The sequence below is a fragment of the Rosa rugosa genome, chromosome 4 (genome assembly GCF_958449725.1).
Source record: "Rosa rugosa chromosome 4, drRosRugo1.1, whole genome shotgun sequence".
NCBI classification, from domain to species: domain Eukaryota; kingdom Viridiplantae; phylum Streptophyta; class Magnoliopsida; order Rosales; family Rosaceae; genus Rosa; species Rosa rugosa.
In genome coordinates, this window is record NC_084823.1 from 28,819,966 (window position 1) to 28,891,471 (window position 71,506).

The 71,506-nt window shown below is 40.7% G+C and overlaps 4 protein-coding genes across 13 annotated transcripts; 2 read left to right on the plus strand and 2 right to left on the minus strand.

The window, feature by feature from the left end:
* The first annotated feature begins 578 nt into the window (after window positions 1-578).
* LOC133743206 (TMV resistance protein N-like) lies at window positions 579-8,658 on the plus strand. 10 transcript variants are annotated; one of them, XM_062171065.1, is made up of 13 exons: window positions 579-806; window positions 899-964; window positions 1,202-1,270; window positions 1,365-1,504; window positions 2,048-2,106; window positions 2,342-2,618; window positions 2,981-3,053; window positions 3,148-4,218; window positions 4,462-5,569; window positions 5,702-5,977; window positions 6,089-7,586; window positions 7,756-7,848; window positions 8,269-8,657. In XM_062171065.1, the coding sequence occupies exons 8-12, from the start codon at window positions 3,467-3,469 to the stop codon at window positions 7,842-7,844; spliced, it is 3,723 nt and encodes a 1,240-aa protein (XP_062027049.1). In that variant the 5' UTR covers window positions 579-806; window positions 899-964; window positions 1,202-1,270; window positions 1,365-1,504; window positions 2,048-2,106; window positions 2,342-2,618; window positions 2,981-3,053; window positions 3,148-3,466; the 3' UTR covers window positions 7,845-7,848; window positions 8,269-8,657. The 10 variants fall into 10 exon arrangements, with proteins under 10 accessions (XP_062027049.1, XP_062027045.1, XP_062027047.1 ...); XM_062171061.1 differs by having other exon boundaries at window positions 2,418-2,618; XM_062171063.1 differs by having other exon boundaries at window positions 2,424-2,618.
* Window positions 8,659-12,888: 4,230 nt separating this feature from the next.
* LOC133706915 (galactan beta-1,4-galactosyltransferase GALS1) lies at window positions 12,889-15,559 on the minus strand. The gene is made up of 2 exons (XM_062132457.1): window positions 14,106-15,559; window positions 12,889-13,686 (listed from the first exon to the last, which is right to left on the minus strand). Exons 1-2 carry the CDS (start codon window positions 15,260-15,262, stop codon window positions 13,305-13,307), a joined length of 1,539 nt encoding a protein of 512 aa, XP_061988441.1. The 5' UTR covers window positions 15,263-15,559; the 3' UTR covers window positions 12,889-13,304.
* A 29,569-nt stretch (window positions 15,560-45,128) lies between these two features.
* On the plus strand, window positions 45,129-47,135 carry LOC133745293 (uncharacterized). The gene is made up of 2 exons (XM_062173351.1): window positions 45,129-45,628; window positions 46,445-47,135. The coding sequence occupies exons 1-2, from the start codon at window positions 45,241-45,243 to the stop codon at window positions 46,939-46,941; spliced, it is 885 nt and encodes a 294-aa protein (XP_062029335.1). The 5' UTR covers window positions 45,129-45,240; the 3' UTR covers window positions 46,942-47,135.
* A 481-nt stretch (window positions 47,136-47,616) lies between these two features.
* On the minus strand, window positions 47,617-54,182 carry LOC133745239 (squamosa promoter-binding-like protein 14). Its single transcript, XM_062173284.1, has 11 exons — window positions 53,563-54,182; window positions 52,704-53,335; window positions 52,254-52,447; window positions 51,338-52,176; window positions 51,089-51,163; window positions 50,865-50,972; window positions 50,667-50,784; window positions 49,938-50,073; window positions 49,712-49,853; window positions 49,039-49,626; window positions 47,617-48,845 (listed from the first exon to the last, which is right to left on the minus strand). The coding sequence occupies exons 2-11, from the start codon at window positions 53,303-53,305 to the stop codon at window positions 48,417-48,419; spliced, it is 3,231 nt and encodes a 1,076-aa protein (XP_062029268.1). The 5' UTR covers window positions 53,306-53,335; window positions 53,563-54,182; the 3' UTR covers window positions 47,617-48,416.
* Between the last annotated feature and the right edge of the window lie 17,324 nt (window positions 54,183-71,506).

Genomic DNA, 71,506 nt, shown 5'->3' on the forward strand with positions numbered 1-71,506 from the left:
GCAGCAACGCGCGGGCATGAATGCTAGTTATTATTATTACTAATATTAAAGATGAGTTCACTGTTCATACTGTTCATAAGGGACAGAAAAGACGATTTTGCCCTTGGATGGCAGGAAATCATGGTATAGAATGAGAATTAATTTCATTTTCCATTTAAATGTGTAATTTGGTTGTAATAAGAGATTGGAAAGGAAATAAAAAATGAGATTTGACTGGAAATTGACTCCCTCATAAAGCCTTAATAGAATTACCTAGTCAGGGGTGGTATTCTATTTCCATTTCCCACTTTCAAAGAAAAAATTACATAAATTATCCCTATAAAAAAATTATATTCCTCCACTAATATTAATTACAAGTTGATGTCATATTTATACTTTAATTAGTAAAAAGGTGTTATTAAAAATTATAGTTTTATATTTCATTCTTATGACTTACCAAACTCTACAATAGGAATATAAAATTAATTCTAGAATTTAATTTCCAGTAATGTTTCGAACACTCTTATGAAAATACCAAAACCTATTCCATTCCATATATCGACATGAAAAGGAAAATAAATCATTTTCCTATTTTGATATTCCTGTCGACCAAACGGGACCTTCCATCGGTTTCTTCTGTCTTCTATGGCCGTATGACCAAGATTGACTTGAGAATTGGTGGCATTTCCGTTGCTGACGACGCCGATCGAATCGAACTACAGAGCCTGCACCATCCCTTACCGCTTCCCCTCCGACAATCGCCGCAAGCCCACCCCCACTGAGATTGCTTGGATCGACCTCTTCCTCAACTCCATCCCTTCCTTCAAGTAATCCCCATTTTTCTTTTCAGCTCCCTAAACCCTAATTACTTCGTTTTTCTTGTTCTGTTTGTGAATTTTGATCCATTTTTTTGGAGCAGGAAGCGAGCTGAGAGTGATGCTTCAGTCAATGATGCTCCTGCTAAAGCTGAAACGTTTGCTCAGAGGTAAAAACTACACTGAATCAAGTGAGATTAGGTTAGTTTTCGAAATGCCTGTAACATGTTTGTGATTATGCCTCTGAAATACTTGAGGACTTGAAGAAGGATCCTGAGAGTCACGGCGGTCCGCCTGATTGCATTGTAAGCATTATGTTAATTTTGATTGCCACTTTAGTGCTGATGTTACTGTTATTGTGTTGATATGAACTGTTTTGTGGGGGTTCGGGTTGGGGGTTTTTTTAGCTACTTTGCAGACTTCGTGAGCAGATTCTTAGGGAGTTGGGGTTCAGAGATATATTCAAGAAAGTCAAGGTGAGTGACTTTGTTAACTGTTGTACGGTAGTTTATCGTAATGAATTGTGTACTTGACTGAATTGGAGTTTGGAATTGTGATTGGACACTACAGGATGAAGAGAATGCAAAGGCCATAACCTGTTTGAGAATGTGGTGGATCTTAATGATGCTATTGAAGATGAAGGCAAGCGGGTAGAGAATCTGATTAGAGGGATATTTGCTGGAAACATATTTGATCTTGGTTCTGCTCAGGTATGCGGATTTTATAGTTACATAGAAGTGTTTGTAAAGTTGATTGATAGTCAATTTAATATCCAACTAAGGCTTAATTCTCCAATTAAGAGTTCTTTTTTCAATTTCATGCTCCGTCAAACTAGAAGAGTTCTTTTTTCATGCTCAGTTAAACCACCTCATAATGCTAGCTAGACACTTCAATTTCAGAGTTTTGGTGCAATCACATTCAACTTTAATCTAAGTTTTTGATTTCATCTATATATGCTGCTCTACCATGTCCTCATTCCATATAAAAGTTCTAATAAAAGGTAGTCAATCTTCCACATTTTGTATTGTTCCTTGAGAACCAAGCCCTCCTTAAATTTGTGAACTTTTCATATTCTTAATTACCAATTTTAAGAGAAGGACATCAAGAGATCCACCAATTTCTTCATGATGCAAGTGAGATTCAACTCAATTTAAATTATTCGGATTCCTCTGTTTTTGAATATTTCATCAATGCTACGTTGCCATGTCCAACATTCCCTTTCAATAATATTGCCAACAGCTTCTATGGTGCAGACCTTTGAAGGAAAAGTTTAGTTAATCAATATGGAGACACATCAACATTACATGTGCAGGTAAGGATACTTCTATTATTGGCAAGCCTTTTCCTTTAGCTTCGTCAATTCATGATTGAAGAGCCTCTTGATTTCCTTATGCATGTTCTCTTGATTAGAAGATTGTAATGTATATTGCTTGAACTTTATCAATAAAACCTTACTTACATTCCACACACCGTGTGCATTTGGCAATGTACCCCTGTCATAGAAAAATATGTAGAAGCTTAATAACATCTAGAAGATAAAATTTCAGTGCAAGGTCATTTATCTCAATGGACCTCAAAGATGCAACATATCTTTCTCTGAGAAGATTTTTAATTCCCTTGAAGATGCAGACCAGCTACTACAGATAACTGAGTTGATCATTGCTAAATAATGGGAGGGAGCTTTCAGGAAAAGAAACAGAGATTGGGCGGGAGTTTTCCGGAAGATTTTGATCATCTCTGGGAGCTACGCTTGGGTTTGTTTTGGAGGAAGTGCGTGCCCAGATTTTGATCGAGTTTAGGAGACAGGTTTTAGGAGCAAAAGAGGTATGTGTTTGATTGATTTTTTCAGTTCTATTAAGTTAAGGTTGGGTTTTTCTTTCTTTGTTGTGATTTGGGTTTTTCTTAGGTGTGTCAATTTGTGGTCTTGATTGGGTGTTTTGTTTCTGAATTTTATGTTTTTTTTTTGTATGAAGATTTGAATATAAAACACTTTCGATTTAAGTTTCGGTTTGAATGGATAGCATAGTGATCATGGTTTTGGTATGCAAATTTATTAATCTTCAACTAACATCATTCAAAATATAGAGCAGTTTTTTTTATGGGACATGGATTTGCTATTTTTTTCTTTGGTATTCATAGTTGTATTATTATTTTTCTTTTCGTTGACTTTATAGCTAATTCACCAGATTATGGAGCATCTAGAATAACAGCTTAACACGAACAAGCAATCTCTGATTGCACAACCACTTCCCAGACAAGGTAAACTATTGATGCCTTTTGAAATCAGATATTTACATTCTGAAGCTACTGCCAACTCAGAGGAAGTTTATATCTACCTCTCCTATGTTGGCAGGATCACCGGTTGATGCCAATCTTCATTACTTTACTACACTCTGGAGATTTTTTCTGCTACGCTGGTGCATTAGAGAGGACCATTTGTGCATTACTGGTAATGGTTTCGCAGACTTTCATGGCTCTATGTTTCACTATTGATTTGATTGCCTATTGACTAATTATTGATCAATGCCTGCTTACGATTTCTCACGAGAAATTAATTCAATTAGTAGTAATTAAAATCAAGTAAACCATTAGAAATCATTACCAAAAATGTAGCTATTTGAATATTCGAATCAGTGTCAAAGAAAGTTCTCTCTCTCTCTCTCTCTCTCAAAATGGCTCTGCAACTCTGGGAAACACTGAAGGAGGCGATCGTGGCCTACACAGGCCTATCTCCGGCCACCTTCTTCACATTCTTGGCTCTGCTCGTGACCGCTTACCATGTGCTTTCTGGGCTTTTTGGGCCGTCCCATACCCACCAGCAGCCCAGGAGCTTGGAGGAGATGCAGCCTCTGCCGCCGCAGGTCCAGCTCGGCGAGATCACCGAGGAGGAGCTGAAGCAGTACGATGGCTCCGTTCCCAAGAAGCCTCTGCTTACGGATTCAATTACTCCTTCCTCTTCTCCTCTCACCCGTTCATGTCCATACGATGTGTTTTTGAGTTTTAGAGGTGTGGATACACGAAACAACTTCACAGGCCATTTGCACACTTATTTGGTTCAGAAGGGAATTAATACCTTCATAGATGACGATGAGCTTAGAAAAGGAGAAGAAATATCATCTGCACTTCTCAAAGCAATTGAAGGGTCAAAGATTTCTATAGTCATATTCTCTGAAAACTACGCATCCTCAGGGTGGTGTTTGGATGAACTAGTTAAAATACTTCAATGTATGGAGTTGAAGCAACAATTGGTTTGGCCGGTGTTTTACAAGGTGGATCCTTCCGACGTACGGTACCAGAAGGGTAAATTTGGTCAGGCACTTGCTAAACATGAGTGCAGATTCAAGGACAACATGGACAAGGTACAAAGATGGAGGTTGGCTCTTAGGGATGCAGCAAATTTATCAGGATGGACTTTCTTGGACGGGTATATTTACATAATTCTCAGTTTTTTTTTTTTGAAATTTTTGATACAGGCCAAACCCTCACACATATAGTAATCTCCAAAATGCCTCAGTAGTACTTACTCATTTGTTTAGTTGACCATGGAGGCTCTAATCCGATTTAAAGTTTAGTTCTTTAAGAAAACATTGTTGTTTCATAAAATTTTGTATAAGTTTCCATCGTAAAGTTGTGTCTAATAAAATACTTTTTGCATTTGAATTGGCAGGCATCATGAAGCTAAGTTTATTAGTAAGATTGCTGAAGATATTTCAGCACAAGTATCAAAACGTAGCTATTTAAATGTGGCAAAGTATCCTGTTGGAATAGAGTCTCGTGTACAAGATATGCTTAAGCTTGTAGATGTTGGAGGAAGTGAGGTTCGCATGGTTGGTATATGGGGTATTGGCGGGTTAGGCAAAACAACAATTGCTAAAGCTGTTTACAACTCAATTGCCCATAAGTTTGAAGGTTGCTGTTTCTTGAGAAATGTTAGAGCAGATTCAGTACCCCATCCAGGCCTAGTTCGACTACAAAATAATCTTCTTTATGAGATTTTAGGGGGCCAGGAAATGAAGATGACCGATGTTGATAGAGGAATTCAGGTGATAAAGGACAGGTTGGGTAGCAAAAGGGTTCTCTTAGTTCTTGATGATGTGAATGAATTGAACCAGTTGGACAAATTAGCTGGAGGATTGGATTGGTTTGGTTGTGGAAGCAGAATTATCATAACAACAAGAGATAAACATTTGCTAATTGCACATCAAGTCTATCCTATATATACTGCCAAGGCATTAGATAATGATGAAGCTCGTAACCTCTTGACTTTGAATGCCTTCAAGGAAAACAGAAATCCAGATGAGTGTGTGAAATTCCCAATTGATACTGCTCTACTGTATGCTCACGGCCTTCCATTAGCTATAAACATTTTAGGTTCACTTCTCTGTGGTAAGGGTATAAATCAATGGCATGCTGCATTAGATGGTTACAGAAGATTTCCTAACAGCGATATCCAAAAAGTCCTTCAAACAAGTTACAATGCATTGGAAGATCCGTTGAAAGAAGCATTTCTCGACATTGCATGTTTCTTAAAAGGTGAAGATAAGGGGTATGTGATGCACGCACTAGAGGGTTCTTACCTCAACCCTTTACATGCTATTGAAGTACTTGAAGAAAAGGCCCTCGTAAATACTAGTGAATTTGGTAAGATTTGGATGCATGACTTGCTGGAGGAAATGGGAAAAGAAATTGTTCGTAAAGAGTCACCCGCAGATGCTGGCAGACGTAGCAGACTATGGTTTCATGAGGATGTTTATCGTGTTTTAACGGAAAATACAGTAAGTATAGAACATGAATCCTTTTATGTGTTTGTGTGTGTATCTAGAGCTTCTTAATTGTGAAAAAATAAAGTCGTCTATACTATATAGTACTTGCAGTTCTAATTAATCCTATATTTTTGTTCATATCAGGGCTCAAAAAAAGTTAAAGGCATCAGAGTAGAGCTACCAAGAGAAGATGAGATATGCTTGAGTGCTAAATGCTTTAAAAAGATGAAAAATCTTCAACTTTTTATAAACATTAATGCACGCTTCTCTGGAGAGGTTAATTATCTCCCAAATCAGTTGAGGTTCTTTGATTGGCCTGGATTCCCAGCACAATATTTGCCATCCGACTTCAATCCACAAAAACTAGTCAAGCTCAATATGCCAAACAGTCGCATCTCACGACTTGGGCAAGGACTCAAGGTATTTTAAGCTGTTAATTATCCATTTGCTGTTTTGACCAGCTTCTATATTTTGAATTGTTATAAAGTTGTTGTGAAGCTCATCATATTATGTTTCCTTTTTGTGTTGCAGAATTTGCAAAATTTGAAATCTCTAAGCTTCAGAAGTTGCAAATTCCTAAGAGAATTCCCCGACTTGTCTGGAATGTTCCCAAATTTGGAGAGGTTGGATTTAAATTCCTGTACAAGTTTAGCTGAGTTGCATCCTTCTGTTGGATTCCTTGATAAGCTTGTTGACTTCATTCTTAAAGATTGCTCTAACCTTAAGATGTTTCCAAAAATAGTAAACATGAAATCTCTGCAAAATATTGATTTGAGAGGCTGCAAGAGGCTCAAGAACTTCCCAGAAATTGAGGGAAGGATGGAATCCTTAACACACATGAATGTATCTGAAACTGCCATCAAAGAAGTGCCATCATCAATTGGACATGATCTATTTAATCTTCAATTTTTTATTTTACAAAAATGTGAAAACCGTTCGAATCTGCCACTCAGCATTTATGAGTTACAAAAGCTAGTTTATTTTGAACTCACTGGTTGCCCAAAACTGGTGCTTCCATTTCCGAATAAGGTGAAATACTGTGAAGTGCCAACTCCAACGTCTAACTCAAAGATTTCACGTTACAGCAAGGCAACTTCATCAGAAAGAGAAAGTCATAGTGACAGTGACGGTGCTGATGATGATCAAGGCAATTTAGCGTTTCCTTCACTAGAGTACTTTGATGCGGGAGGATGCAATATTTCAAACTGTGATTTCCTCGTGACGCTTGGTTGTGCCTCCACCTTAGACACGCTTAATTTTTCAGAAAGCAATTTTGTTAATCTTCCCGCTTGCCTTGCTACCAAATTTATCAACTTGAAGAAGCTTAACTTGAATGGGTGCAAAAGGCTTCAAGAGGTTCCGGGGCTTCCACCAAATTTGGTAGTGTTAGATGTGAGAGATTGCGTATCATTGGAAAGAATTTCAAAGTTATCAAACATTTTGAAACATCAAGAATCGCAAATGTTTGAGTGGTTGGACTTGACCAATTGTTGGAGACTGCGTGACAATCTGGTTCAGGAGGTAGAGAAGAAGTTTGATCATCATGTGGAGGCTGATCTCTTCTCTCTTTTTCTCTCTTCTCAGAAGTCTGCATTCGGGGTTGTATGTCCAGCAAGTCATGAAATTCCAAAGTGGTTCAGTTGTCAAATGGATTTCATAGGGAATGGACTGTTTGAATTTTATATTCAAGTCCTCCCTAATTTCAAATGGCACAACACAGGATTGGCTCTATGTGTTGCTGGCGAAAAGGTGCTAGATTGGCAATTCGAAATTCGTATCAATGAAGCAAGAGTGACAGATCGTTGTTTCAATGAAGGTGATTCGGCTCTTCTGGGGATGCAGTATATTCCGTTCGATACAATTCCATTTGATTCGCTGCCACCGTTTATCTGTCGAGTTAGTATTCAACAAAATCTCCGTTCTAACAAGGTTCCCTTGAAACGCTGCGGAGTTCACCTGGTAATGCCACCAAATGAAGTGTGTATGAAACTATCCCAGGCACTGAACTTCAGGAATAGACTCAAAGCAGGTCTTGTTTTTTTTTCGTTGCAGAGACTTCATTTTTTAGTTTTGTTAATATCGATTATGGTGTTTTCTCAGTTAGGACTTGAGTTGACTGCTGGATGTTGTAGAATTGATTATGCAGTTTTTCTTTATTATTGCTGCTGGTTGATAACTTTCCCCTGTTTTCATAACAGTGGACGATTTTTATGAACCCAAATCAAATGACTCTCACAGCTCAAGAGAAGAAGGGCCGTCAGGACTCAAGAGCCGAATTGATTTTTAATTGGGTTAGTCCTCCAAATATTCTTCACCATTCCGAATTTTGTATACGATTAAGAACCTTTTTTTTTTTTGGTGATAAAAGGTTAGGAACTTACCTAGCCTCCTACAGCTTCTATATGTACGTTTGTGTTTTTGTGAATGTTGAACGTTGGAGTTTGTATACTATATTGTATGTACGTATAACCTATGCTTTGCCATGGATGAATGCTCTTTTATAGTCCACTGACATGAGATGTCTTCAATTTTTCGGCAACAGATCCAATCCAGTACATATGTTCCTTGAAAATGTAAAAGAGCTGTTTTTCATCACCTTGTTTCAATATTTCAATATTCCATGAGATTGTCTGCGTTATGTTTAAGATTTAATTGATAGGCCTGATACTTGTTGCTTATCATAGAATTAATGAAACTATTCCCAAATGCAGATAAAGTGAAATGGCTGGTCACAGGATTGCTGATGCTGAAGGACCAAGTGTTGTCAAAAAGATCTGTAGCAGCACCGTGCTTGCCTTAGTGCATCACTGGAATGACCACAGGAAAGTGAAGGCACTAATTCCATGACTTGCTGGATAAAGGTGAAGAAATCTGTCTTGTTGATAAAGTCAGATGCTAAACTGCGATATTATCCCATCATGAACTTGTGGACACTTTCAAGTTTCAACAGTGTTGTTTTGAACAGAAATTGTTGTACGTTGTTTGCTTCATTGTGATTGATTCCCTTTTGTGGTTTTACTCAATTTGAGATGCTATCTGGTTATTTTCTCGTCCTCTCACTTTCTTCCATGTAAATGAATCAAAGCATGATAATTTTCAAGCAAATTCCGTAACTCTTTCGAGTAATTATGTGTGCTGCATGAAGGCAATTAAGATGCTAGTCAGGCTTCTCTACGATTTTTTTTTTTTGACAAATAAAAGGTTCACCATAAAGTTCACCGTTTACGTGTTGATCCAAAACACCCACGAAAATTCATCGAATTACTATTGCACAAGCCTTTTTTTGTGTCAATATTAGTGCATAAGCCAGCACCAATCTCTCTCTCTTTTGGCCAAAATAATACACAATATTTTACTCCAACAGCTACATGAGACGCAGGCAACAGATAGGATGCTTTGGACGTCCTAATCCAACCTCCTCCCCCAAGCTGATTGACCATTCACCGTTTTGAATATTATGGTGCGGAAAGCTTATTGGAGGGAAATAATTTTGGGCTACCCTTTTGAATATACAAATGCAAATTGCACCTGAGGAAGCATCTTGCTATTGCGCTTTCACAGGGGCGAGCATCACGCTGTTCTTCTGACATTGTTTGTACACCACAATGATGTGTGAACTACAGTCCTAGCAGCCAAGATCAGCAATCTATTCTGAAGTATAACCAAATTTATGACTCAGCTGAGAAACATGCATCTATAATTTTTGACGGAAAAAAAAAAAAAAATCATGCATCTAAAATTAATATTTGACCCGACTATTAACTGTTGATGCTTTAAGACAAGTTGCTGAGGTCTGAGGTTTGGATATGTTCTTTAAATTGACTATCTGATCAGGCTTGCAATTTGATCACCTGGTTTACAAGGAAAAGACATCTGGCTTCAGAACAATTCAAGCCAAAGAGAAAATAAAAAAATAAAATAAAATAAAATCACACATGGGTGGCCTGAGTAAAAAAGCCAAACCCATTAAATGTCACACAACTGAAGTACTAAGAAGCAGCATGTGAATGCTGCAAGAATATCAATTATGCAGCGTTCATCATAAGCATTTGTATTCAATAATATCTTCCCAAGTCTTTATGCTACAGTAACCAATGCAAAGTATGAGGACCGGAGCTTTGCTGCAAACAAACCCTTTTTGGACCAAATGGCAACAATACTGGACCAGGCCTGCGGAAATCATCTGGATGATAGAAACTTGCAGCAGCAACCCACTTTTAATTTTGTTAAAACCTCCTCCCTTTAATTCGTTCCCTTTGCCTCATCCAAACCATACAGCGAGAATAGAGTAGAAGCAGCATATATACAATAAAGCCACCTTCATTCAGCAGTAAACCAAACTCCAAAGACCATGCTATGAGAAACAGCAGCAGAAACTCCATAGACAATGCATAGCGATCCAAATAAGCAACTTCTGGATTTTCACAAATACTGACCATGACATGAAAATGATTGACGGCAAGGTAGTTACCATTTGATCAGTTATATACCAGCGTACGATACATTGGTCACCGATCCTGTCTTATTTTTTTATCATTTGTATCACAACTCTTGTTTAAGAACATCTCAAGTTTGAAACTACTAATGTCATCTTTCATGTATCGGTTAGGTTTTGGCATTTTAATTACAAGCTAGTTATTTGCCAAAAAAAACTACAACCTAGCTAGTTGGACAGGAAACTAGACAGACGTGAAGCGAGCAAGCCTGATGTGGCTAAACATGTTGGGTCAAACACTCCGATCAAATCTCAATTATGGAAACATTTAAAGTTGAGATTAAAATTGGAAGAAGGTACGACGTTTAAGATCGAGGAAGAGAGAAAACATATCTACTTAATTTGTTATCCTATCGGAGAAGTGAAATATCAAGAGAATCCATAATTGTCAGGCTATAGCATCTCATCCATGGTTAATTAGTATTAGCAACTCATCATGCTATGAGTTGAAGATTGAAGCAACAGAAGATAGAAGATAATAATGAAAACTGATACAGAAGAAGAATTTAGGGAATTGAAGAATGTAGACTCAGTTTCATTTAATAGTGGTCATGCTTGAAAATATAGCTCTAACAGACTTGGTAACTTACATTAACTGCTGCTTGCATAATAATAATAATAATAATAATAATAATAATAAATAATAAATAAAAAAAATCTTCTTGCATCACTGTTGAACTCTTCTAACGACTTTGTCTTTAGCTGAACTGTTGACTTTCCGTAGCTGAAATTCTTGACTGCTGTTGTTGATCGACTGCTTCTAGAATACCCTGAGAATTAAGTACTTGGCTTACTATTCCTTGCGTCCTGCACAACTATTGCAGGCGCAAACGCTTCTTCAATTTGATCACTATTAAGCATGTCATAGAGGCTAGTCCTATCTTATGATTCGACGATCCATACTTTCTGTTTGGAAATTGCACGTTGTTTTCTTTGCTGAAATTGTTTCTAATTTCTCCATTTGTTCTGGTTGCAGCTTGCAAGTTTGGGGATTGATCCAGAATCATGAATTCTACAGACCTCGCGCGCTGAGATAGTTACTGTGGTGATGAGTACATATGTAATCGGGGGGAAACACTGCTAAGAATAGTATTCTTGATGAGACTACTGACTAGTGTGCCGAAGAAACATAATTTGACAATAAATATATATTGAGGCGAGTGAATCCAAATTACGAACATATTAACCACGTGGTGTGGTGTGTTGGTCGAACGGCCTAGTCTGGAACCCCTAGGTCTAGCGTTCGAATCCCAGCTCCATTCCGTGGCCAAAGATTTGAGGGACCCTTTGGGTTCGTGCGTCTGCGGTGCAGTGGATTAGTCTGGCTTTGCCTGGCTTTCGCCACAATGTCAGTGCAGGTGTCCTGGCGCTGGGATACCACTGCATGGGTGTGTGAGTTACTAACAGCTAACTACCTGATCAATATGTTCGTAACATGGTTGTCAAAAAAAAAAAGAAAAAGATAGACTTTACATGCAACCTAACATGTAGTATAGCCTACCTTTAACAGCAAAAGTTCACAATTCGGATCCAAAAGTGCAGAGTTTGCCTCTTTGATGATCTATCAATGAACAGGGTTTTAATCTGGATCCATTCGGAATCCATTGGTAATTGTCGGGTTTGGATTTGATAATTCAATTCGTTAATCTCTTACTTTAAAGGATCAAATAGAGCTCTAGATTTGATCTGATTCGTTAAATAACACTATCCATCTTTATAATTATAAAATTTTATATTTTTCTAGACATAACTTCTTTTTTTGGAAATAAAAATATCAATTATATATAGATTTGGCTATTAGTGATCCGCTAGATTAGCAGGTCGGGTTGGGTTAAATTTTATTTGTTATTAGACGGATCCAAATTTTGGTCGATACACTCAAAATCCAAATCATTAACAAGTATATCTCCATGTCTGTTGTCAAAGGTTTCTTCCACCTACTAGTCACATCTTTTTTTTGGTTTTTTTTCTTCTGTTTTATTACTTAACAACTGGCCATTCAAAACGACTAGTCTGTGAGTCAGACTCAATACCTGCCACTTATAAATGGATGACTAACGTCACTAGACCAAATGGTACTGAGCACCATTAAATAGTCACATGAATAATGTCAACATTATTCATAGCAGTGCTTCTTGAATATGTGTGTACTTACTAGGGGTGGGTTCGCGAAACCGAAAAAAAAAAAAATGAGCCAAAAGCCGAACCGAAGCTGAAAAAGACCGAACCGAAAGAAAACCGCACCAAAAAGAAATGAGCAACTGCTGCAAATTAACACGGGATCAAGAAATCCCAAACAAATCCTCAAAAACAAATAGCTCATTAGAGAGTGGAGGAGCATCCAATATAGCAAGAACCAAGTCTAGAGAAGGAGCAAAACTGGCAATAGAGTGAGCAACAAATTCAGCTAGACCAAACAAAAAAAAAAGAGTGAGCAACAAAATTTCCCAAAATTGTCTTTATAGCAATCACCGGTGTTTGTAGCGCGGAATTTTCATGTAACTTCTCAACGGAAGTAAATCAAGATCAAGAGCAATGATTAAAATCTTGGTGAAAAAGCTTGCTGATTTTTCGGTTAAGAGTAACGAATTGATTTTCCATCCGCGAATTATTGTACCATTCAAAGATGTCCTCATCACTCATTGGACACGATCCTGTTTTAATCATTGTATCGACGAATCACATGGCATATATAGTTGTTTCTCTTTGATTACTTGGGAACTTTATGAAAAGCAAAATTAGCCATCAAAAGTAGAGAGCATAAATCCTTACCAAACTCCTTTATACAGACATTCCCATTTTGACAATAATTTTTTTTTTTTTGAATAATTTTTTACAATAATTATGAATAGACAATTTATATATATTCTGGTTTTATAAAAGAAAGAAACAAGAGATCGAATAGAAACGGATTAATGGAATAATGGATGGACCGACGCCTCACTCTCACTACCTAGGCTTCTAATTCTATTGACAGACAAATCAAATGAAATCAAATCTGGACTCTGGGACCTTCTTCTTTCTCTTGCTCTTGTTTAGCACCAATTCGTGACCACGAACTCAATTGATGGCGTCGGCAACCCAAGTGGATTCATGGACCATGCCATGTACAATCATCAACAAAGGCACGCTTGCGAACCCCACGCCATTCACCATTTGTTGTCTTTCGTGTACACGCAAGATAGTAAGAATGACAAATCGAGAGTGAGAATAACATTGTCTAGAAGTTGTATATATCTACGATCATGTGATTTATGTGTGCCTTGGAATGTTGATGTGGGCAGGCCGAGGCATCTGTACATCGCCAATGGTTTTGCGCTCGAATTCTTTGACAGTGCTGGCCAGCTTCTTCATGTTGTCGTCCACAACATAAGGGAGGTTGTTGTACATTGTGACGTTGTTCTTGGCCGACATTGGCACCAACTCCCTGCAGACCTCTCCCGGTACTGTTATGGAATTGTGGTAGTGATAATAACGAATCTTGTCCTCCGTCTTGTGCAACGTCTTCCCAGCCACATTTTCGGACATGTGCACCCCGGTTGCGTACGCCTGCTTTGCCTGAATTGCATACTTCCTATCCCGACGGAGTCCTGTTCTCGAGTCCCTGAACAACAGCTTCTCAAACCCCCATTGCCTGAATTTCAGTCAAGTCACATGTAAATTCAGAATGTTAGCTATGTGCGTCACCACGCATATGTCAACGAAAATGACAATGAACATAGAACTAAAGCAAAGGTGCTAATAACCAATAGATTTCAAGGCCTCAAAGAAAAAGGGTCCAATTTGGAGGAACAAATCCCAACTTCCCCATTAAACTGTTCCTTGACTAGGTTGTTGTTACCTGAATTTGGGTACTAAAAAGGAAAAGGCAAGCAATTGAGGAAGGCTCAGGTGCCTAAAACCCAACTTTTACACCTCCGACTTGGTACTTGCTACTATTAGCTCGCGGACTTTGTTGGGCAACACAGTAGCACTAGAACAATGGCTCAACAATTCTGTAAAACTAAATTTGGAAAGGTAAAACACTTTGTGCGAAGTAGTACTAGTACTGACCTGGAATAGTTCTGAGTGGAATCGTTGAGACAGAGCGCACTGGACATTGGATTCTGCTCAATAGTGAACTGGGTATAATCCGAAAACTCATTCAGAACCGATTCCAAAGTATTCCCGTCTGGCAAGTAGATATACTCATCCACGTCGAAGTAAAATGTCCAGTTGGCAGCGTATCTATACTTATGCAAACAATCATTCACCACCAAGAACTGGTTATAGTAGTACCCATCAAACTCCGCCTGGTCTTTAATGTCCTGAATCGTCGCCCTCCCGGCTTTCACCCACGGCTCCAGTACCGCCCTGGCCTCCGGCGACACCCCGCCCGCGTCGTGGAACACAAAATGTGACTTGGGTCCGAAGAACCATGCGTGGTAGGCCATCCATTCCTTGATCCTAGATGCACTGAGGTTTCCGTAAAGGCTAGAGCCGCAGTACAAGTACTCGTACTCATAGGGAGGGTGGAATTTCGACTCGTTGTAAGAGCCGGGTGCTTCTTCCAAGGCGGTGAACTTCTCGAACTTCCTTGGGCTGTTGCCGTAGTATGCGTTCACGGCGAGCTTCCCACCGGAGTTGTCTTGGTTGGGGTTAACAGGGAATGTGCAGTTGACGACGACGACGGTGTAGACGCGGCCGTAGCCCCAATCGGGAAGCATTTTGTAAGCCAAGGCTCGGATGGAAGAGCCGTTGGTGGAGATCCATTCGCATTTGAACCAGGGGCGGCCGTAGACGTGAATGGGCTTGGAGGCGAGGCCCACGACGGCGAACGTGTTTGGGCCGCCGCGGTAGGCACCCATTTGGACGAAGAGCGCGGCGGCGTTACCATAAGACTGGAAGACCCGCTTGTTGGGGTCGGGCTTAGGGGAGCCACCGCTGGAGGAGAGCTTCTGCTGCTTAAGCGGCAATGGGGATGCGGTGAGGGGGAGGCTGGTAATGTTGGATGCGGCGGAGGCGGCAGCGATGGCGGCGGAGCAGGAGGAGGAGGAGAGGAGGCTCTGGTAGTAAGGAGGGAGGTTCCAGACGAGCATGACGAATGTGAGGGCGAGCAATGTGAGGAAGAGTGGCTTCTTCTCGAAGCAGCTGCTGACGAGCTTTGCGAGTGGAGGTGGTCCGCCGGCGACGGAGGTGGAGGAGGAGGGTGGTGGGCCTTCTTTCCTCATTGGGTTTTTGTCGGTGGGAGTGATGGAGCTGGATATACAGCCTAGCTAGCTAGTAGTGGTTGCTTCGTAATGGTGGAGTGATTGATTACAAATGGCAATGGCAAGTAGTAATAATAGTAGGAGTTAGAGTAAAAGATAAGGGACAGGGACAGAGAGAATGGAAGAGGGGTCAAATTGGGGTCACCAAGAACGCCCACACTCTCCTGCTCTGTGTGTCTGATCTAGCCTAAAGAGACATATAGCTGCCTTTTCCTTCCTTCCTTCCTTCCTTCCTTTGCTTTCCGTCTGCCAAGGCTTTTTGAGGTAAGGATGGAAGGTTGGCTTCGCCCGACAGTTACATAAATGGGGTTTGATCTTGGTTAATTTACCGAACTAAGCCACTGCCCATGAACAGCTGCCGCTGTTTATTAAGGGGGCCTTTGGTAACTGCATGTGTTTCACTGTTGGTTTCCTTCCTATCTGGGAGAAAATAACAGCTAGTTTAATTTGATGGTGAATGAGAGGAAAAAGAAGGGTATCAATCCAAAAACAGAGGCAAAAAAGTCTATTTGACTGATTTATAAATTAGAAAAAGCTTCTTTGGTTTTACTTTTATATATTTTTCCTTCATTTCTTTTCTTTAATAAGAGATCATTATTCGGGTAAAAGTTTATCACTTAGTGGATTTCACATTTTCCTCATTAATCATATTTTCCCACTATTTTTTACCGTAGTTACATGTCTCGTAAACACTAAAACATAATAATGAATATCCGGATAATATATATATATATATATATATATATATATATATATATATATATATATATTAAGAGATAACTCAAAGTGGGTGTGAAGATACTCAAATACCCTCACATAATAAATTATATTAGATTAATGTTTAATAAATGATGGATACGAATGTAATTAACAAAATATTAAAAAAAAAAGAAAAAAATAATAAAGGGAAGAAAACTACCAAATATCTCTGCCGATAACTATCCACTATTTGTGTCGGTGAGCTGTGACATGTTGGTAAGTTATAATTCCAACATTGTAAAGGTCATGAGTTTGATTCTCACGACATATTTAAGGGTGGAGTGGGCTAAGAGTTTTTTTTGCAAAAAAAAAAACAAAAAACAAAAACTACCCACTATCTGCAGATAACATTTTATCTTTTTTTTTTTTTTTATAAATAAATTTTACTACTTTTTTCTAATAAAATAAAATTTCCTACACATTTCAAACTAGTTATATTTAAGAGAAATGGTATTGTCAGCCATAACTAAATCTTTTTTTACTTTTATACCCCTAAAACAATAAGTAACTTTATATATCTTTAAATTATCATGGATAAAAAAGTTAAAACTTAAACAATAAATAATTAACTAAAAATCTATTATTTTTAGAAATTAATTACCCACTTCTAGACAGGTAATCACCCACTTTCCTACACCATTAGGGTGTGAGCAATTTCTTATAAGGTCAACACAACAAACTTCAATTCCAATGAAATTATTAAAGGGGATATCAAGAACATCAATAGGTTAGTATATGGAAAAGTTAATACACTTTAAAGAAAATTACTAACATTATTTGCAAAAGTTAATGCAAAAACCGAAACATTACACCTAGTACCATTTTGTATAGTGACATAAGTTTTCTCTTTGTAAGTGGGAGATCATGAGTCGCAAAAAACTATTGTTGTAATTCTTAATTGTTGATCTAATAAAATAAAATAAAATCAAACATTACTATCAATCTTACAAGACTTGCCCCGGATTTCACCTTGAAATTTGAAGTGGCCCTGTGGAGCTCACCTTTTTTGTAACTTTATCAAAAATTTGACAGAATTACCCTTAAAAATGGACTACCCAACCTGTGAAAATAAATTAACAACAACTCAAACTCTATAAGCCTACATGCTTTCAACAATTCCACTTATACCACAATATATATATATATATATATATATATATATATATATATATATATATATATATAAGGAAGCTTAAACTCAAATATCGAGACTACAATTGAAAATTGGTCATCAGAGCAACTAGATAATGAAATGAATATAATACAAGTAGGTTAAACATATAACCTACATCAATGATGGGAGTGACGAAGATTATGCCTCGACTCCTACGTACTGCTCGACCTCAACTAATCTATAAACTAGGCACGAAAGACTAAAAAGCCCAGGGAAAATCATTGAAAACTGTAAGAGTGTGTGGACAAAAAATAAATAATTGTAATTAAGGTAAAACAAAATAGGACTAAATTCAGCTTGCCCCCTTCAACTTTGGGGCAAACATCAGTTTGGTCCCTAATCTTTTTTTTTAATCATGATGGTCCTTGCACTTCTATTTTCCATCAGGCAAGTCCAAAATTCAAATTTGGCTCGAAAGATGACGTCATATGTTGAGCTGTACAGAACATCCGGGCCCACTTTTCAGATTTGTCCTCTTATTTTGCACGAAATGTCCTAAGTAACCCTTGTTACTGTTTTGAGTCAATTATGGCCCTATTACATGATCGAACACTGGTAATCAAAAACTAAACCCTCCTCTCTCTACCTTACCCACAACCCTCCCACCGCCGCTTAGGGGCAATTGCAGCCACAACCTCATCAACCCGAAATCAAATCTCCAGCTTTCAACAATCTCTTAATTTGCTCCAAGCCCAAAATGAAGAGCTTCACCGATCTATAGAAACACTAAACTGAAATCATAACTCGTTCCAAAACCACATCACAGCTCAACTGGGAGCCGCTTAGGGCACCATCCCAGCAGCCTATGTTCTCCAACACACACAGCCTCTTACCACCACCCCTTTCATCACTTTTAGGTCATTAGAACCCATTACCACCACCTGGATAGGTCTGGGAATGTCAAACCCCCCATCTGCACACCCACCAATTTCATCACCTCGCCTAATTTCGCAACACACACAGTCTATGTGCCCACTTCTTTCTCCATAAGCTCCGGAGTCATAATTCAAGACCCTAATAATGGTGGCATCAAAATCTGGTGGCGGAGAAGTGGTGGCCGACGGCGGCTCTGGTTGCAAACAAAGGTCAGGACCAAGGGGTTTTGATGAATTGTGAGGCTCTGATTCCAGCTAGGGTGGTCGTGCATCTCAGAAGTGGCCGGAAACGACGAATCGGCCCTTGCATAACCCAGATTACGGTGACGGCACATAAGGCGTCGTCCCGCTTTGGGTGGCGATGAAACTTCTGGGTTTTCTTCTCCATTGCTTGCTGAGTGCAGTGGTGATGGTGGTGGTGGTGAGGAGATGGCCGAAAACCGGTGAGGGTCGTGGAACAGTGGCGTCACAGGTTTGGAGGTCGCGTGCAGTGAACGGAGGGTCTTGATTGACGATGAAAAGACTGGGTCTTGGTCGACGATGAAAAGACTGGGTCTTGGTCGGGTTTTCAGTTGTGGTTCAGATAATGGTGGCGGTGTAGTGAAGTGGTGGTCGGAGGTGGTGGTCTCCGGTGATGGCAGAGGAAGAGAAGAAGAAGAAGAGAGGTCTGGGAAGAGAGAGAGAGGTCGTGCGGCCAAGAGAAAGGCAAAGTGAAGCTAAAGAGAGAGAAAAAAGAAATTAGATTAAATTAGAAATGTCCATTTTACCCTTCTTATCGATTCAAAATCTGAAAAGTGGGCCCGGATGTTCGGTCCAGCTCAGCTCATGACGTCATCTTTGGTGCCAAATTTGAATTTTGGACTTGCATGATGGAAAATGGAAGTGCAAGGACCATCGTGATTAAACAAAAGGGTTTTTGTCCATTTACCCCATTTCTAGGGATTTTTTTCCCACTAACCCCATTGAGTTTTTTTAATTCCCTCTTACCCAATACACTCTAAGGGAGTCTTCCCTAATACCCCATTAAGATTTTTTTTTTGTTTTTAATTTTTTTTTAATACCATTTTACCCCTCACCCCTTATTTACTTAGAGAGAGAGAGAAAATAGAAGAGAGAGAAACCATAGGAGACTTCGCCGGAGCCCGTCACCGGTCGCCGGATTCCGGTCACCGGCCGCGGGATTCCGGCCAACTTTCGCCGGATTCCGATCACCGGCCGCCGGATTCCGGTCACCGGAATTTGTTGAAAATCTCACCGGAAAGGTTTTTTGGCCCCCAATAGACATCTATTGCCCCCCAATAGACGTCTATTGCCCCCCAATAGAACTTTCAGTAGCCGAAATAGGAACTAATCTTCCTAAAATTTGACAGATAAAACTTTGATTAAAGAAAAAAACGAAGAAATTATATCAATTTTAAAACGTCTATTGCCTCCCAATAGACGTCTATTGCCCCCCAATAGACGTTTCGATTACCGAAATGAGAACTAATTTTTCTAAAATTACACAAATATAACTTTAATTAAAGAAAAAAAAGAGGAGATTACATTAATTTAAAATATCTATTGCCCCGCAATAGACGTCTATTGCCCCCCAATAGACGTCTATTGTCCCTCAATAAAACTTGTTTTTTCCTTTTTTTTTCTTTCCTTTTCGACCTTCTGCCCCCTATTTTACCAAAAAAGTAAAAAAATAAAAAAAGCAAGAGGGTTGCAGCTCAATCATAAAAAAACAAGTCAAGGTATGGACTATATGCAGGATGAGTAGGCTCCAATCTTCAAAGATTCTCTAATACTAGTTGTTGCAAGTCCATACAATAGATAATTAAGGAAAAATAAAAAGAAAAGGAGAAAAAAAAGATGGCTGCTCAAAAATCAAAAGATTCAAAACACCTACTATTCCCCTCATCTCATCTACCGGCCTTTCTCAGCCCCTCACTCTCTCCACTCCTTATCTTCCTCCTTCGCTCCTCTTCTTCTCCTCCGTTGAGTACATCCAGTGCGACGTTTCCAACGCCGAGGACTCCAAGGCCAAGCTCTCGTCGTTGACCGACGTCACTCACTCACTCACCTCTTCTACGTCACCTGGACCAGCCGATCCACCGAGGTCAGTCACCGCTTTGGAGTGGGATGAGATCGAGTTTCCGGATGCTACTGGTGGACCTGTAGCTCGAGGTGTTCGACGAATCGCCACGGCAGAGGAGGACTTGGGAGTGGAACCGCCGTCGTCGTCGACGGAGAAATTGTCGACTTTGAATTCGGCGTTGTGGTCGTTACTATGATCGACGGTGAAGTGGTGCTGGACTAGGACCAGCCAGTCGTCGAGGTCGACTCCAATCTGGACAGAGTCGTCGAGGTCGATTCCTCCGGTGACGAAGCCGTGGTGGGCGGCCCGAGTCTGGAGGAAAGGGAGACGGCCTGGGTCCAGCGCCGGAGGGGAGAGAGAGCCTGGGTCGTGCGCCGGAGCCGGAGGTCAGTAGGGAGAGAGGGAGGGGCATAGAGAGAGGAGAGAGAGATCGGGATGTGTGAGAGATTAGTGTTGAGTGGCAATGGTTGTAATTGTTTAATTGGGCTGAGGGCAAAATGGTCATTTTCTATTAAATTGTGTATGTGGGAATAAAAATCTGTTGCTGGGGTAAGTGGGATAACTTTGGCTCATTTTGGGGCTTTTGGTCAAGATCCCTAAACAAAAAGGTCAGGGACCAAACTGATGTTTGCCCCAAAGTTGAAGGGGGCAAACTGAATTTAGTCCAACAAAATATTTAATGCTTTCCCAATTTAATTCTTAAATAAAAACCAAAGACATTTAATCATACTCTGGTATTGAAATCTCAAAACATGCTATAAATCCTCTCTGGTACTGAAATCTCAAAATAAATTCAAATCCTCTGTAAATCATCTTAAAATCCGTTCAGAACCTTAGATAACAATATTTCAAACAAAAACTGTAAACAACTAATTTAATATACGAAAATTTCAAATATCCTGTAAATCAACTCAAAAACCGTTTCAAATCCTCCGGTAAAGATATCTGAAAACCTATTGTAAATCATATCTTAATAAAATGGGTGATAACTAGAGAAAACTATCGACTAGTCATCTCATGCCACCTGGAGGGTAATGCCGACCAAGTGACGCATCGGAAGGTACTTCCGACCGGAATATGAGGAGGCGATGGCTAAAGGGTACTGCTGACTAACCATCTCATGCCTTCTGGAGGTTACTGCCGACCAGATGACTCATCACAGGGTACTGCCGACCGAAATACTATGAGAATATAGTTAGAGGGTACTGACGGCTAACTATCTCATGTCATCTAGAAGGTACTGCCGACCGGAATATATATTCTAAAGAGTACTGCCAATCAGAATATTGTCTAGAAGGTACTGCCGACCAGACTATTACCTAGATGACATTGCCAACTAGGTAATGCATGCATGCGCTAATATCATCATCTTTCATATTTTACCTCCTCACATACAAAATTCTGAACTCATAATTTTTCATAATATTTAAATCTCTAATTTCTGAAAGAACTCCTTAATAAATTATCCATACTCAAAAATTATTATAAAAATCTCAATAGCTCATTAACTTTCCGAAAATAGAAATCTAGAGTTCTCGACAACTCATTTACTCGCAAAAACTCCATAATAACTCAACACTCCAATAAATTCAATAAGTCGATAAAACATCCATAAAAGAAAATCAATATCAAATTCTAAAAGTAAAAAGCGGTATAATTTTGAACGCGCCTCACGCGCCTCACATATCGTTCCAGAAAACCCTAGATCGGGCCTCTGCCCGTCATTATTTGCGGCTCCACCTCCGGTGGTCGCAGTGCTATCCGGGTGGCATCCTGCTGTCAGAATATCCAGACGGTTCTGCTTCTGCATCATCCTCTGCTTTCTGTCTCTTTCCACGACGGACTGCACCTGCTACGTAGTGCGCCTGCACTGCACCTCCATTGTCGGTTCTGTCCAGTTTTCCGATGGCTTCAGCATCTGTTTCGATGCAGCAGTTCAAGATCCTTAATTGGAATTGTCGTGGCCTGGTTAACACGGAAACACAGAGAGCTTTGGTTTCGATGGTTCGTAAAGTCAACCCTAGTCTAGTCTTCCTCTCAGAAACTTTGGCCAGACCGGGGCTTCTCGAGGATCTGAGAGTCGAAATGGGTTTTGCTGGATGCATCTGTTATCCCAAAAAGAAGGGTTCAAGAGGTCTAGCCCTCTTCTGGTATACTTAAGTCAATCTGCATACTTACTCAGCACACCATATCGATATTGTGGTTACGTCTCCGGGCATCGTCGGAGGGTGGCGGTTCACCGGCATCTATGGCTTTGCTGCTCATGGTGATAGGGTTCAGACATGGGACCTATTACGAACTCTAGCTTCACAGGTGAATCTGCCGTGGTTGATTGCCGGTGACTTCAATGAGATTCTATGTGTAGATGACAAATCGGGCGGCCCACAGCGTAGAACAGTTCTGATGACAATGTTCCGGGAAGCTTTGGCCGACTGTAATCTGGAGGATATGGGTTTCGTGGGTTCTCGCTTTATCTGGGCGAACCGTTATACAAAGGAACGTTTGGACCGGAGTTGTTGCACTCTTAATTGTCGTGCACTCTATCTGTATTCTAGGGTTGTCACATTGCCTCCTAACAGGTCAGATCATAATTCCATTGTTGTAGAGGTAGCTACTGCACTGGTTGTCAGAGTGCCAAGGTCTAGGCGTTTTAGGTTCGAGAATATGTGGATGCAACATGAAGAATGTGCTCTGTTATTCAGAAATGATGGTCTATTCCCTCTGTTGGTGAACCTCTGAAGCAGGTTGGATTGAAAATTGGTTCAACAGGTAAACTTCTGATGGAATGGGATGCGGGAACTTTTCCGCAGAGGAAAACGGAGAAGTTTCTTTTGCAATCTAAGATGGATATGTTGATGAAATTTCCGTTTGATCCTTCTCACTTTGAACAACAAAAAGCTCTTCAATTTAGGTATAACAAACTTCTATCCTTGGAAGAAGCTTATTGGCGCCAGCGGTCTAGAGTATTATGGTTGAAAGAGGGGGACCGTTATTCAGCTTTTTTCCACAGGAAAGCTTCTAACAGACGTAGCCGTAATAAGGTGGTCGGTATCACAGATTTGTCAAGGCAATGGCAAACTGATCCTGCTCAGGTAGCCTCAATTTTTGTTGATTATTATGAAAATATCTTTCGCTCAGAGGGTTCTGATTCTGCAGCTTTGGAGGTAGTTCATGAACAGATTCAACCATGTGTTGATAATGATATGAATTCTTCTCTATTAGCTGCATATTCAGATGCGGAAATTAAGAAGGCTTTGTTTCATATGCATCCATCAAAATCACCCAGACCTGATGGTATGTCTCTGATGCGGCTTAAATAGCCTCACAATTTAACCCTGCAAAATGTAGTTGTCAGTATAGGATAAGCAGGGATCGTTCAGTCCGGGGATTGTAGGGTACACCTACACAAAAATGTCAATTAACAAATAAAAGAATAAAATGAGGGTTTTGATATTTGGTTCCTAATCTACTTAAAATAAAAAAAACGAAACAAATAAACCTATATACAATGATCGACTTCCCTAACCTAGACCAATACCACTCAGAAATTCATTTCAACATGCTACAAAACTGTGCCCATCTTAAATGCATAGATAAGAGCCCAAATGAAAAGCCTCAGCGGATCAATCCATTTATCTGATTCGTTCTAATGTAGGATTGGATTGGAAAAGTCCTTACCAAGCCTAATACTACTAATTTTCGAAAACACTCAGCGTAATTCTCTTCACTAGAAGTATTATCTAACCCTCGAATCAACTCACACGTGCAAATTAACCATTACACATAGAATTTAACACGTAATTTCCAGAATCGTTTAATCATTAAAGCATGATTTTTACCACCCGTTAGAATTAATTACTACTTGTTTAACTCAGCGCCTTAACAAATAATAATTACTCTTGGCAAATTAAGCAAACACACAAGAACTCTCACCATTATTCTTGCATGCAAACTTATGAACCTAACTCTGAAAATTACCTAAACACATAAAAGGGCACAAGATTGTAACATGCATCATAAAAGAATTCTCGAAATTAACTCAATAATAAACTGAAAATCTCAAAAATATTAATAAAAATATTCTGAAAATTTCATGTCTCCAATTACACAACTCACAAATCCAAACCCACAAAACCGAAACAAAAATTGTAAGTAGAGTCATAGTTACATTTTGAAGCTTTCCTCAGCGGCTTGGCAACAAGGTGATGAACTCGTCTCTGCTATGGTGGTGGAGCGTCCTTGACTCAGCGCCTAAGAACTTCGTAGATTGATGGATGGATGGTGGTCACGGTCTTGTAGGTGTTGGAGGTTTGAGAAGTGATCGAATTGGGCAAAGTCTTGGAATAGCTTTTGGCCAGGAAGTGATAGGCCGGGAAGTGATAATAATTCTGTTCTGGATGTTGCCTATTTATAGGGCAGCATTGGTTGGCTTTTGTCGATCATACCCTTCATCATTGGACGGATGGGATTGCATCATAATTCCTTTAATTTCCCAACTGAAACATCTCCTTTATGGCCTTAATTCCTCTCATAATGGGGTCTTTTAACAAGCTGAAACATCTTTCTCCTTTATTTATTTTCCAGTTGAAACATCTTTCTCCTTTATTCCGCAACTGAAAAACGTCTTTCTCCTTTATTCCCCAACTGAAAACGTCTTTCTCCTTTATTTCCCTTCTTCATTGCTTGGTCAAACGTCTTTAAATGCTTTATTTTCTGATTCCATCGTTGCTGTTTCCAAGAGTTCCACCAGCCAAGGTTTCCTACAACAAGCAGGAGAATATCAGAATTTTCTAGAGAAAATAAAGGGAATTAAAATGTAAAGACCGCAAAAACAGTCGACAGTGAGGAATCCTGATCTAGCTAGGATTTTTCATGAATTTATCTTTTTCCGCTTATTTCACGCCAAACACTCTACAATACTCTTAAAATGACTCGATGACTCAAAACACGAAACTTAAGGGAGAAACAAGGCTAAAATGGGGCATATACTCAATAATATCGTCGCACTTTATGCTCCTATCAGTCTCCTGCTTTTTTCCAGAAACACTGGGCTATTGTTCAGCATGATGTGTGTTTAGCGGTGAAAACTTTTTTAAACATAGGTATTCTGGATTCTTAGAGCAATTTTACTCATTTGACTCTTATTCCAAAAATTAAAGAGCCTAAGATTGCAGCTGATTTCAGGCCTATTGCTCTATGTAATGTGGTGTATAAAATTGCTTCTAAGGTTCTTGCTAACAGATTGAAAGTCTTACTACCTGGAATCATCTCCCCTCTTCAAAGTGCCTTTGTTCCAGGTCGTTTGATATCTGATAACACTTTGGTTGCCTTTGAGGTTTCTCATTTTATGCATAAGCTTCGGTATCAGAATGAGGGTTTCTTCTCTCTCAAGTTAGATATCAGTAAAGCTTATGATAGATTGGAGTGGACTTTTCTGACTGCTATTTTATCTAAGATGGGTTTTGCGCAGAAGTGGATTGATACTGTTCTATGTTCTATTAGAACAGTGCGCTATTCTATTCTTTTACATGGTACACCTACAGGTTACATTACTCCATCCAGAGGAATTAGACAAGGGGACCCTCTCTCTCCATACTTATTCATTTTGTGTGTTGAAGGCCTTTCTTCTCTTATTTCTCATGCAGTCTCTCAGGGATCACTGAAAGGGTTGCGTATGAGTCCTGGGGCCCTAGTTGTTCATCATTTGTTATTTGCAGATGATAGTTTTCTATTTGGGGAAGCATCTGTTTCAGAATGTGCTACCCTCAAGTCCATCCTGAATGTTTACGAGCGTGCTTCTGGTCAAAAGATTAACCTGGATAAAAGCAGTGTTGTTTTCAGTAAGAATGTGCATCCTGATGTCAAAGGTACTTTAGCTTCTATTTTAGGGGTGCAATGTGTTGAGGATCATGGCAGATATCTAGGGCTACCCCTTCATGTTGGGAAATCAAAAACAACAATTTTCTCTTACTTAAAGGAAAGACTGACAAAGAAGCTGATCAGCTGGCGCACCAAAATCTTGAGTTCTGCTGGTAAGGAGATTCTAATTAAGGCAGTGGCTCAAGTTATTCCAACTTATGTTATGAGTTTTTATATGCTTCCTAAAGGTCTCTGTGACGATTTGCATCAACTTTGTGCTCAATTCTTTTGGGGAGGTTTAGATTCTAATCGCAAAATTCACTGGAGGTCTTGGGAAAGGATGTGTCTGTCTAAAAGTGAGGGAGGTCTAGGCTTCAAGAATCTGCATGCCCATAATTTATCTATGCTTGCAAAACAGGGGTGGAGGCTAATCACTAATCCTAACTCATTATTGTCTCAATTGCTTAAGACTAGATACTTTCCAACTGGTTCTTTTCTGGATGCGGATATGGGGGATTCCCCTTCCTTTGCATGGAGAAGCATTATGGAAGCTAGAACTGTGCTTCAGGCTGGTTTACTTTGGCAGGTTGGCACAGGCACCTCAATCAATGTTTGGAATGATCAGTGGATTCCAAACATTTCTCATCATCACTTGCGCAGACCGTTTGCTTGTGACATTGAGTCTGTCTCTTCTTTGTTTGATGCAGCTACTAGGAGTTGGAGGTTGGATGTTCTGCAACCTCTCTTTTCTCAGGAAGTTGTTGATGCCATTTTGTGTATTCCTCTCAGTAGCAGAGATAGGAGAGATCGCCTGAGTTGGAAGTTTGAGAAGAAAGGCAGGTTTTCTACTAAATCTGCCTATTTTGTAGCTAGGAATATGGTGATGGGGGATTTCTTTGCTTCTTCCTCTCTTGGTGACCCTTTCAGTACTCTTTGGAAGACATTATGGAAAGCTAATATCCCCGGGAAGGTTTCTATTTGTATCTGGAAAGCATGTCACAATGTGCTACCAACAAGAGAGAGTTTAAGCAAGAAGGGCTATACTGGTGATATGGGCTGTTTGCTTTGTTCACACCAGTTAGAGAGTGTTGGACATGTGCTTTATGGTTATCCTACTGCACAGAAAATCCTTGCAGCTCCTCCTTTTTCCATTCAGGTTCCAATTACTCCTTCTTTTATTTTCAAGGAATGGTTACTAGAACAGGCTTCCAGTCTCTCATCAGAAATTTTTTCTAAGTTGCTGATGATTCTATGGGGGCTTTGGAAGAACAGAAATGATAAACTATGGAATGATAATGTTAAACAAGCACCAGTAATTGTTGCTTGTACTATGGCTTGGTATGAAGAGTTTCTTCAAGCTAACAGAAGTATGACACTGGTAACTTCCAAGAGGACAAAAGCTACAACATACTGGTCCCCTTCCATGGTTGGTATGTTGTGCTTGAACGTTGATGGTGCTTATGTTTCTTCATTACAACATGGAGGCATAGGAGGTGTTCTGCGTAATGAGAAGGGTGAGTTTATCGCTGGCTTTGCATATAGGGTGCCTAATGTGTCTTCTGCTTATCATACTGAGTTGCTTGCTATTAAATCTGGGTTGGAGATCATCCAGGCACTTGGTTTGTCCAATATTGCTTTAATGAGTGATTGTTTAGAGGCTGTTAAGGCTGTGACAGAAGAGGACCAAGATTTATCTTCTTTGGGAACTATTGTTGAAGATATCCAAGGTTTGCTAGGTGGATTGCAGTCTATAGGTGTTCATCATACTTATAGAACTGCTAACCATGTTGCTCATAGATTAGCAGGTCTTGGTTTTGATTCTGACATTCATATGGAATGGTTTTTTCAAGCTCCAGAGTCTGTTCTGGATGCCCTACAGTACGATTGTAATCGTATGAATCATTAATACAATTTCATCTTTACTTCAAAAAATATCAAACTTAACCCACTCCGTAAAACATCAATAAGTCGTTGAAAGTATAATTCAAGAAATCTCAATAAAATAATAAAGACTTTCAGAAAGGAAAATAATATTAACTTAATCAGCTGCGTAAATCATCATAATGCCATCGAAAACATAACTCAAACATCATCATAAAAATCGATACGATAATTTAATACTCGAAAATATATATTGCATGCAATTTAACTTAAAAGCAAATGTCCACTCAGAGTACAACTTAAGCAGAGTAAGGAATTCCTCGTCAAACAAATGTTCGGTACTTCGTCCTGTACACCAAAATATATCATAAAAAACCGAAGGAAAAATCTGAAATAAATTTACGATAATTCCAAAAACTCAATATCCTCGACCCTCCGAAACCTAAAAGTTCCAAAACTCCTCGAAATCCAATCAAACTTCACCAACATTAACATTTCATCGATTCAATCATTCTAGAACGGAAAAGAAGGAAATCCAACGGTCGGATTTCCATAAATCAACACCCGAAACTCCGAACTCCGGAAATCTGTGATCGATAACAAACCTTCACCAAAATTCATCAAATTCATATCCACAAGTACATAACGTTATGCTCTAACTGACTCACCAAAACAGAAGCCCTAAAGTGGCCAGACGCACCCCCACACGCCGCCCACTCCAACCCTGAATTGGGTCACAACATGTCATACCCCGAATTTCGAATAAAAGAAATTCAAATCCGAAACACGATAGCTCAACAAATCTCCCCAATTGCTTAGAGATTTTTTTTTATTTAAACTAAGCAACAAAATAACTTAGTCCACACATGTCAATACATACTCAATCACTAGAGTCAAATATTACATCACCAAGTGTTTACAAAACTCGATGCATCAAAATACAATGTAAAAGCTCACTAAGAGCACACTACAAACAGCAGTACGAAAACAAAATAGGTCCTGAACCTAACACTGCTACAACTACACGCCGCGGTCTCAACCCTGGTTGTCCTGACCTGCAGGAATAACCCATACACCATAGAATAGTGCACCGGGTTGCAAACAACTAACCCGGTAAGCTTTTTAAGTTCGCATAAGTAAACTCAAATAAAAAGACTCAACCACACATGCATAACAATTTCTCAACTCAAGAATAATTTAAAGTAACCCAAAAATCAACTCCACAAATTAGTAAAAACCCAAGTCCCTCATGGACAATAAAAGAAAGAAACCACTCGAAACTCTCTTTTAAAAACATGTATTCATGAGTCACAAGTAACCCACGTGTTACCTCCATGACATACAATGGCAGACAGACTAGAGCTCTAACGGAATCGTAACCCGTCACCAAGTCAAAGCATGATATCCGATATATTTGCCTCTATTACTACTGTGACACCAGATCCGTATACTAAAAACATTAAAAAAATCCCACATGACTCAAAATGTTACAACAAAACTCAAGTACTCTTTCAACACAATATATATCAACAATTACATGATACATTGCATTCCCGAAAAGAGTAAATGCTCAAAGCAATAACCTGAATAAAATCATAATTATTATGCTTATCACAATGCCACACCATCAAGATATATTTCACGTAAATATATATATATATATACACACACACACGTAGTCATCCACTCAGGAATGCCACTAATACCAACTATAGTCCACAATCGCAAAATTCGAGAAAATCATTTTTACAATTAAGATCTCATTTTACTTACCTATGAACCGTAGTCGACAAAGTTCATATAATTTAAAACAAATATTTATTTCCATAAAACAATTTCACAATTTAGCGATTAAACCGAACAATAAAGTAACTCTGTTCATAAAGTAACTCTGTTCATAAATGAACCTCGTGAGATTTACTCACCTCTAAATCCCACTGCATCTTCTCTTACAGCCGAGATAAAGTACAGAATACGCTCTGTCAATCACCTAAGTAAAATAAGGTACTCAACTTAGCACACGATTTAAAACGAAAGCGGTTACAGTTCGAACCAAGCATTTGAACCAAAAATCAAAGATTTTGTCAATCGAGACAAAATTTCCTCCAAGACTTCCCAAGGTCTTCAGAACACTTCTAGGATCAATTTCTCAAAATTATAAGACGATCCAAAGGTCGGATCCTCACGGATCGCAAACCGATAAAACCGAAACTACGTTAAATCTAGCATGCTTCAAAAGGTCACAACATGACCCCATGATATATCAACATGCTCGTATCGACGAGTACATGACAACCATGAAAACAAAACCAAAAAAAACTGGCTGGATGTGCCGCCGGCAATAGCTGAGCGTGGGCTCCATGCGCCGCCAGCAACCCCCAAATTGGTTCATGAAACCTATGCCAAAATGTTCGTCTCAGCATGTACAACAACTTTCACAACTAGCACAGAGTCAGAATCAAAGCCATTTGGCCGGAATTTACCTCAAAAATTCGAGAACACGGTGAAACCCTAAAAATTCAAATCCTCAATTCGACCTCCACACTTCAAATCACTTCAAGCCACTTGGAGGGGAGGATGTACGTCTCCTGGGCTTGAAAAGCCCTCAAGAATTGGCGCCGAAGGTGGCCGGAATCGTGAGTTCCGATGGTGATCTCGAAGCAACGCCGCCACCAAAATTTTCCGCCTTGCTACGCCTTCTACAGCCAAGATCGAGCCACAAAGCTACCACAGACTTGAAGAAGGAAGAGAGACGAGTCGAATGAGACCAGTGGAGCGGCCAACGGTGGCCGGACAGCCGAGTTATGGTCGAAAAAACTGAAAACGGCGATTTCCGACATTGGGAGAGAAAAGGGAGCTCGGGGTTTCCAAATTTGGAAACCTACAGTTTTTGTGATTTTTCTGAAAATTTTCTATTTATCCAAAAATGGAAACTTTTTCCGTTGACCATAACTTCTTCATATGAACTCCGATTTTCGCGTTCTGCATGTCCACGAATTCGTATCAACTCGCTCTACGATTTCTGTTAAGGAAGTTTTCACATAATCGTAACGTATAAAAAGTCAACCCTTGAATCGAAGCATTCCGAGCGAACCAAAATAATTTCTATTTCTCGATTAAACAAAAGAACAAGGCATCGAAACCATAATTTGTACTAACTTGGACCATTATTAATTTCACAAAAAAAAAAAAATTAATACAAAAATCTAGGTCATTACACAACACGGTGCCAAAAGATTCGCAACACCAATCCCAACATCTTTCATAACTACAACAAAGTCAGATTTCAAATGAGGGGAGCCGAAATTTACCTGTAAAGCTTTGGGAATCCAGATTTTTTCACTCTATTGAATCTCCTCACTTCGATCTAATCGAGTTGCATAATTTAGAGGGTTTGATGAGCATCTGATGCTCTACAAAACCCAATAAGTTTCGCCGGCTGAGGTGGCCGGAATCCGGCGATTGAACCGGGTCAGTAATATTGGTCTGTAGTACCTTTTTTTCTTCGATTTTCTTTAGTCGACGGTGATCAGAGGAAACCAAGGCCAGATACATGGCCCGCGTGAGGAGGCACTACAAATAGGACCGGTCTGGCAGTTTGGGGTGGGCGGACAGCGGCAAAAACCACCGGGTTTGTATTCGGGTCGGGTCGATTTTTTAGGTCGCATCGAGGGGATTTGGGAATTAGGGTTTTCTGACTAAAAAGAAAAATTTTCCAAAATGAAATGTTTCCAAATGCAACTTGCTAATGGAAACTTCCTAGAATAGTAACTTTTGCTTTTTAGACCATAACTTCATCATACGAACTCTGATTTTAGCATACCACATGTCCACGAACTCAGTTTAATGTGCTCTACATCTTTCGTGAATGAAGTTTTCTCAAATACTAAGTCAAACAAAAAGTCAAATTTTGGTCCCTTAATTGATCTAAACGAAGGTAAAAACTAAGATTCTTTATTTGCCGTCTGAATGGTCGGTAAATAGGTAAGTTTAGGTACGGGGCATAACATAATCTCTACTGTGTATTTGCATGACTAATTTTGAATAAATTCCAACTCTGAAGCCAATTATTTCTCTTGTCGAAATTACATCGCTATCATCATCTTTTTTTTTTTTTTTTTTTGAAAAGGGTTTGGAACCCAGCCTAGCTGGGAGGCTCAGCCCCACGCCCGGTTCCATTTATTAAATTAATAGTAGAGTTTTGCATCGGGGGGGACATAAAACCTGAACCCCGAGCTACATAAGAATTATGACTAATATCCTCGTAGAGTACATCCTGAATAATAGCAGGAGTCTCCTCTAACCATACATCATCAATCACCCCTACGCTATCATCATCTTTTTAGACAAAAAGAGTATGATTAAGTTTCTAGGCTTGTCTGTTCTAACATGACTAATTAACATACGATAAGTTTTAAATACACACCTCTAATTACTTAATACACATTCCTTACTCAATACACTTACCATTTAATTTTTCATTCTAATATTTTACTAAATACACAACCCAAATTACCTAAAATATCCTTAAACTAAAAAACCATGAAATACACTATTATTTAACTACATTAAGGCTACTATTTAATTTGATTAGTATATATAATTGACCATATTAATTACTTCTATTAGTTATTGGGAAATCCATATGGATTCATTATTGTTCCCTTCAAATAGATGCTTAGAAATAGATTTTGTATTATTTGAGTTCTCATTCACCAAACACGGAAATAGCCTATTGATCAAGTATAAAATTTTGAGTCAAACATTCAACCAAAACTGTATCAGTAGTTTCTCCACAATGGCAAAACTACAAAGTTGTCATTGGATGGTCAAACAAATTAAAAATTACAAAGTTTTTATGCCTGCGATGTTTTATATTAGATAATAAATTGACTAAACTTTTAGGAGAAAAAATGAACTAAAAAGTGGGAGTATAGGCCCAGTACCATTTGGTCTAGTGGCATAGTCTCCTTTTGAAAGTGGGAGGTTGTGAGTTCGACTCACGAAAGACTAGTTGTAGCATTTGTGTTATTTATCTGATAAAAAAAAAAAAGTGGGAGTAAAGTGATATGTTTTAAAAACATTTAATGCCATTGATTTTGAAATTCTAAATTATAAGGTCTCTCGTCCCAATTAATTACAATTTATTTAATGAAAATTTAAATTAGTTAGTTTCTAACTTTATTCTTGTTTTAAATGAGGATGCCATTTATAGAAGTTCATTGTGTCTATAATTATAGAATAATAAAAGGAAGATATGATTATTATTATTTTTCTTCTGATACATAGATATCTATTTTGATCATTTAATCTACCTATAAAATTTGATTTGAAATATAAAATAATAGGGATGTGAATTAAGTAGTTTGGGGTATGTATTTAAAATTTCTCTTAACATACTCAAACATCACAGAAAAAAATAAGTAATTTGAACTCATATGATTTATAAAACACCCCAAACTCGTTTGATAAATGAGTCATTTGCATTTCACTTGCGCAACACGAAATGAACCTATATATACGAGTCGATTTAAGTTATATATCTTACAACCCTTAATGCGATCAACTAAAAATAAGTAATCTTAAATATAATTAGGGGTTGAATGTCTTAAATGGATCGAGTAGTGAAGTCATGTATTATTATTTCAGGATTTCATGCGTCTTTTTTAGCTAACTGTCTTAATGGGTCAATCTGTTACTCCGTTTATATGTTTTAAATGAATCATCATACTCATTATATTTCGGATCTTGGATCCGACATAGCTGCTCATATGCTTCTGGTATTGGTTCTGGTTCTTCAGAGTTCGTCTGCCTAAATCCGAGGTTTTGACACCCTTGGTCGCTTTCGATCTCTTGGTGAGCGAATCGCCTCTCCTAGGTGGTCATATCATCGGTTACAGTTACGGTTACTCTTCTATTTACACTGCTTCAGTGACATATGCAGTGCAGCAATGCCTTACGGCATCAAGTCACATGGTTACCTTTTATTCTCGATGCGATTGTGCATCTAATTATGCTTTATTGTTTTTTCTTCATTACAGATGCGTTTGTGCATCTTGTTATGTTTTATTGCTTTCTTTTAATGTTTTATGCATCACTCCATGTAATCCTCAATTTTCACTTAATATAGTTTGTCGTTTTCCTTTCAAATACTCGTTATATGTTGAAGTTATCAATTTAATGCATATGATGAATTTGAATTTGCATTTGAATTCTAACACGATTAGTAAATCGATTGAGTATGAAATTTATTTTATTTTATTTAATGTTTTGGGAGGGGGATTCGTACTCGATACCTCATATGATCCACAGTTGTGGAGAGAAATACCGTCGAACCAAATTAGTCTGTGTGTTAAATTTGAATTTATTTACTACAACACTATTAATATATATTTTGACACAACATGATACACGGCATGAAACTAGGGGCCGGGTCGGCTAGGCTTTGTTGTAGCCCACCTTATTTTGTTGAAAAAAGAAGAAATAATACACACACACACACATATAATTTTTTTTAGAATAACAAAGGAAAAAAAAAGTGAACTTGAGGAAGAACTTAACAATGTAAGTAAATTTTTCCCCTCCATAATTAATTTTATGGTTCTGTCTCAGCACAATATTACGACCCATTAATAGTCTATTCAAGCATGACACTAGAAAGTACCGGCACCAAATAAAGTTTGAAACTAAAATAATACAAAAGAAACTCCCGTTGTCTTTTTTTTTTTTTAATATAAAATCAATTAATTTATAAATGTCAGTAATTGACCAACATGTCCAATAACCTTGAACATATGCTAATTAATAACCCGTAATTTGCATTACATAGATTTCTTTTAAACAAAGCATTACACATAACTATTAACTACATTACAGTCCTTAAAATGAGCCATAAGCTAAGCTACGCACAACAACACAATCACAAGTATCAATTTACATAGCTGTCAAGCCATGCATGGTCCAATATTATAGGTCAAATTGTGAAGCTACTATGCATTATGATGCGTATCCCCATTGTTTCCTTCAAACACTAATCATTGCACAGTTTTTGTTAATATATATGTTTTCTGGTTGTCAAAAGCAAAACTAATATCATATATATCAGATCATGGACATTTATTCAATTGGTCCAAGAATCATCCAATATGTGCATTATGAACCGAATCAATCTTGTTATTAAACTCCCAAATGTAGATTGATCTACTCCTAAAAACTATAAACTGAAACAAACGCCAAAGAAAAAATAGTACGAAGTTTAGGTAGGGTATTAAGTGATTTTAGTCCTTAATTGTGAGTCTTACTTGGTACATACGTCCAACTAATTAAGGCACGTACACATGGGGACGGTGGTTTTTTGGGTGTTTTAAAATGATGGACAGACCAAGAATCTTGGGGGCCCAAGAAGAAGATGGATCTGAGAAGGTCGTGTTTCTTCTGATTCCTTTGGGTTTAGAGATTGCTGAGTAATTTATCAAATGCATGCACTATTTTTTCGATAATATGATGTATCTGTCTGTTTTTGCTCGGATTGCGTGTTGTGAGGTGTGGGTCGGAGGTTGCAGTCACGTATTGGTCAAATTGCGACCACTGCTTAGGCACCAGAGAAACTCGATCATCACCCTAATTAAGTATCCAACTTAGGTCATCGTCGAGTATAACTATAGAAGTCGATCGGCAAACAATAAGGATTAAGGACATTGGGAAACCACGACTATATACCAAAGCATCATCAAACGGTCAAGCTGCTGATAGTAGGCCTTAAGCCAATTAACCACCCATCAACATCAACTTCAGAGGCAAACCTCTTCAGCTAATCCCGTCGTCTGATCACTGCAGTAGAAACGCAGACTTAACACCGCCATCAATCACAATGCTACACAGCAAACGCCATAGCCTATCCTTGAAAAGCAACGACCAAGAAGAGTAGCCACCGAAGGAATTCTTATAACTGATTAGAGGCAAGAGGGATATAGGAAAACCCTAAACGGGTTTGCGTTAAGGAAAAAAAATAAACCGAAACGAGTTAGTATGTTTTTTTTTTTTTTTGAAGAAAGTAGATATGATTTCTTTATGATATGCTTTTTATAAAAGATATAAATATAAACTTTTTCTTTTAGGAAAAACGATAACATACTAATACAAATAATATTACACATTATATCTTTTTGTGCACAATAGATATCACCTAAGTAGCATAACCTATTCTCCAACGCAATCAATGACTGAAAGTGCGAGATCTTGAAACTGATAAATAAAAAATAAAAAATTCAGGACTCAAAACTTTATGCGTCGTTTCACTTTTCACTATTCAAAGAATGAGCAGCATCCCTAAGCCTAAACTTAGCAATCCCTCTAAGAAGGCACAACCCTATATTCTTTCAGGGTTATGTCGAAAACCTTAATTATCCCGAAAATCTTGCTAGCACTATCGGGGGTAGAAACCTTCCAGCCAAAAATAATCCACCTTTGCTAGGTGGGGCTTAAGGTCATCTCAAATAATGGGGTTCAAAGAAAAAAAAAAAAAAAAAAAAAAGCCAATTTCTAATTTTTTTTTTCTCCAACAACAAATCACAAGAGGGTCAAAGGGCCATGAAGCCGATTCTTGGCCATTTGGCTAGCCCAGTCCAAAAAATTGGGACCACAACGGCAGATGAAAAAGCAAAATGTGGGTGCATGTGAGCTGATAAAAGAAAACAAAATGATGGACAAGTAAGAGCAAGTTCACCCGTTGGGTTACCGGGTCACCTACTATTCACTGCTTTTTAGTGTATATTTTCATTCTCTGGGTCACGAAATACACTGTGCCCGTGACCCAGGGCACGAAATACACTGTGCAGGTCACCATTGTGACCCAGAACACTGTACAGGGTGACCCAGGGCACGAAATACACTGTGCTCGTGACCCAGATAGTGAAATTAACACTAAAAAGTAGTGAATAGTTGGTGACCTGGTGACCCAACTGGTGAACTTGCTCTAATAGCTTGTCACTGGTTGACTTGAGATTGAATTTCTTCCTAATGGTCAAATTGCATATCTATGGTCTTCAAGTAAGACTTCTTTTACATGATTACTTCTGTTCTTTAAATCTACTTAGCAAGTAATTGTAATATTTTTTTTCTTTCATGAAACTAATATTATTGTTATTATATAATATATATTTTTGTTATAGCAACACTTAACCGAGGATTTTTACATGATTACTTCTGTTCTTTAAATCTACTTAGCAAGTAATTGTAATATTTTTTTTCTTTCATGAAACTAATATTATTGTTATTATATAATATATATTTTTGTTATAGCAACACTTAACCGAGGATTTCTACAAGGAATATATGAATGGAAAAATTAATTTTAGCAAAAAAAATGAATTTTGGTCTAAATTAAAATATTATTATAATAAAATAAAATCATAAATTTAAAAAATATAATATAAAACTATAAAATATTTGAAAGGGCTGAAATTTAGTCATGTCTTACTAAAGATGGTTCACTAATTCTTAAATAAAAATAATATTTCTGAAGCTAAATTATAGCCCTCCCTCATCAAAGCGCTACCACTTCTGGTAGTGATCTTAAAGACCCATGGGTAGAACTTGCCCCCAAAAGCTAGCTTGTAAGGAATGGTTGCCCATTGCCCAACTGTCTTCTTGGAATGTGCGTCTCTTTGGATCCTAATATTCCATACCTTCTGGAGCCGACTTCTTTCTTCACAAGTTCTATTGGCAATAAGTGGTAGTCATTTCCATGCTTCGAGAGTTCGAGACAGCTTCACTCATATATATATATATATATAACTTTGCTCAGGTGCGGATATCCGCACCTAAGAAAAAAGGTACGGATTTGAGGTTTTAACCCACTTTTCGATCACATTTTCACATCTTAACCGTTCAGTTTTTAGGTCCTAATGTATAGATCACCTCTGCAAAATTTCAGCCAAATCGGTGATCGTTAAGGCATCCAAAACTGCAATTTACAACAATATAAACGAACGGTTCCGGTTCGGCAGATTCGGTTCGTTCGTGTAAATTGCAGTTTTGGATGCCTTAACGATCACCGATTTGGCTGAAATTTTGTAGAGGTGATCTATACATTGGGACCTAAAAACTGAACGGTTAAGATGTGAAAATATGATCGAAAAGTGGGTCAAAACCTCAAATCCGCACCGAAGGAAAATCTGCGGACGTCCGCAGCTGAGAAGCGCTGTATATATATATATATATATATATATATATATATATATTAGTATTTATGCTAACAGATCCAATCCAGAGCGGAGTTCCACTTTGAAATTAACGTGTGAAGTTTGATTTTTGGGCCAGTTTTTGGTCGCATATCCACATCTCGACCGTTCAGTTTTTAGGTACTAGTGTATAGATCATCTCTGCAAATTTTCAGCCAAATTGATGATCGTTAAGGTATCTAACTCGCTTAAACCAATGGACGGACTGAATCTGTCAACCTGAACCGTACTAGGTTTAAGGTAGTTATCAATGCCTTAACGATCATCATTTTGGCTGAAAATTTGCAGAGACGATCTATACACTAGTACCTAAAAACTGAACGGTCGAGATGTGGATATGCGACCGAAAAGTGACCCAAAACTCGAACTTCACACGTTAATTTTCAAAGCGGAGCTCCGTTCTGGATAGGATCTGTTTATGCTAATCCCTAATACCGATCATCTTATCTCAATCAATAAGCTGCCCTTGCAATGGACTTTGACCCAGTTGCATCGTGAATAAGGTTATAATACCAAATGTTAAAAAATCTGAGGAGAAGGGGTAAAAGGAAGTGAGACATATTGTAAAATGGACCAATAAAAATAATTTAGACAATAACAATTAGATATTAGCAAATTTTAGTAGTGTTTGATTGGCATCACCACGAATAATGATAGTAAAGATAAAGAAGCACTATATTTTGATTACGGAGAAGATCTGATTATATCAATAAATTCAGGTGTATCGATCCTTTTCTTTTTTCAAATTATTTCATTGAAATCGAAAGCCATAACACTATATACATCAATATTCTATGCTTGAGTCTATACTTTAAAGGTTAAGCGAACTAGAAGACTAACAAATATCAGTCATTCATTCCTTGTAGCTCGATTTCAATAAATGGGCTTACAACGAAGACTTACATTGGAGAAATTTAACCTAAAAAAGTGTCAACCATCTAGGCACTCAATTGTGGTGCGGTTAAGTGTCTTTGAGAAATTCTACATAGAAAGACAAGGCAAAGAAAAGGTGTTGGTTTAGTGGTTAGAGCGCCCACTACCTAGGATTCATGTCCTGGGTTCGAGTCACCATGAGGGTATGAGTGAAATCCTTTTATCCTCTTTATTTAAGTAAAAAAAAAAAGAAAAAAGAAAAGAAAAGGAGTACTAGTGACCTTAGCAGCAGCAGGATAGGTAAACCGTAAGACGAAGAGGACCCAAACCTTGTTTCTTCGGAACCCTAGCCTACTTGGTTTGCTCCCTACTGGACGACCAACTTTATGCTTCACCGGGGGAAAAGCTTCATTCCCTTCATTTGGCACCACTTCAGTACTGAAACCTAGTGCAGCAGCCTCCATAGTGGGGTGTCAGATTGTAAGAGCCAACTTTAGCTTCTAGGGTGAAGGAGACTCAACCTCAATTCCATTTCTCTTGCCTAAAGCTGAAGGAGCTGGTGATTCCTCATTAGGCTCGCGGTTCTCTAGATTTTAAATTGTCACAGTCCGCTGCTCTTTAGGAGGAAGGGTGGAGCCTATCACATCAGTAAAGAAAGAGCCAAACAAACTCCTCAGAATCTGAGAGGAAAACACAAAAGATGGCACCCCTACCAACGAGTGAGAAGAGGAAACAGCCACACTTTCGATTACTACAACTGAGGATCCAACTCCTGCATTAGACGTCACCGTACATTGTTCCACTAAATGAGTGCTTGTCTCGCAAGTTAGACAGCGATTGGTGTGGTGTTCATGAGAGAATTTCAACGTTGGTTCCACACTTAGATCGAGCTTCGATCACTAATTGAGCGTTTGAAGATATAATGAGTGATCAAGAGTCTAACAAAGGCCTTAGGAATAATGCTTGATGTTAAGTTAGTGGGCGTTTTTGGTTCTATATAAGCTTTGAGTAATATTTCAGCCTTCATATTCTCATTTGCTGATGTGGCGAGGATCTTCAAGACTTTATGGAACACTAGACGTGATGTTTATGTTGGAAGACTATATTCATTCCAAAACTCAAAATCTTAGAAGTGACTCATATATAATGTTAGAATCTTAGATGAGAGATACTATAATTAACCAATATAGCATCCATTTCCACCTTAATGTTTGGATGTAAGTGTGTGGCTTTTGTCATATCCAACTTCATATTGTTATGTGTAGCCTTTATTTGTATGGTCATCCTGTTTGAGTTTCTTCGAATGGTTAGTTTACTTTGCTTGAGTTCATAGCACTAAGAACATCTCCAATGATCGATGTTCCGTTTTTCTATATCAAATTTATTGAAAACAGCTAAAAGATTTAAAGGAGGACCAAAAAATCTTGCTCCTAAAATGCTCAAAATGAGGCCAAATTTATTATCTATTTTAAATGTAATATTTTAATTTTAAAATTATGATGAACTTATTGGCAAAAAATTATAATTTTAAGTAGATAATTTTAGGTCACCCAATAGTTTTCTTTTGTGGTCAGATCGTATCCCAGTTATTGCTACCTACTTTGGTCAATTTAGCTCAACTAGCTTCTCAATTTGGCATTCGTCGTTGGATCCATTGATATGTCAGTCTCTCCTCTTTAGAGTGAGGATATGTAGTGTGAGGCCAGAGTTATTTGTCTTTAGTTATAATCTCTTGTTAGGTGATGTGATTGCGATGTAATTGCAGTTTATTTGAATGAAGTTTCTACTGATCAAAAAACAAAATAGATAATTACTCTAACTAATACAATAGGGAGTCACTTCCTCTCACCTCAAATTTAGGGATCCTAGCAGTTATCCTATTTTAGGATCGACGTATGAGGCATGGTTGGACTTCCTTTTTTTTTTTTTTTTTCATTTCTCTCTATATTAGATAAACTCTAAAGTTGAGATATCTTTACGTCGGCAATCAGGCAGTGCACTTGTAAACTAGAAACACTACTAGTAAAACAGCCATTAGACACTGATTTCAATATGTATGTATAACTCTCATTACCCACTGAAATCTGTGTGTGAGGGTCATTGGTCACCCTACACTCACGGATTAAATTTCTGTCCCATTTAAGGGGGGTGGCCGTTGGCTTTTGCATACAGAAAAAATGGTCAGTGTGAGATATTTAGAAGGGACTCATGCAACATCTCATTTGCTGTATATCCATCAAATGATTCAAATCAACTGAGAACATCAGTGTGAATTGAATATTGCACAAATCAGTGTGAACTTAATACAATTTTCACATTTAGTAAATTTTAGAAATTATAATACTCAATTGTAATTAAAATATCTTTATACCTAGCAAAAGTTCTCAATTTCTTGAAAAATAAAAGTGATATATGAAGGAGGCTTCTCCCCAACAAAAACATAGATCTCGATCCAATACACACAAGAATAGAGAGATCAAACTCGATCTCTCTCTTCAAAGTTTTCTCCCAAAACCCTAGCGCGTCTTCAAGTGTACTCGAACGACACTCATCCGATGGTGGCCTAGCATCTATGTCGGCCTTAGTCGCGTGATGTCAGAGCTGCTGTTGGACGGGCCTCAAAGGCTTGCTGATAGTTGTTCTCGATCAGTTTGTCTCTTTGCTTGGAGTTTGACGGCATCGCTGCCGGATCTTGGTCTGTTGGGCGCTGTGACATGTGGGATCGACGGCGACATGATGGGTCGAGGGGCAACACACAGGTGATGGCTTTGATGGAAGCATAGGCAGCGGAGTTGTTTGGTGGTGACTTGGTGCCGTAGAGATCGATCCTGGTGGGTCGAGGGGCAACACACAGGTGATGGCTTTGATGGAGGCATAGGCAGCGGAGTTGTTTGGTAGTGACTTGGTGCGGTAGAGATCGATCCTGGTGGGTTGGGTCTTCTCCTGTTGGGTTTCACTGGGAGTTTCCGATTGACCGCGTCGGGTGATGATGGTGGTGGTGTTCCTCGTGGCGGCAGCAAGGATGTTGTGTTAGACCGTTGGCGGCTTGGCATAGTGCGATAGGGGTTGGATTGGGCTGCTTGCTGTTAGGCTTGGGCTACTGCAAACTGTGAGCTATTGGTCTGTGGCCTCTATTTTTAGTTTTTAGTTTTTGTTTTAGCTAAATAATTTCCTATTTTTTTAGGGTCCTATGCTTGTTAGGTTAGGTTACTTAATGAGCCCTAACGAGTGTAGTTTTGCTTTTAAGTTCTAATATAGTTGGTCTATCCTATGTATCACTGTGGTTTCACCACAAAACCTTGTTTTGTCCATTGTGAGGCAGCGGGTGGATATGTATTGGCCTTCTTGGCTTGAGTTTTATCAATGGAGTTACCATTAATTCAAAAGAATAGAGAGATCAAACAAAAGAACAATTGTTGTTAGTTTAAACGAGCTTTTGTCTCCTGCTTTACGTGTTTGGTTTGAGGACATGCCACAATTGCTATCTCGTGTACTAAGAACTGATATAACTATCTAAATTGCTTATCAATGCAATTACTACTTTCTTCTAAAAAAAAAAATATTAAGTTGAGATATCTTTGATTGCCAATTATACCATGGGTGACAGGTGGAGGACATGTACACATCTTGTTCCCACAATGATTAATCTTCAAGTCATATTTCTTGGATTGGATTAAACTTGTATTGCTATGGTTGGAGAACAACTCATCTATCTAGTCTCAAAATAGTGAGTGATAATAAAGTTGTGGTTTAAAAAAAGTTTTAAAAGACTTACGTACGTAGCCAAGAATATCGTGTTCCTCTGAATCTGTTTTTCATTTGTGTGTATATATGTGGTGTGAAATCGGATAGAAATGAAGTATTATCTTCGAAAAGAAGGAATCACTTGCAAAACACGAACAATAATTGGGGCATCTGTGACTACTCTTTATCGAGAAATTGAAAAAAAAAATGGCATCGTTTTACTTATTTGTCGTAAGATGCTCTACAACTCAACAAGGAAAATAAGAGGTATTTGAGTGCAGATTTTCCATCTTTCATGAATCTGGGAAATACTTATTTAAATTTAACAAGCAAAATTTTCTTTGTTTTTCACTTTATATCGAATATTACAACGTACTTTAGTTCTTCGGATCTCATAGGTGTTTAATTGGGAGAACAAAGTTGAAGAACCTAGGGGGAAAAGCTTCTTACTTGTCACATGTAATTGCCTACATAAGACTAAAGCTTAAAGAGAAACCTTGACTTTTGCTGCCATGGTATCTTCTCTTTTGCTAAATAAATCAATTTTATCAAACCACAATTTTGGTTTCATATCTCGTGCACTAAACCTAAACCAGCAGGTGAATCTTTTAACTGTGCAATTTTCTAATTTGTTTTTAAATTTGTGTCCCTAACAATGCACACCTTTCGTTTTGGGGAGTGAAATTTGCACTCCTATTTTTACATCCCACACTCCCCTTTGATTTTTATAATATTTGTTATCTCCAACTCTTATTTTCATACCCGAATTACCCTTGATTAGTCCAATATTTTTTTTTTGTCTGAAATGATTGTGCGACAACCTTCTCTCTTTAATGAAAACAACCCTTCTCTCTCATATGTTCTGATCCAAACCATCTTCACTTCTCCTTGGTGAGTTCACGCAAAACAAACTAATGTGAGGAGTTAATTTGATTATACTCGTGCAACCCAACTGAGAAAGAGACTTATGACCATTTTGGGAAAATTAATTGATACTTGAGAGGAGGATTTTCGGGGAGGACAAAGGATTTGAATAAGAGGGTGAAAGTGTAGACTTTCAATTCCCAGGGAAAGTGGAAATTTTGCAATTCTGATGTCTTTTTTTATGATTTCCCTCACTGGTTTCGCTGCTTTTTAATCACAGACTTTCAATTCCCAGGATTTTAAGAATCCACACTTCCAAAGCGATCAAAATCCCTCAATCAAAGGGTATGGAATTCATTACATATCAATCAAATATTCAAAACTGTGGGCATATTCATTTGATAGCTGGAGAAGATGAATGAAGTAAGAAAACAGAGAGAGAGAGAGAGAGAGAGAGAGAGAGAGTTTCGGTGTGAGAGGAGAGTTGGGCCAGTGGGATGAAAATATACGGGTACTTATGGAAGATAAATGTAAGGGAGTGTGGAATGTAAAAATAGGAGTGCAAATTTCACACCCCTTGGTTTTTTATGAGGCCATCGGGAATCAAACACTGTGTTTCCCTTTGAAAATGATATGATTTTATTCTAAAAAGAAAATTAGTTAGCAACTGCTTCAGAAAATTTTAATCTTCAAGGGGTTATATGAATAAAGCTGATCACCCTTTTGATATTTAGACCAAAACATAATCCTTTTATATCTTCTCCTTTTGGCCTCTGAAATTGCACTTAAGCATCTTTACTGTTATGGCTCCTCTTTGCTTGCAGTAATATATTAATCGAAAGTCCAGACGAATTTTCTCTTTCCAATCAGATTGGATGTTCAGATGAATTATGTTGTACGTGTTCTTTTCACCCAAACTAACAGGTGTCTTTCTCTCATAGGAGCAGCTAAATAAATCACAAGATGCAAGCTAATTCTCATATTAATTATGTCCATGCAAGATTGCTTCTTTGTGTATATACAGTGAATCACAGAGCCACAGGATATTCATTTTGGAATTTGGATAATTAACCCCATTAACTGTTTTCTTCGATCTCTTGTGTGAAACACAGTTCGTGTTTTTCTTTTTCTCTGTTCCTAATTTTCTTGAATATTTTCTTACAAAAAAGGAGAAAATATGTGTTGATGAAATGCTTTAATGAGACATGTCATGAGTTTAGACAAACATGCTTATGCGTGTACACCCACAGTGATTAGTCTCTGACTCCACTATCGAATGTGCAAGCCTAAACCCTAACTAGGGTTTAGGCGTGGTAAGTTTCTTTTCTCTCTCCACTGTTTCTTGCTTGGTAAGTTTCGTTTCATTTTCCATGAAGCAGTAGTGTCATCAAATGAATTAATATCACATGCAATGTACTCTGTGTATGGAGGGGCATCTTCTTTCTACTCTGTCCTCAAATAGTGCCAACTTTTGTAGCATAAATATTCGTCTTCTGTTTTGCAATTTGCACCACCAAATTAACAAAACAAGTCCATCATCGATAACCAGAGTGGGGGAGAGAGAAGAAAGAAAAGAAAACACCACTATGATGATGAGCAACAACAACAAACCCACCTTGAAGAAGACAAGAACCTTTTCCCCCAAGAAATCAGATTCAATGCAAATCCCCACCGCTCATCATCAACCCATGGAATTTGTCCCTAAAAGGTGTGCTTCGCTAAAGTTTCCTGCCTCTCCTCAACTTGTTTTGGGGGAGGAGATGCTCCATTTCAGTCACCCACAACATCCTCTTTCCCATGTGAACTTACCGGACCTCTTCACCTGCGCCGGCTGTAAAGAGTACGGCGCAGGCAAGAGGTTCACTTGTCAACGATGTGATTATCAACTTCATGATTTTTGTGCCTTGGCTCCTCCAGTTCTAAAGAGTCATCCCTTCCATTGCCAACACCAACTGGCTTTCTATTCTAAACCAGGTATGTACTGAGTACTGACTTAAATTTATAAGCTGCACCTAGCTATCTCTTTCAAAGTTAATTCCAGGTAGTTTTCCAAGTTCTTAATCAAACAACTCTAGACTAGCTAGTTTACATGCATATGCCCACATCTTCTCTTCAAGGAAAGTACGCATATCTCTTCATGGTCATTATGCAATATGGTTTATTAATGATCCCGTTTATCCTATACCTCCCTCTTCCAGGATAATAGTACTGTAAAGAATTAGCCAAATTGAAGATCATTTGATCATCTAAATTTGTAGACAAATACAGTAGGCAGATAAAACTGAAATGATAATGATAGTAACCAAAAAGAGGATTTCCAATTTGAGTGATCTTGACATGGGTGATCCTTGAATGATTACCTAAAATATGATGGTTCTGGACATTAGACTGTAGAGAAGAAAATTGAGATCTTCTCTTTTCATCAGTCTGGCTTTATATATACATGCATATATGTGAGTTCAGAAACAGATCGATGTGCGGACTTGTGGATCTGAGTTAAAAGGCAGAGGCCGTTCGAATGGTGTTGTTATACTGATCAAACTGCGCAGTAATTTTTTGGGAAGTCCGCAAGTCACAGTTTTGTTCATATCGTACGTTTTTTTGTTCATGGATCATGTTGATATAGGGTAGCGTTATATTGGTCTCATCTATCTCAGCAATTGTTCAAATTGACAGTCTGACAATATATAACATGACTTATTATTATAATGTCCACGAGTGCACATTTTTTATGTTGTGTACATGTACATATGCTAACCATATCCCTGAATTAATTGGAAATAAAATCAGTAAAAGGAGGGATTGCACAATCGAAGTGTGATGTTTGTAGCAAGCCCATCAAAGGCTATGCTTTCAGATGCGGCGCAGGTTGTTTCCAGATGCATCCTTGCTGCGCCATGCTATCTTCGGAAATCAGCTTGCCATATCTCCATCCCCATACCCTAAGACTTTTACCTGCATCAAAAAGTGGCAGCGATCCGAGTTTTGTGTGTGGTGAGTGCAGGAGGAAGAGGTCGGGCACCAGAGTGTACCATTGCACCGTCTGTGACTACCATCTTCATGCGGTATGTGCAAAGAATATGATCAATGGACTTCAGGAAAATGGCATCAAGAACCTAGAAAAGCCCAGCATGTTGGGGACTGCAGCTCGCCTGGCATCTCAAGTGGTCATCGAGTTCCTTGGGGGGTTGATGGAGGGGCTTGGGGAAGGTGTTGCAGAAGTCTTTGTCCAAAATGTCACCAGATCAGGAAGAGGCAATGGTAGAGGAAGAAGTCCTACTCCTTGATTAAACTCTACATGCTTCTTCATGCACATGCAGATATTGATGAGGCTTGGAGTTTGGGAGTATATAAATTACCAAATATAAATATAAATATATATATATATATATACAGTTTTCTTTTCTTTTTCTTGCTTGGATTTCTTGTGGAAAATTATTGTACTGTAAACAGCTGATGATGGGAGTGGATCGAGTGCTTACTATTTGTTTTCTGGGAATATATTTGTGCAATATGATACAAAGTTATTCATATAATTAAGTATTTGCTTTCATGAAATATGCTTGTTCATGTTGTTTAATTTCATACATATACAAACCTATTATTTGTTGGAGAATTCGTGAAAGAAGCGAGACTATTGAATCCACCAAATCCCTCTTATACAGTTTTCTCTCCATACTTTTTGTGATACCGAATACATACGAGGTCACAATGTTAGAAAAGGGAGATAAAGTTCATACAAATTTTTTTTATCACAAAGAATATAAATTCAATGAACCAGGAGATTACAAGTTGAGAAACCATTACATACCGGAACCATAAAGAGGCCTACTTCTAACAAAACAACCTAGGGTCGTGAATATTTACTTCCACAAGCTGAGAAAACAAAAAATCACAAAACATAAATGATTCTACTCTAATTTCTACCCAAATGCAATAAAGATCAAGTAAGAAGGTCGGAGGAGGAGACAGCGGTACAATCTGTTATATAATTTCGATCTCTTGAAAATTTACACCAAAAAATATTTTAAAAAAAATCTACAATACAAAAATTACACCACCTGGTACCTGCCTCTTATCTTAAAAACACTTTAATCAAATATCTTATGCTTAAGTAATACAATGAAATTGTCATTTCTGATCCATCATCCTCTACAGTGACAAAATCAGTACACAAATAACTTAAAACTCTATCACCACAAGTTACAACGAAATCTAGAAGGGAAACCCACCCATATATTAACCATTAACCATGTCAAACCTCTAATTACGGTATAACTGCTTTTTTCTTTCTTTTCTTTTCTTTTTTATCACCTTTGCTCTCTCCTTTCGTGTCGGTCTCCAGTATCTCTCCATTCAATTCTCCATGCTTACCATGATGCATTCACCATCCGCCCAATCTCGATCATTTCATCTCATCCAGCAACTGTTATACATCAGCGGCTCTCCAAAGCGGATGCGTTTCCGCATTCAAAGATGAAAAGACAGACAACTTTACCTATTTTCGAACACAAATGAGCTAAATGAAAAGCATATCCCAAAGATTACCCAGACCCCGAGAAACACGCAGCATCTGAACACCAAATTCCTCTGCTGTCCCAGAATTTCCCGCTCTCAGGTCAAGTTTCCCTTCTCCTTAATGGGTTGTTAGCTGAAATTATTTTCCTTTTCCAGAACTGCATCACTGAAAGCAAGCTACTCTGGAAACTGCACGTCATCCCAAACTCACATGTTCATTACTCCATAGCTCTTACTATTAAGACTAAATTGTGCCAAAATCCAAATTCTCCCACTTGAAAGGAGCAACTGAGCCAATGTCTGGGGAACCTCTCAAGAACAAGCAGACACAAACACAAACAGCAGCTATGGCAAGCATAGAATGAATGAATGGACGCTGAAGCAAGCCTTGAGCACCAGGAACCCTCCTAGTGTATTTTGTTGCTGCAACTGCGCATTTGGCACATGATCTGCTACCTTGTCTGAATTGGATACTTGTCCTACGCTCCAGCTCCATCGCCATATGGGTTTGGTCTATCTCATTTCCAATTGTTAAGGTAACCTGACTATTTCTTCTGTCAGTAAGTTTGCGTGCCACCAGATTGTTGTAAGAGTAATTATTCCTCATCATAGCATAAGCATATGGAGACTGCCCATTACCATCCAAAAGGGAATGCCAGCAGTTCAATCCGATCTGGAGGGAAAAGGTAAACAGATGGTTAAAACGAAGACATTGTATATTTATAAATAATAAAAACACTTCTTCTAGCATCCATTGGTAATGCAAACCATCAAAATCTATAGAAATGGAAATGAGGCATCATGTCCAAATAATTATATAAAAACAAGCAACCTAGATAACAGAGCTAACAGTTACTTTTTATTACCTCCTGTGGATCATTCGTCAAAGCATCAATCATATCCTCCGAATTTGACAAAGAAGCAGCCAAATGAAGAGGTGTCAGGCCACTAGGTCCAGCAAGATTTGGAGGAAAAATGTATCTCTTGTCACTGCTAATCACAGAATAATTAATAAGCAAGTCAATCATCTTCCTGCACCTCCTTTTTACAGCCCGGTTTAACAGCTGGACATCTGACAGCATCCCCAATGACTCTCTTGATAGCTCATTCCCATCGAAATTTACCAATATGTCTAGAAGTGTTTTCACCAAAGTACAACAGTCTCTCTCAACAGTGAATGTGAGTAAAAATTTGAAACGGCTAAGAGAGTAGCCGGACCCTTGAAACATGGAAGAGATCTTTTTCCTTTGGAAGAGCCATCCTAGCTCGTTCAGAAAGTGAAGGACTTCCTCCCTTGACCTGGGCCGCCCATAATCATGATTTTCATCTTCTGAAATTGCACTGCATACCTTTGTCTCCCCATCAAACTCAGACTCAATGAGATTCAATTCGCTACAGATTGTAGCATCAGCTATGATCACAGGAAAGCTGTTTCCCTTAAAACCATTTTCCACCTGTTCATATTAGCGAAATGTCAATAAGACATTCTAAGATTTTATAAGTAATTCTTAACAGATCAATTTTGTTTGAGAATGCTACCTCTATGAAACAACGACCTAGAACACCGGGAGATGCATCATGAATTTGAAAACTTCCCAAATTTATCTCATCATACTCGGTTCCATGATATGTTGTTCCAACTTCCTTTGATGTGTAACCACCCATATACGTGCAATGAATCCTGCATGATCAGAAACCAACAGTTGTAGAAACAAACACAAGAAATTAAAAGAAGAATCTTCACCAAAAAGCAGATAGCACTTACTTGGTGCCAAGATTAGTCAGATTTCTACCCCTTATTGAAAGAGAGGTTTTTTGCCCGCCCACGACAGCCAAAGGGGACACAGAGATTAACTCTGGTGAACTAAATGTTGTCCAGGCTTTGCATAGACGAATCTTTCCTGAAAGATGATTCCACATGAACAAAATTCAACACCTACTTTAAAAAAGGCAATATGGCAAACTCATATCTGATGCATAATTGTACGTTAACCACACTACTATGACTGTTACTCTGCAGTATATATAGTCCTAAGGGAAACATCAACAGTGAAAAGAGAAGACTAAGTCTCCTTTCGAGATTGCTAGTGCTTGCTGGAAGCTGCTGAAAGGGAGTTGCTCAGGAAATACCTTCTAGGGAAGAGAGGTTGTAGGAAAGTGCTTTATAGTAGTATCAAAGCTACTGGAAATATAAACAATACTCACCGAGAGTTTGGTGAACTACACCAAAATAAGCGAGGGTCATGAAAAGTAAATGAATTTTTTTGGTCTTGGAAAACTTTGAGGATTTAAATAAACCAGAATGTTTAAAAACGTATGTTCTGTGATTTTTTTCAAAAGCACAGGTATATGTACCATGGTAAAACTGTAAGCTTTGTAACACACATTCAGATACTTCTTAAAAAAAGAGAAGCAGGAATGCTCTGTTGAAAAACAATACCACAGGACGCCCGAATTAACGCTATCCAAAACCACACTCACAATTAGTACTTACCATCTTTATGAGAAGCTAATTGCCTCCCTGTATTTACTAAAAACCTTCCACTTCTCCAAAAATCAGAATCTGAACTTTGTATTAAAGAACTGACACGTTGGACCAGGTTTTCTTCAAGCTGAAAATATACATACGCATTGTGGTCAGCAAAAGACTACAAAAAGATATTGCTCATCTGTATTACAACAATTCACTCACATGCTCCCAGGCAGCAAATGACATTGACACATAAACTGATAGGACCACACAACCAGGCCTTATGTAGCTCTCCATTTCAGACGGACTGTTAGAAAGCCAACTGTATACCTAAAAGAATAGAGCAACTAACATTGTCAGATACTCCAACAAAATAATTATTATAAAGCTACCGTGGCGGCAATCCAAGTAACGAAGCAAGTCAAAATAAACCAAAAACTCCTCACCTGTGTCCGCAATGTCCCTGGTAACTGACTCGGATCCTTATCAAATAGTTTAAACAGTATTCTTCCAGTACGATCCTGTTAAAGAACAATACAATCCTTAAAACCCCTTTAAAAAGTGGTAAACAGGAATTCAACACACACAGACATGAAGTAAACCAAAAGTATCTTCACCAAGAAGGAAAACAAACAAACAAATAAACAAGAAAACTAAGTACAGGTATAAAGCAATAGGTGGAAACTCCACACTACCTGAGGATCAGAATTCAAGCTAGACGGTGAATGATCAGAACTAGAAGATGTATAGCCAGCTTGGGGTGGAAAATTTTGAATGGAGGAGCTGACAGCTCCTCTATTTGGCCCTCTAAAAAGATCAAAAGGCAAGTTACTACCACCGTTCATGCTAGAGTCCAGGTTCACATTCAAATCTTTGCTTATTGAAAGTTTCTCCGACTTGACAGTGTCTGCCATACTCTTCATTGGAAACAGTGTTTGCATTACAGGAGGTGACGATGATGGAGACCTCTCCTCTGTGCGATTACTACTGTCTGAAGAGAAATACTTTCTGGAAGAAGCCAGTTTTGGTGGACTGTCATCCTCAGGTGAGGAGCTGAATAGCTGTAAAGGTAATTTGACTCGAGTCTCTTGAACCTGGCAATCTGAATCTTCTGTAGGAGACTGGTAGCTAGTACTACTTCTCTCTCCCCCAGCTGAATGAAACTCTTGAGGAGGCCTCTTCTGCAAATTAGGACCAGCTGCCTGGTCAGAGCATGTTAACTTAGTTTTCTCACTGTCACTACTCTGACTGCTCTTTTGAGATAACATAGCAAGTGTGTCAGAAGAAGGTGCTGCTAGAGTAGCTGAAAGAACAGTAATCAAGTCCATGGTTGACGCAGATGTTTTTCCATTCAGTTTGTTTTGAAGATCTAAAGAAAGTAGGTCTGAAGCTTTCCAATTTAAATTTCCGAGATTCGGCAACTTGGCAGCAAGGTCTACTGGCAAAGGCAATGAATTTATCTTACTAAGAATCTGAAGGAGCTGCTCTCTGTCCAGTACCGACGAGCCGTTGGTAGTTCGGACATCATTTTTCCCTACAAATTTGAGTACATAAATTTAGCATAGGATCAATATAGACATAAAACCAATAAATCAACCATAATAATATTACCCTGTGGACGAGTTATAGCAGCTAACAAGTTGACAATATCCAAATTTCCACTAGTTTTGTTATCCCCATCTCCAGGGATAGTGAGCCTTGAGGTAACATCCTCAGGCTGGGTTTTCCTTCTTCGCCTGTTATGCCCCGCAAGTCTCCTTCTGCAACTTCTCTTCCCCTCATCAAACTCTGAAAGCGGGTGAAACCTGCAATAACCAACATAGAGCAGGTAACCAACATAGATTTTCATAAGCCTTTTCATAAAGCCTTAGACTTTAGAGCAAGCACAATCCACCAAAATGGAAAAATAAAGGTAAGGAATCCATTAATCTGAAACTCATCAAACTTCTTATAGGATACTTATAGGTAACTAAAACAATCTCTACTCAATAGATAAAAAATTTGTGTAATAGCCAATTGCAAACATATGAAATTGCGGCAGATGCTTGGATGAACAACAACCTGCTGCACTGCTGGCAGAACCTCTGCATCTGCTTAGCAACTAGGGCTTTGGTGGATTTACTGTGACTCTCACAGACTTTATGACGGCGATGATAGTCTTTGGCACTTGACAGATCCTCTTTACAATCATCAACTTGGCACATGGGGTAGCTTCCACCATTATTCCCCGGAGATCCCGACCGGACCCTCTTATTCGGCCTGGATGCCGCCGTCTCCTCCACAGAAGCCAACCCACCACCCAGATTCAGCTGAAGGCGTTCATCATCATCCTCCACCACGGCGGTGCTCTTCACAACTCCAGCAGCAGCAGCAGCAGCAGCTTCCTCCTTCCTCTTGGGCTCTGAATTGGAAGTACCCATCATCTCAGTGTCCAGTGGCTTGGCCACAAACCTCATACTGTCCCAGCCCCAAACGTTTGGGTTCCAGCTGTTGGTCCCGGGGTTTGCGAACCTCGGCTGCGAATTTGGGTGTTGATAGTTTGGGGTCTGGTAAGGGAGATCGCGCTTCTTCTTACCCATGGCCGCCGGCGCGTCGCAGAACCGACTCGAAAGCGATTGCCGGAGGAAAATTGGGGCAGCAACTTGGGCACCAACCTCTTCCATCGCAGATTCACAACCACACAAACAAATTCTCTACACCAAACACAATAATATCACAACTTCATTTCATTAGAAATCAGTTATGCAGGGTTCACGCAAAGATTGAGCGCTGCCGAAATGAGCATTTCTTTTCTTTTTTTTAATTATTTGTTTGGTTTACGGTTGACAAAAATAGTGTAGCGAAAAACCCGACGAATAAAAGGCAAAGATTTCAGTCTTAAAAATTGGAAAAAATTTAGAGAAATTGAAAATTATCCAACCTTTGAGTCGAATGAATCTAGTTTATCCAATCCACATCTTCTCTAATTTCTCCCCCAAAATCTTCACTTTATGCTCCCAATGAAACAAACTGAGCTGAACCCAGACATAAAAAAATATATATATATCCAATCGATACGAAACGCTCTTTCCTTCACCGATCTGAATCGACTCGTATGCTAATCTCAAACAGAATCTAAATTCCGAATCTTCCGACTCCTCCCAGCTCAACAGACAACTACAACCAAAAAAAAAAAAAAAAACCCAGGAAGAAACTGCTTCTACTGAATCAGAGGGGGATCGAAGTTGATGATGAAACCAAACTCTGGTTCTTCTTCTTCTTCGTGGTTGTTGTTGTTGTCTCAGCAAGCCCAGACCTATTTTACTTTTCTTTCTCGTCTCCTCTCTCTCTCTCTCTCCGAAGTCCCAAGTACCCTTTTTTTCTCTTCCTTCTTCCTGTCCTTACCTTCCAACAGACTTTTTCTTTCGGTGAAAGGCAGGAACCGTAAATTCAACCAACTCTGGGGTCGTTTGTGTTGCCGCCCGAGGACCAAACGAAGAATCCAAGACTCTTCCCTTCTCTCATCTCTCCCTTTCTCTCGCCATATTTACGCCTCACTGACTCATCACATTATTTTATCGCTGAAACGGTGAATGTGGGAACTCCGTAGCCGTTAAAAATTTGACGCTCGTTCAGACGTGGAATTACGGAACTGCCCCTCGCGGGGTACGGAACGGAGGGCCGCGGACCGGGGTTGGGGGGGGAGGCGTGCCATGTTTTTTTTTCTACAGAGGAGACCACCACCAGATCCCAGTCGGCTTTTTTGGTACGTGATGTGAACGTTGTGAAAATTAGAAGAAAAAAAAGAAGGGAATGTGGATGACAATTGACAACAAAATAATATTCGCATCTCACAACGAGCTTACATCACCATTCATATTTATAAGTTATAACTTTACTTTTACTAATTTAGAAATTACTTTGCTTGATGAACAGCATAATAAGTGACTTTTATTTTTCTAGTATTAGATTAGATTACAAAATGGGGTAATGGGTAGGTACGATTTTATCTTCGTTTTTTAGGAAATTTGTTTTTTATTTTTACTTTAGCGAACAAGGCAACAAATCCAAATACTTTTTTATTTTTAGATTAATTTGTTATTGTCATGCTGCTAAATCAAGAAAGAGCAATCGTGTGACATTTTATTACCAGTTTCATGTTATTATTTGATCACTAAAGTAGCTTTTCTATTCTATTGGTAGTATATAATTCTTTTGCTTCATGAAACTTGAAGTTATCTTATTAGGGAAAAAAAAAATGATAGTCCCGGAAGATGGTATATATGGTGGGTGTGGGTTAATATCACATGACAAGCACTTATTGCTGATTGGTTCCCTTAATTTAATTTAATTTTTTTCTTTTTAACTTCTGCAATAGCCCCACCCAATTAGAGTAATCTTGTTTGTTCGAACCATCACATGACAATGTCACATGATAGTCCAAAACCAATTACTCTCTCATTAGAAAGAAAGAAAAACCAAATTTAAATTTACTTTCAATCATTACCGAAGTTAAATGGAGGCGATGATTTGGTGTCAAAAGACTTCACCAAAATTTGATTTTCCTATAATACTCATTCAAACACACTATATTGTTAATAGGTACAGGGGAGAGAATAGGTATCGGGGAGAGAGAAAGAGGAGGAGAAGGGGGGGGGGGGGGGGGGGACCTCAATATGTTAGAAAAATTGGTTCAATATTCAAACACACTTTTTTAAATTTGTTGATTCAATACTTTCTAAGGATAAAATTGTCCAAAAAATATCATCAAATAAACATCAAAAAAAAAAAAAAATTTTGAGCCTCAAAAACTACCCACTAAATCATGAAATGCATGTCATAAAACTTTTTTTTCTTCAGTTTTTTCATGCACACAATGCTAGTGTATATAAAATAATGAACAACTTCTAATGAGGACCATTAAAATGAGGACTATCTAATCAACGGTTGTGACACCCACATTTCGATCATATTTTAGTAAATCTACCGTTATATGTTTAGATATTTACGAGTAGATCATTTCTGTAAATTTTCAACCAAATTGAAAATCGTTAAGAGATTCATAATTGTGATTTATCATTTATGAACATGAAAGATTTAGATTTGACTGATTTGGTTTGTTCATTAATTTGATCTAGTTTGATATCTTAACGATTAGTAATTTGGAAAAAAAATTTCATAAATAATTTACTCATGCATACCTAAATATCTAACGGTAGATTTGTTAAAATATAATTGAAAAGTGAATCTCACAACCGTTGATTAGAAAGTCTTCATTTTAAAGATAATCGTTAGAGTCCCTCCCTATCAAATAAATATAAGTATCTCATTCCCTCCAACAGTTGTTGTTCTTCTTCTTCTTTTTTTCGAAGGAGCCAAATACGGCTTCCCTTTTGACCCCATTCCCTCCAACAGGTACCGTTGATAAAATTGCTCCAGTAGTGTAATTTTATCTTCTTCATATACAGGACGTCCATATTTATTAAAAATGCAGAAAATGTTAATTTCTTTTTCTTTTTGGCGAATAAAGAAAAGAGAATTAAACCCTGTTATTCAACCATAAAAACTATTATAATAAACACATATACCGGGATTAAACTATGAGCAAACCATGTTTCTAGTTTCTACATTTGAGCTTTGACGTCTTGGGGTTCCCTTCTAGATCCTCAACCATTCCCTAGCAAGCTGCGTAATCAAAGCATCAACTTGTTATGAACTGTGGGATTATCTGTGGCATGTTTTTAGAGGTAATGACGCATTTTTAGGATGAAACTTATCCTAATCTGTTAGTCTGATATCGATTAATTCGATCAACCAATAACAGAGTTAGAAGTACCAAGATAAATTCTCTATGTCTTGATCAATAGTATCAAAAATATCGACGCGTTGCTAATCAGCTCAAAATGACAAAGTAATGAAGGTTAAAAATCGATAGCAGAGTTGAATGTGATTAATTCATCAGCTTTGATAATTTTGATAACACAATTATTAGAGAAAAACAAAATGGTATTGGTTACGCGCTTACATGTCAAGCAATAATTGTCCAAATTATATACGTGATTATCAATATACAATGATAACCTCGGCTGCGTATATACGATATTGGACATTGATCTCACCTCCATCAAGCTCTAGTATTCATCACTGTTTGTAGTTTTGTTTTTTCTGTTTTGCTGATCGACTTTATATATGCTTGTGTTGCCTCCTCGATCAAGTCCTTGCTAACACAGTTACCCTTGATGGGGTTGGTAAGTATAGACAGGACATAGAAAAGACTGGAAGAAAAATCAAGAAATTGACCCAAGCATGCAGTACTTACGCCGCGTCGTTGTTGTCCTTGATTTGAAGTTTTACTACAGCAAGTAGGTCCTTTTTACTCGTTTGGATGGCGTCGTCGGCGTCACGTAAATGCCGCCCAAATGATCCAACTTTCACACGATAACTCAGATAGGGCTTTTTTTTTTTTTTTAGAGAATACTCAGATAAGGCTATTGAGGGTAATTGACTGCTACTGTGTAATTTTCTGTTATTTTTTTGGGTAAATTTGGTATAACGAAATGTGATATTTCTTCAGTCATCCTCTTGGTCCAAGATGCACTGCTTCTTTTTTTTTTTTTTTTTTTTTTATATTGGAATAAAGATCAATTAATAATGACGTCATATTGGTAGCAGGAGAAATCTTATATGTACAAGGAGAGTCATGGTAGTCGATTAGTTTGTATTCATATGTACACAGTTGTTATTGTATTGAAATCCAATGATAGAGAGAATAAGGAGAATTTCAACTATCTTATTATTTTCACTGTTTGATTTGAATCCAACTACGAAGTGCATAATCAACTGATTATTTAAACGAGAATAAGAACACAAATAAATACAAATACAATAAAAAACAAGAGAATTGAGGTCGACGTATCTATTGTCCTTAAAACCCTTGGAAATTAATGGTAGTGGTACTTATGAATTAGGGTGGTTGATTAGCAATGTTATGTGGTGGGTGATTAATTAATCGCGAGATTAGTCGTATACGTGATTGATTAGGGTTGGTTGCCCGAAATGACATAAACCCCATAAGAAATTAAGAATGGTGCCCCCTCATGCGTCTCTCTCTCTCACAAGTCCTTTCACAGTCGTTGACTCCCGCACGTACATTTTGGGCCTAATACTGATTGATGGATCCTGATAGCTCTAATAATGTATATAGGGCTATAGCCTAGAGGTTAGGCCTCTCTAGGTTAAGTGGCGCCCGTCCGTACGGGTAGCGTTTGGTTAAAAAGGTAATGCATGAAAATGATGAAATGAATGACCGACCACTACTCATTGGGTGACGCGTTGGGAACTAGCTGTATTCTATTCTATTCATTCACGCACCTACACATGTAAGTACAATCCATCATCTCATTTTCTGGTCCGACCCTATCACCTTAATCATCAAAACAACATCAGATACCGATAAAATACCGAAGGTTCGGGGATGAAAACATTAATTTTATTAAAAAGTTAAGAAAAAATATCAGATATTTTGATGAAAATTATATTTAAATTTTGAATTAAAATTATATAATCAGTTAAGAATGTGTTGAAAATGAAGTTTGAATAATATGTAAGAAATTAATATTGATCGTTTTTGTGAAAAACAGAGACTTGCAGAAAATATTACAGATATTATCAGTCATTTGTTCTCTTCTTGCTCACTTGCCTTCTCTTGTTCCCAACTAATGGTCAAACCCTTTGGCGTGGCTCAATATTCATGCTTCTAAGTCCTAACCATAAGTGGTAGCTAATTAATGTTGAACAAATTGTTCATTGTATCAGTTTATGTTATTTGGTGACTGTTTAGATCCCAGGAGGATCATCGTTCTCATCTTTATTCTGTAATTCTCATTTCAATCCAATCCATGCCTCTTCAATTTTTCATTGCATTGCATTGCATGTGGAAAACCCAAATCTACTGCAAGTTGTCTTAGAAAATCTGCACTCCCCCACTTTCTAAATTTAATATATTTTATGATTGTATGTATTGCACTTTCTCTTTTACCCTTGAAACATATATAGAAACCTAAAATGCATATATGTGTTGTACATACACTGTGTATATTGATGACCTCTTAGCCTAGAATAGTATATATTGTACATACACTGTGTTGCAGCAGTGCCAATAGTGATCTTCAGTCCAATAGAAAGTTCCGACAAGTATTGTCATTGAAACCAAATCCTCTCACTTATTTATTTTCAATTAAAGGAAACCAAGTTCTCCTAATTCAATACTTAACATAGTAGCTTAGTTAAGTTGAATGTGATTCAGAGATAATTGTTGGTCTTATGACTAATGGGGTTGATGATCTTCATCCTCTCAAACCTATATATTCTGAGCAGTTGTAGACTTCTCATGGATCTTCTTCAGCAAGGCACTATTTGCCACTGTTACCGTGAGTTGAATATGGTCGCGGATGGACTATCCAAGTGTGGATTGGCGACTACCATTGGGATTCATTTTATTGAATCTCCTCTTCCACAAGTTATTGAAGATTACCTTGATGACTTGTGTGCAGTTACCAGAAATAGGAATACCTCAGTTATTTATTAATCTGTCTTTTGTTTTTGGGTCTTTTTAGACCCCATGTAACCAAAAAAAAAAAAAAAGTAGCTTAGTGCCTGAATTCTAGATTATGATATAGAAACCGTACCAAACCTTAAGTCCCTACCCAAATTCTCATTGGCAGTGGACCAGTGGAAGTGAAGATGTTTCCTTGTCAGGAACTCAGGATAAGAAGGAGAAATTTACACATTACCAGCTTGTTCTATATGCTCGGTTGTTATAGCTAGCTTTGGTTTTCTAAAGAAAATTCGTCAAAGTTTTTGCCTTTTATAGTTTTATCTCTCTGTAGTTCATAGGATTAAATCTAGACATTTCCTTCCAACAAACAATATGCTTTATATATTGGGCGAAAAAAGAAAAAGAAAAAATAAACAATAACTTCCACACAGTTTTTCAGAACAAAGCATGGACTTTTCTTGGAGCTCTGGTCGTAACTTTGGATGGTATAGCTTGCTTATTCAGCGTACTAAATATAGTTTTGGCACCCGGCTACGAAACATCAGGTTTCATATCATTAACTTTAACTATAGAATAATTCGACATGTGAATTCTGCAAAACACGACTATTAACCATGCAGGATGTGGTTTTATAAAACTGTGGGGGTAAAAGTTTTTAAGCTAATGACTTTTGGGCACAACCAGGGGCGGAGCTAGCAGAGGGCCTGCAGTGGCCCTGGCACCCCCGGGGATTCATACCATGCTATATAATTGATAGGAGCATATCAATGCGACGATTTAATAGTTAACCCCTCATATTTTGCTTAGTTATTTCCTTTACTTAATCATTTTTTAACTTAGTTTCTATTTTCTAGGTACATTGGAATAAATGACAAGGAAAAGAGCTTAAAGGCACCTGAGAATGATGTGAGACCTTGGAAATGACAAGTAGAAGGCACAAGAGATGCTGAAATGAAGAAATGGAGTATTCTTGGTCCAACCAGGAATTCTTGGTCCGACTAGGAATCCCAATAAAAGTAGGAATCCTGAGTCAACTAGGAAACATGTTCGGAGAAATGAAGAAAAATGGCAAAAAATGCAGATTTCTAGTTGGACTAGCAAACTTATTCCTGCTAGGAAAATGAATCTTAATGACACAAGGAGTCCCAGTTGAACTAGGAAAGCAAAAGAAGATTCCGGAAGGTTCAAATGTGAAGAGTCCTTGTTTGACTAGGAGTCCTGAAGACATAAGGAGTTCTAATGGGGCTAGGAAACCTGAGAGCACTAGGAGAAAAGACGCATGAAAGGCCAAATCAGGAAATCTGCATGTGCAAGTTAGTCAACTTCGACAGAGCATTGAGACCAGCTCAGGACAAACTAGATGATTATCTTTATATTTTTGGAAAGCCTCAAATGTCTAGTTTCCAAAGCTTTTTACGGCTTATCAATATATGTTAATGCTCAAAGTCTGGCGGTAGCCAAACCTTCGTTTAACGCGGGTCCGGTGGGCGGACCGCTACTCTGTATACTTGATGATCCTTGCTGGCTGCCAAATGAAAGACAGGGCGTCAGAGGGAGACCGCGTTGGGCGGTCTTCACTTCTCCGATGCCTAAGTCAGTTGATACACACAGGCAGCACAATAATAAATGAGTAGTTAATGCGTCCTAATGAAGAGAGAAGAGAGGACCTTTTATAGGTGAGGAGAGGTCTGATCTTCTCTTTGTTTTCGATGTGGGACTGATGTGCTTCAGTTCCCAGTTTCAGTAGCTTCTGATGCCGTCTTGGCAGAGTGCGTGGCGGCGCGTCAGCGGTGATCCCGGGGAACTCTTGTGCTCAGGCCGTGGCCCGCCTGGCTGCTTATCCGTGGGTCACTCCTTTGACGGTAGTTGGTACCTCTGGCGGTAGGATGAACGTGGCCGATTATAGCTAATTATGCTTTGCAAACGTACATGTAGGTACAAGTCCCCCAAGTCCCCAGTCAAGGAGGGCAATCTTGGTTGGGGAGTTGATCGGCGTTTTGAAGCGTTTTCTTCCGCTAGACTTTACAAAAGCATAATTAGCGTCAGTGCGTTGTCAACCATGGATATTACTGAGCAAACGCTTTATACCCTTTCGGGTGGGCCCCTGCTAGGCCCCCCAGGGAGTCCCCCACTCCCCGGCTAAGATGGACCTCCGGACGGTCGCAAAATTTGTTTGGTGAGGGGGAGCTGCACGGAGCAGAGGGTGTTGGGTAGCGAACCCAATCTTTAGTACCCGAGTGACGGGGGTCAACGTACCTGATCAGGGCCGTCGTAGACTGTTGACTAGTCCCCGTGTCCCGTAGGGACGATCTGACTGTAACGCCGCGTGGCGGTCATTTGTCAGAATGAGGCGTGGCCTCGGGATCCGCTGCTGGCGGGTGTCCCCCCGCTGGTGTACAGCAGTAAACAGCGTCCAGTGGACATGCTTGGCGGTACTTTATTGAGCGGTACGACGCTGAATAAAGTACGCGACTTGCCAGATAAAAGAGGTTTTCGCTAGAGGTGTGTAGCGGAAGGCGCCCCGTTTGTATGATGACAAGGGAGAAGTTCCGCTGTTGGGAGACTTCGTGAATAACAGCTAGTGAAAAGTTCCGCTGGTGGGGTTCCGCCCAGCGGAGACAGACTTGGAGAGGGCAAGTGAGAAGTTCCGCTGGCGGGGTTTCGCTCAGCGGAGACCGTCACTTGGAGAGGACAAGTGAGAAGTTCCGCTGGCGGGGTTTCGCTCAGCGGAGACCGTCACTTGGAGAGGACAAGTGAGAAGTTCCGCTGGCGGGGTTTCGCTCAGCGGAGACCGTCACTTGGAGAGGACAAGTGAGAAGTTCCGCTGGCGGGGTTTCGCTCAGCGGAGACCGTCACTTGGAGAGGACAAGTGAGAAGTTCCGCTGGCGGGGTTTTCGCTCAGCGGAGACCGTCACTTGGAGAAGGGTGTACTTGTGATGGCTTCCGTGATACGCCTTGTCTGACGGCGGTTGACACGTGGCAAATAACCAGAGGGTTAGCGTGTGGAGACGCGTATCCTCAGTCCGGCCGTCTTCTCGTCATTAATGCGAGTAATGATGGATTTCGTAACCGAGGCGACGCCTCGGTTAACCCGGAGGGTTAATGCGAGCAGGGCACACGTGTACGGCTGGGGTATGATGTCGTTTTCTAGCGGACGGCCCAAAAGCCTCTGATGTTGACATAAAAGGGGGGGAACGCATCGAGAAGGGACATCACAAAATCCATTCGAACCTGAGTCGTCTTCAAGCTCTGCCCATCCCAGATTGCAGAGAGTGCCGCGCGTTGGCGGAGTTCTCGTGGTCGGAGAGACGAAAACTTCCGTTGTCGGGGCATAGCGAGCACCAGTACGCCAGAGAGTTCACGACTGAGGTTAGTGTTCTGGTTATCCTTGTCGGTTTCGTGTTTTTGTCGATTTTATGGGTTTGGTGCTTGTTTCTGGGATTGGTGTGTGAACTGGGTTTGTTGATGTTCGTCGGGGGTGTAAGATGGGATTTGGGGGTAGGTTATGGTGTTTGACAGAGAGTTGTCAGTTAGGGTTTTGCTAGATGGTTGAATCTGGGTTGAGGGGGTTTGTTCATGTTTTGGTATTTTCTGGGTAGCTGTTCGTGGTGTGCTTTGCTATACCTGATATAGGGATAGGTTAGATCCTTCTGTGGGCTAACTGATTTGGGTTTAGGGTTTCGGATGGCCAACGTCGTAGAGATCTCGAGCAGTGAGGACTTCGGGTCTGACGTGTCAATCAGTGCGGCGGATAGGGTTTTTATTGACTCGTTGCGTCCGTCTGCCCGTGCAGGAACCTCACTGCCAGAGCCGCTAGACATCGAGCCGCTACAAACCATACCCTGGGAAGTTGTCATGGGCCGTACGTCGCGTCCGGAGAGTTCTAGGGCGGGTGAGGATGCTGCTGCGCTGGATAGGAATGAGGAGCGGCTAGCAAGTAACAGCGCCGCTAGTGGTTCCGCTGACGGGGGAAACGTGAAGGGGGAGGAAACAGAGTCGGCGTGGGTTCTCCAGGATGGGACCCCCGTTGACGAGGCGGGAGGGCGGATGACTGCCGCCGCTGTCAACCGGATGAAACGGATATACCGGCTGCCGGGAGTGGTGAAACTTCGGCAACCGACGGCGGACGAGAAGGCCTCAATTCTTCCAGCGGGGTTCGCCGCTGTTCACGAGGCAATATTCCGCCAAGGAGTGACATTGCCGCTTGTACCCAACCTTCAGATCTTGGTGTGCGAGTTCGGCGTCGCCTTTGGGCAGATCTGTCCCAACATGTGGCGGTTGATGCTGGCGATGAACTCCTTGTGGCGGCTATCCGGGTGCGAGGGGCCGACTGTGGCGGAGGTTTTGCACTTCTACGAACTGGTGTACGTTAATCGCCAAGGTTGCAGAGGGCAAGTAAATTTGAGCCGCCGGCAGGGAGCGCCCAAGCTGATAGAGAATTTGAGGGATTCGATGTCCTACTAGCGGGGGACGTTTTGCGTGGCAATGACAGGGTGGGAGTACCAATCGGAGTTGAACGAGGGGGAACCGACGTTTAGGATTAAGTCGGAGTTTCAGCCAATCCGAGGTTGTTCGTTGATCTCCGCTGAACATAGTTGGCGGTTGACAGTATGTATTTCAACTGTTGTACTGACGCCTTGTTTCTTGTTTTGTAGCGGGACTGCGTTATAACCTGACACGTGAGGAAGAGTGCCGTGTTGCGCGTATCAAAGGCTGTTGGAAGAATCGCAATTTGCTGGACTTCCGTCTCCTCACCGGCTGGGAGTTGTTGGTCGACCAACAGCTAACGCGCGCTATTGGTAAGAGATTTCCGCCACATTGTACCTCTTGATAACTTGGTTAAAGCTGACGGGTGTTTGCATGTTCTCAGACACTCCGCCAGGCAACAAAGCGAGCCGCGACGCCTTTGACAAAGCCATGGATCGTGCGGAGATCGACAACTTCTTGGAGGCGATGTATACGTCAGGGGAGGCGGCCCAAAGGACAGTTGTGGACCCGGAGACTCTGGAGGTGAGTGCATCCGAGGTTCCGGTGGTGCTGCCCATGCTGCACCACTCCCACCTAGGGGCCGACGGTCTGCCCAGTGTGCAAGCGGATGGGAATGCGGGCGGGGGAAAAAAGGGGTCCTCTACCGTGCCGCAGAAGGAGAGAGTGGTTGCCACTCGACGTGGGCCACAGTGAGAAAAAGTAGTGGCGCCAGTGGGGGCTGCCGCTACCGAGGTGGGGAGACAACCGCCGAAGGGGTCCAGGGCTGCGCCCACTGGAGATACACGGGGGATCCTGCGGAAGCGGCGCCAGTGTGACTCGGCCGGGGAGGAGGTTGATGACGAGACCCTCGGGGTCCACAGGCAGAAGAAGGGCCGACAAGACCCATCGAAGGCCCCTGTGACGGCCGAGAGAGAGATGCCCGTGAGTGATCTGGACTCTTTCGCCGCCTTCACCGAGTTCATGACCGACAGTGAGCGGGAGTTTCTATATCACCTGTGCGAGCGGTTGGGGTTCGGCGGTCTGGCAGGGATGACGCGGCCAACGGCGATCGAGCAGTCGCCCTTTAGCTCAGCCTTTGGGCACCTGGCGGTTGGGCTGAACGAAATGTTCTTGGCGGCCTCCAAGCAACCCCGAATTGAGGTACAGCTCCGGGAGGAGGTTAAGAGGCTTGAGAGGGAGCTGGTGGATGCCAAGGACAGGCTGGCGGATGTGGAGCGACGCCTGATGAAGGCGGACTGTGATGCTGCGGACACTCGAGGCAAGCTAGACGTGGCCATCCAGCGGGACATAGAACGAAATGATCATGTCTCCAAGCTGGAGCAAGACATGGTCTTGCTGCAAGAGCGTGTGGCCGCCAAGGAGAAGAAAATTGATATCCTGCAGCGGGAGTCTGCCGCCAGGCAAGGGGAAGTGAAGAGACTGGAGGGTGAGGTGACCCGGCTGAGGGACGATGGAAGCCGAGTCGCTGCCGCCGCTGTGGAGAAATTCAAGCAGTCGGCGGAATATAAAAACGCGATGAATGAATCGGCGAAGGCCGGCGCCCTAGCGAACGTCGAGATGCTGCAAGCGAAGGGTGCCATTGACTAGGCCAAGGCGTCCCTGCCCAAGGCGCCGCAAGCAAAAAATGTAGCGCCGACGAAGAAACTCCCGCCAGTACCCAGTCCCCCAGCAGAAGGTGGCAGCTTAGGCAGTGGGTACCATACTCCGGCGGATGGGACCATAGAGACGCCAAGTCCCACCGCTCGAGGGACGGACCAAACAAGCTGCGTACAGCCGCCGCAGTCCGAAGTAGGTGACGCCGGGGCCAACCCCTGAGATGCCGGACTTGCCCCCTGTTTTTGATTGTGTAGCCGCTGAGGCTGAAGATATATGTACTCTTGTTTTTTTTTTTTTTTTTGAATGTAACGAATATTTTTGGGTGGGAAGTCCCAGCCCTGAATATATGAAGTATGGAATTTTCGACGTTGTCTGATGACATGTCTATACCGCTAGAGTTTTGACTTGGGATTTTCTTTTGCAATCAATGAAATATTAAAGGAATTAAGATTGGTCCAAGTGCACAGCGTAGCGGACGTGGTCCGCTGACGATTGCTGGCGTTGCCAGCTGCCTTCAGTGCTAGACTTGGTAACAATGGTTTGAATAATTCCTCGTTTCATTGATAACTGACTGGTCAGTGTTAACAAAAGTGGGGATGTACCCGTTGGGTAGCTTCCCTTAGCTAAATATTGAACAAAAATTTAGCTAAGTCAAGATGCTCCTGGGTAGCGACATGACTATTTGTAGTAATACCGAAGGTGTTCGGTATTCCAAGGGTGGGTCGTAGTGACGCCATCCTTGTCCATTAAGTAGAAGGTGCCTGGGCTAACGACTTCTACTATTTTGTATGGACCTTCCCAAGTTGGGCGGAGTTTTGTTGGTGCTGGAATGACTTCCTTCATTACCCAGTCCCCCAGTTGGAGGTTCCGGGCCTTGACTCTGGCGTTGTAGAAACGCGATACTCGTTGCTTGTTTTGCAGGTTTTGCAAATGGGCCTTGTGTCGTTTTTCCTCTAGGAGGTCCAAGTCCAGGTGGATGCCATCGTCGTTGGTCTCTGGGTGGTAGCACTCGACCCGAGCGGTGGGTTGAGTTACCTCGACAGGTAGAACGGCCTCAGTTCCAAACGTCATACAAAAAGGGGTTTCACCAGTGGCGGAGGATGGAGTCGTCCTGATGGCCCATAGCACCTCTGGAAGCTTTTCCGCCCACAAGCCCTTGGCAGTGTCGAGTTTCTTTTTTAGCAGCTTCTTGATTATCTTGTTTGCCGCTTCGACCTGGCCGTTGGTTTGGGGGTGGGTGACAGATGCGAAGCTCATCTTGGTGCCCAGATTGGCGGTGAATGAGATGAGCTCCTCATTGTTGAACTGTGTGCCGTTGTCTGTAATGATTGTGTGTGGGACACCATAGCGGCAGTAAATGTTTTTCCAGAGGAAGTGAATGACTTTGGCGGTAGTGATGTCCGTCAGTGGCTCTGCCTCTATCCACTTGCTGTTGTAGTCGATAGCAATAATGATGTACTTGAACTGTCCTTTGGCGGTTGGGAATTTTCCCATCAAATCGAGGCCCCATGTAGAGTGGACCCATGGACCGATGATGATTGAAAGTGGTTCCGCCGGCGCATGTGGGAGATCGGCGAACTGCTGGCATTTGTGGCAAGATCTTGATACCTGCCGGGCGTCCTCACCAAGCGTAGGCCAAAAGTAGCCCTGTCGCATTGTGCGATTGGCCAGGGATCTGGCGCCCGAGTGGTTTCCGCACTCCCCGCCGTGGATTCCTGCCAACACGACCCTTCCTTCCTCCGGGGTTAAACAGCGGAGGTTGGGGTGAGTGAACCCCTGGCGGTAAAGCTTGCCATCTGGATATTGTAGCGGGTTGCTCTCCGCTGAATTTGGCGTGCCTTGACCTTATCCTCTGGTAATGTGCCGCTGCGCTTGTATGCAGTGATCTCGTCCATCCAGCTGGGGTTGATTTAAATGTTGAAGATCTCTGCTAGGGTCTTTGTGATGCTTGGCTTGTCAAGGCGTTCCACCTTTGTGTCCGCTGGACTTTGATGTGGCTGGGCGGTCGCCAGTCTCGCCAGTGAATCAGCCTTGGCGTTCTTTTCCCTGGGGATTTGTGTGATGGTGTGAAAGTCGAACTTTTTTAGCAATGTTTTGACGTATCCCAAGTATGCCGCTAACTGCTGGTCCTTGGCTTGGAAGCAGTCGTTGACCTGGTTAACGACTAACTGAGAGTCGCTGAATATGTTGACGCTGTCAGCCCCTGAGTCGATGGCGAGGAGTAGACCGGCGATAAGTGCCTCGTACTCCGCCACATTGTTTGAAGCTTTGAAGTTGAATTTCAACGCGTACTCCGCTTTCAGTCCCCCGGGTCCTGTTAAGATGACTCCGGCGCCGCTGGCCTTGGCGCTGGCGGACCCGTCCACATGTAGGTTCCATTCTGACTGGAGGGGACTCGCCTCCGCAACGGTTACCACTTCCGCTTCGGGCACCACCTCTATACCGGGTTCAGGTTGACGTTCGGTGAGTTCAGCGATGAAGTCCGCCACTGCCTGGCCCTTCATGGCGGTTCTTGGTTTGTATTCTATGTCGAACTCGCTGAGCTCGATGGCCCATTTGCTGAGGCGCCCCGAGTGTTCAGGGTTCTGCATTACTTGCCTCAGTGGTTGATTGGTTAACACATGGATCGTGTGGGCCTGGAAGTATTGGCGGAGGCGCCTGGCGGCAACGATAAGTGCAAGGGCCAGTTGCTCCAAGGGAGGATACCTTGTTTCTGCTCCGTTCATGCCTCTGCCGGCGTAGAACACTGGGAGCTCATCTTGGCCTTCCCTTCGGACAATTGCGCAACTTACCGCCGATGCGGATACCGCTAGGTATATGAATAGGGTTTCTCCTTGGACAGGGACAGAGAGGAGAGGGACTGCCGCCAGGTATTCCTTCAGGCCCTGGAACGCCGCCTGACATTCTGGATTCCAATCGATGACCTTCTTGTGCGTTGTTTTGAGAAGTTTGAAGAATGGGGCGCACCTATCAGTGAGTCGAGAGATGAATCGAGAAAGGGCGGTTAACTTGCCCTGGAGGCACTGGACGTGTACCTTATACTCAGGGTCCGCCAGGTCAAGGATGGCCTGGACCTTGTCTGGGTTAGCCTCTATGCCCCGCTCGCTGACAATGTATCCCAGGAATTTGCTAGCGGTGACTGCAAAGAAACATTTTTCCGGGTTGAGGCGCATACCATAGGCCAAGAGAATGGTTACTATGATCCTGAGGTTTGCCACATGTCCGCTGGCCTTTATGATCTTAACTAGCATGTCGTCCACGTAGACCTCGATGATTTTTCCCAGGTGCTCAGCGAACATGGCGTTCATCAACCGCTGGTAAGTGGCACCGGCGTTCTTCAGACCGAAAGGCATGACATTGTAGCAGTAGAGGCCTTTGTCGGTGGTGAAAGTAGTGCATTCCTGGTCGCTGGGGTGCATTTTGATCTGATTGTATCCGGAGAAAGCGTCCATCATGCTGAGGAGCTCATGTCCGGCGGTTGAATCGACCAACTGATCGATACGGGGTAGCGGGAAACTATCCTTTGGGCATGCCTTGTTGAGATTTTTGAAGTCAACACACATCCGCCACTTGCCGCTGGGCTTTTTGACCATTACCAAATTTGAGATCCACTGGGGATAGATGACCTGGCAGATGAATCCAATGTCCTGGAGTTTGGCGACCTCTTCTCCGATTGCCCGGTATTTTTCCTCATCGAAGGCCCTCCGCTTCTGCTTGATGGGATAAAAGGAGGGTTTGATGGTTAGTTTATGAGTGATAATCTCAGGGGAGATACCTGGCATGTCCGCGTAGGACCATGCAAAGACGGAGGCGTTATGGCGTAGGAATTGAATGAGTTCTGCCTCTACTTCTGGGTCTAGTTGGGCGCCTATGCGGACTGTTCGCTCAGGGTGCTCGTCTGAGATGCAGACAACTTTCAAGGATGTGTCCGGGTTGACCGGCTCCTTCCTTACATACTTCTCCTCCTCATCCCTAGGGTCCTCGAAGATATTTGGAGGCGGTGCCTGGTTTCCCACTGTCAGGATATCATGGCGGTGCGCTGACCGTGCCATGGTCGTTGAATAACACTCGCGCGCCAACTGCTGGCTTCCCCTCACACTGCCCGTGCCGTTAGGTGTGGGGAACTTCATGAGAAGCATGTATCCGGCGATAATGCACTTAAGCTTGTTGAGCGCCGGTCGTCTGAGGATGGCATTATATGAGTTGAGACAATCAACGATTATGAATTCTGTATGTACCTCCGCCATACATGGACTAGCGCCAATAGCCAACCGCATGTAGTCAGAACCGAGCGGTTGCGTGACGTCACCAGAGAAGCTGAGCAGTGGCTCATGGTCCTGGAGCAACTTGTTATTCCGCTTGAGGTGGCTGTAGCAACCGTTAAAGATGACGTTGACAGCGGACCCGCTATCTACCAATATTCTCCCCACTGAGAACCTGCCAAGAATGGCGTCGACCAAGAAGGGGTCATCATGGGGTAGGTGCACCCCGCGCTCCTCCTCCTCTGAGAATGTAATAGGTTCCCAACCCACCTTTGGGACTTTGGCGGATCTCTCGTAACGGATATGGCATACCTCCTTTGGGTGATTAATGCGTGCATAACGCTTCCTGGCTCTGTGAGACATGCCCGTGATTGGAGCACCGCCGTCGATTGTGATAATGCGGCCCAACGTCTCTACGTTGGCGATCACGGGTGGCGGTTGGCGCACCTTCAACTGTTCCATCTTACCTTCTCGGTACAAGGTCTCAATTGCCGTCTTTAGTGCGTTGCAGCTGTTGGTATTGTGGCCGCTATCTTCATGGTACTTGCACCATCTGCCAGTGTTTTTAGGTTTGCCCGTCTTCGGGTATTTTGCTGGGGGAGGTGGCGGGATTTGATCCTTACACTGATTGTATATTTCCTCGTACGAGGTTATGAGGACCGTGAACACTGCATACCGTTGAGAAGACTCCGTTTGTCTGTTGCGGTTATCTTCCTGGGTTGGGCGGTTGCCCTTGTGGTATTGATCCTTCTGCCGCTTGCTCTGGTAGTGGCCCTGTGGCCATTCCCTTTTCTTGTCAGTTGGCGATGCGGCGGGTGCTTTATTAACGGTCTCATGACTGGAGGTGGGCTGTGTTGCCTTTATTGGTGTTGCCAGTGGTGGTGGGACTTCTCCATATGTAATGAATTCCGCCTGGGCGTGAATGACCGCCTCACTCATGATATGGTCATATGCCGCATTTGGATGATTGTAGTTGAGGTGATAGAGGAACGGCCCCTTGAGGAGTCCTTGCTTGAAGGCCGCCGATGCCATCGATTTGTCTAGATCGCGGCATTGAGATGCTGCCGCTCGCCACCTTGTGACGAATGCCTTTAGTGATTCATTCTCTCCCTGCTTGACGCTGAACAGCTGACTCGTGTTATGATGTCCGGCGGACAATAAGATGAACCGGGAGAGGAAGGTATGTGATAGTGCGTTGAATGAGTCAATGGATCCTGGCGGACACTCAAAGAACCAATTCATTGCCTCTCCGTCCAGTGTTTCGCTGAACAAGTGGCACAGAGTGGGATCGTCGAATCCCTTGTTGTTGGTGACCTTCTTGAAGGTGTCCATGTGGACGAAGGGGTCGGTTGTACCGCTGTAATGCGACATCTTTGGAGTTTTTGCGTACGCAGGCCTGATGGCTTGTAGAATTGCAGCGGTGAAGGGCCCTAGTCTGGACGTGAAAAGTGGACTTTGAGTTGGCGGCGTGGCACCCGACTCCGCCCGGACCAACCTTTGTTCCAACTGTTGCATCCTCTCCAGAATTTGGGCTGTTGTGTCGCCGGCGGGTCCGGCGTATGTACTCCGCTGGGTCTGTCTACGCCTTGGCGCAGGCGGATCGCCCTCAGTTCTTGCCCTAATTTCCGAGCGGTTGGTGCGTGGTACCGACTCTGCCTCCTGCTCCAACATGAGTTGTGGAATGGGCGGTGGTCCCATCCCCAGTAGTTCAGGGGGATCCAGCGGGACCTGCATCTGCACGACTGGTTCTGGTCCCAATGTACCAGCGTTGGGATGACTACGCCTTGTGCTATGCGAATGCTCGCTCTGTGCCGGGTTGGCGGTTCTTTCCAACGTCCTTTTCAGGTCATCAAAACGCGACATCAGCGTAGCCACCTGCCTTTGGGCCTCGGTCTTCTCTCTGCGCTCCTCTTCACGCTCTCTGTTTGCCTTGTGAAGGTCTGCTAGTGCCAGCTCGTACATGGCGGCGAGGTCCTGGCCTG

Coding starts and splice junctions, on each gene's coding strand:
- LOC133745293 (XM_062173351.1), top strand. CDS start 45,241: ATGATGATGAGCAACAACAACAAACCCACCTTGAAGAAGACAAGAACC. Junction 45,629..46,444: donor GGCTTTCTATTCTAAACCAG/GTATGTACTGAG, acceptor AAATAAAATCAG/TAAAAGGAGGGATTGCACAA.
- LOC133706915 (XM_062132457.1), bottom strand. CDS start 15,262: ATGAGGAAAGAAGGCCCACCACCCTCCTCCTCCACCTCCGTCGCCGGC. Junction 13,687..14,105: donor TCCACTCAGAACTATTCCAG/GTCAGTACTAGT, acceptor ACTGAAATTCAG/GCAATGGGGGTTTGAGAAGC.
- LOC133745239 (XM_062173284.1), bottom strand. CDS start 53,305: ATGGAAGAGGTTGGTGCCCAAGTTGCTGCCCCAATTTTCCTCCGGCAA. Junction 52,177..52,253: donor TGCTATAACTCGTCCACAGG/GTAATATTATTA, acceptor TCAAATTTGTAG/GGAAAAATGATGTCCGAACT. Junction 49,854..49,937: donor CTGACTAATCTTGGCACCAA/GTAAGTGCTATC, acceptor CTGATCATGCAG/GATTCATTGCACGTATATGG.
- LOC133743206 (XM_062171065.1), top strand. CDS start 3,467: ATGGCTCTGCAACTCTGGGAAACACTGAAGGAGGCGATCGTGGCCTAC. Junction 4,219..4,461: donor GGATGGACTTTCTTGGACGG/GTATATTTACAT, acceptor TTGAATTGGCAG/GCATCATGAAGCTAAGTTTA. Junction 5,570..5,701: donor GTGTTTTAACGGAAAATACA/GTAAGTATAGAA, acceptor TGTTCATATCAG/GGCTCAAAAAAAGTTAAAGG.